This window comes from Homo sapiens, chromosome 11 (assembly GCF_000001405.40).
Source record: "Homo sapiens chromosome 11, GRCh38.p14 Primary Assembly".
In the NCBI taxonomy this organism is placed as follows: domain Eukaryota; kingdom Metazoa; phylum Chordata; class Mammalia; order Primates; family Hominidae; genus Homo; species Homo sapiens.
The window spans coordinates 96,835,043-96,907,131 of NC_000011.10; positions in this window are offsets into that span (position 1 = coordinate 96,835,043).

Below are 72,089 nucleotides of genomic sequence, written 5' to 3' on the forward strand. Positions count from 1 at the left end.
TTGTATTAGTGGGATGATAAGTAAAGTTCATATTCAGTTCTTAATATACAGAGTAGTATTTTGAGTCCTCAAGTTCATAGTCATGAAAATCAGCTGTGTTGAGAGAGAAGATAATTTTCTATATTCATTTGGCTTTCATGAGTATATGAAGAACTGCCCCTGAGAGACATCATCATAAAATTCTACAATGAGCCAGGGATGGAGAAAACTGAGAACATGTCTTAGTAATTTTTGCTTCATGGAATGCCCATGTAGCTTGGTCCTAGGATACTGTGGGAAGAAGGACAGTTAGGTATGGTGAAGGAGTCAGGGGTTGATGTCTCTGCTTTCTCCTTAACAGGATGAAAGCTGAGAACAGTTTCCTAAGCATATTCTGGGAGAAAATGATCAACACTTGTCTTGATTATTAGAAGTAGAGAGACAGATATTAATATTTTTAGGAATCCCTCACAATCTGGAGACAGGGATTACAATTTTGTATTGTAAACACATCCGCCAACACCACTGCCAGCAGGAGCAACTAAAGATGTGGTTAGAAATGTGAAGGTCCTTGATATACACCTAAGCACCATAGTGGATCCATGGCTGCTAGTATGTAAATCAAGGTCCATGAAGAGCAGAGGATAGTGATTTGAAATAAATCATCAGGAGACCTGAGTTCTGAATTCCAGTGCAGCCATGGACTTGTCTAGGATATTGAACATGAAGATTAACTTATTGAAGAATATTTGCTCTTTTATATAATGGCTCCAAAATGAATGTTCTTGGGACAAGACTGGATGATATCTGAGGTTCTTTGTAACATTCTATAATTTTCTGACTAGACTCTGTTCTTTGAAAACCACTTGAAATCTTTTAGAGCTATCCCTCGTATTTTCCCTTAGGGGCATTATGTCAGTTTGCCCCCTAAGAATTCAGAGAGCAAGAGAAGAATAAACAAAAAGATGATGTGATGCAGTGGTTAAGAGTGTGGACTCCGGTGTGTGGCACTGGTGTGGATTCAGATTCCTACTCCATGCCTTAAAGCTATGTGACCTTAACTTCCTCAAGCCTCAGCATCTTTATACATAAATTGAAGATAACAACACCCATATCTTCTTTTTCCTCTTTCTATCCCTTAAGATGTCCATGAAATCTTTCTCTGAAGAATTTAATCCATATTTAATGAACACTTACTATGTGGCAAACATTCTTCTAGATGCTCTAGTGTTTTATGGGAAATGTAGGAGAAGAAATTTTGAAATGCTGCCAGGGTCATGCCCAAGATTTTAGAGACAGAAGGTAACCTAAAATGAGGCGAGACCTCCTATTTCTGTTTTACAAGGCTTATTACTATTATGATTATTTTAATCAGTTATTCCTTGTATCAAAAGTTAGAGCTTTGAGCTATTTTTGTGGTAATTTTATAAGTGCTGAAGTCTAAACATTAATTGGACATCTGAGGCAGGCTATATTTGGGCAACTGTTCTCTACCTTATAGTGACACATTAGGATGTTTGATCTGGGATGTCTGCAATTCCCTGCACTCTACCTGCATGTCCGCATTTCTTCTACCAATAATGAAAACATACCATGTATGCAATTAAATCTACCTTTATAAATGAGAAAACATTTAATCTTACATAATTAACTTAAAAAGTAAATTATTGAGGCCAGGTGTGTAATACTGAGGCTCATGCCTGTAATCTCAGCACTTTGGGAAGCCAAGGTGAGGCCAGAAGTTGGAGACCGGCCTCGTCAGCATAGCAAGACTCCATCTCTACAAAAAACATAAAAAAAATTATCTAAGCACAGTGGCATGTGCCTTGTAGTCCTTGGCTACTTGGGAAGCTGAGGGGCCTGTCTCAAATAAATAAATAAATAAATAAATCATTCTTGAAATACATCCATACTGTACTTAAGAAAAATTACTTTAGAAATTTTGGAAATTTCAAGACCTGGAATTGGGTTTTTGCTGTAAAATTTGAAGCTAGGAAATGTAGATTCAGTTCTCTGTTCTTCTATTTACTAATTATGTGCTAATGAGCAAAGCCCCCAATCTCTGTGAACTTCAGTTTTTGTAATAGGATAAAATACAAATATTTCTATCCTCACAGAATTATTGTGAGAATCAAATGAGGTCATGCATAATAAGATACACTGTACAAGTTTTATTTATAGCTCTTATTCTTTGGAGGTCCATCTAGATTGTTATTGCCTTCATTTTGAGTCTTTCAAGGCTATTATTGCCTACTGTTTTATGCTAACTTAAATGAAACAATTCTTTTTCTTTTAATGCTTGTTATACTCTATCAAAAAGAATGTGGGTGGTATATGTCATGGGGAAATTCTAATCCTAGATTAAAAAAAAAAACCTAGGGCTCCACTTTTTTTTTCCCCCTTCAAATCATATCTTCTCTCTTATTGGGAATAGGTGCAGAATGATGAAAAGGTTTCTTAAAGCAACATGATGTCTATGTGTGTATGGCTACAACTTCTTTTTAGGTGTTTGTTTTCATAAAATATATCAATCATATTTGTCACATTTTGGGTACTACATCTATTAGGGAAAATTCAAAATGGAACTTTTTCATGAAGGTAAAGAAATAGAATTGTATGTTGATTTTTCCATAGATTGGAATTTATTGTTTATTCTCTCCTTATTGAGGAGTTTATGAAGGTTGGGAGACAGTCTAAGCCTAGGAAATCTTTAAAAGTGACTATTGCATTTACTTGCATTAAGTCCTATACAGTTGTATTTGTCAATTAAAAATATATAATAAAAAGTTCTGTATTTACACATAGCCAATATATGAGTTGTTTCCTGTGACATGTTTCTCAGTGTGTTTGATACAAACACCAATTTAGAGGGAATTGCTTTAAAACTTTTCTAGACCTGCACCTTTAGACAACCAAATTAGAATCTGTGAAGGTGGAGCTCAGCAAACTACATTCTTAACAGGAAACTTGTTGATTTTTATAGATACTAGGGTTTGTAAAGGATTTGTCTTTCATTGAAATACTTGCCAATTAGCTTTAGTCAATACTCCACCAGGAAATGAGTATGAAAACACAAGTCAAAGAAGTATAAAAATTCTTATTAGGTTTTAATAATTCTTAATCCCCTAATTCCAATGGGAAAAATGATAGATAGTAAATTTGGGTCAAGGTGAAAACCTAACATTTTGTTCTGTTAATGATCAGTAGATTACTCATTATACCTTTTCTTTCTTGTTTCAGACTGTTCTATGACTCTAATTTATCTACATCCAAATAAATCTTGACTCGTGGCAGATGTTTCATCATTATTATTAGAAATGATCACTTTAATAACTCCCTGATTATATTTATTTTACAATGGATAGCAGGCTTCATTTCTTCCTTGGGCTGCAGTGACACTACTTTCATTGGAAATGTGGTCTAAAAACTGATTAGTCTCATTAGTCTCCCTTGAGAAGAAAACCCAAACAAATATTTAATGGACAAAACACAGGAATGGGTTTTTAGGAGATGAATAAGATATGGTCTCTACCTTCTGGGAATTTAATAAAATTAAAGAATCTAGTCTTTTTCAAATATCATTCAATTTCCTGACATTTGATGATCACCAATTCTGCCCTCCTTGCATGGTACTATCTGCCAATCAAAAGATCAGTGAGACCATTTATGAGGCAATTTATATTCTGATGAATGAATTTGATATGTCAAATTTCTGTATGTTTTACTTCTGTTGAATAAAGACAAGACAGGGCAAATTCCTAAAAAGAGAATGAACTGTATGTTGCTTCTTAATCAGTAATAGAGATATTACTTCATTTTTATAATATAAATCTGAAGTACCATGAAACATTTTATGACTATTAGTAAAAAGAAAAATCAATCACCTTTGGAAAATCATTATGGGTGTTTCATAATAATATTTGGGAGATTGCCTAACTGTAATTTACTCATCTGCTCCATGTAATGACATTATTAATACATACCTTTGGTGTTGATATCATTTGGGCTGTTATTAAGATTCTTTTTAGAGCCAAGAATTAAGTTTCCTGTGTAGCAAAGAACCTATTACACATAGGGTTTAGTAATGAAAAATGACTTCCTTACTGTAAGTACTTCTATTGAGAACATCTAGCTATCTAGATTTTAAACTCTTTGCTTAGAAGTACCTTTATTTACATAGTGGTTATTACTCACTGAGGATGCAGCCCTGACTGTCATAAGAATGAAGAAAGTATCCCAGCTACTTCACAGGAAGCTCACTTCTATCACACAGAATGTCTTCCCTGGGACCACAGATCATGATTTTGGACAGGCTTCCCTTGGTCTTTTGGTGGACTTCAGGGGCAAATACAGTGAACCACATTCAGAGCAGGAGGTAGCACGGGGGCGAAAGTATGCTCTTTCAGTTTAGCCATTGGTAGACAGCTTGTGTTAGCTCAATTAGACTCCCTGCCTTATGGCTAAAACAGAGGGCTTTCTGTATCCCGGGGTTTCTTGCCTTGTTGTACCAGAAGAATCGGATCACACGTGGGCTTGGAGAATGAGTGCAAGGTTTAATTCAGTGAAAGCAGCTCTTCAACAGAATGGGGAGCCAGAAGGGAGATGGAATGGGAAGGTGGTTTTTCCATGGAGTCGGTCAGTTGAGCAGCCTGGGCTCTCCTCTGACTGCCACGGTCAAACTCTGTGTCATTCCACCAATCGACGGCCTGCGAGCTTGCTGGTGTCTTCCATTGAGTTCTTAGGCTAGTGTGTTCCTCTCAACGTCCAGCTGCTTTTGTCTTCTTCTGTTGATGTGTTCTCCTTGATGTCCAGCTGCTTGTGTGCCTGCCTGCTAGGGGCTCGAAGTGGGGTTTTATAGGCACAGGACGGGTGCGTGGCAGGCCAGGTTGGTCTTGGGAAATGCAACATTTGGGCAGGACAACAGAAATGCTTGTCCTCACCTAGGTCTGTGGGCATAGGCCCAGGCATGGAGCCCTAGCCAGGGATCACGGCCTTCCCTTCCTAGCACTTACATATATTAAAATAAACTGATGAATATAATCAACAATGTGGACTAAGTTCTGATTTACTAATTATTTAGTTGATTATAGAAAGTCTCAAGTAAAAATGCTTTCTGACTTCCGTAGAGGTGTTTGACCTAATAGACCTAGTCAATATTTTCTCTCAGTATGTGAGTGCTCAGTGTGGACGGAAGAGCATCCCAAAAATCGTACCTGGATAGGACAGTTCCTGTTTAGATATACCACCCTTTATGGTTGATAGATTCTAAATGTCCTAATTTCTAGTGGCATTCTCAATGATGTTTTCATTTTTATTCAAATATACATTGCTTAGCCACTTAAAAACTTCTCTAACTTTGAGGAATTTCAGATAAAAGTTTAAATGAAATGCTTTCAAAATTGCTCCTCTCGAAATCCTGTCTCTTACTCTCTTCAAAGCTCTTGATACTTGTTCAGCATGGTATCATTTTTCCTGTCATGATTCCCAATTCAATTTCTTAACCTTTGTGTAACAATACTCTGTACAGTGGTAGTAGATTGTGAAATGACTGCACTTATACGTTTGTAGATGTGTATTTATATTTCTACTGGCCCTGTCCGTCTCTCTTTTATCTGCTAACCAGATTGTAAAGACCCTTGAGGAAGAAATCGAGTTTTCTACTTCCATTTCTATCTCCATGGAGTACCCTGAATAATGTAGGAATTCAGTCAAAGGCAAATGTTAATGAGGTATTAAAAGCTTGCCTTTGACATACCATAGTATACAAGCTGAGAATTGTGTAAGTTACTGCTATTGTCGTTTCAGGGACTGGTTTGTTACCAGAAAGGTTGAAGGGAAGTACCGCTTCCTTACTATTTCCTAAGAGATTAAAATCTTGGGAATGATTTTGGCAGTGAGCTCCTCAAAAATATGAATTAGCTTCACCAAATATAAGGTATGCAGAACAGATAGCCTTTGTGAGTTAACTGAATGAAACAAATAGTTGCTAACTGGTTGCTGGTTGTTGTTACTGAATTCACTGTCAGTGTACTCATTAGAATGGCCATGTTTCACGTATGTATCATATACCACAACATAGGCAACATGGTAATACTGAGAGGTTCTCTTCATTAAATGAATAAAGCAATAGCAATGAAAAGCACAGTAGCTTTATTTGGAACCATTCCTTCAAATACCTGAAATTTCCTTTTAATGCTCCTATACAGCAAACACAGAGAGTGGTTTATGATATTTAGGTGCATCTGCTAGATTAGGGATTCTTGAACTGGGGGTCATATCCATGAGTGGGCATCAGGCACTCTGCAAACCCTGTGTAATTTTGTTAACAAATTTGAATATATGTACCTCTTTCTGGGAAAAGAGTTTACTGCTCTTGGTAGACATATAAGAAGCAAAGAACCCTAAAAGGATTAATGAAAAAGCACTGAAATAAATAATATAGATTAATATAAACATATTTGTTGGGTACAGTTTGATGTTTGGATGCATATATGAATTACATGATGATTAAATCATGATAGTTATTATGACTATCACCTTATGTATAGTTTGGTCTTGGCAAAATTTGCAGACAACTGACTTCTCAAAGTTTTCAAATGAGCACTAGTTGAGTGTACTGATGCCTGATGCTACAAGCCAAATGATTTCTTTTATTCTTTTTCCTCTTATCAGCAACAAAATAAACTCTGTGGTAGCAAGAGAAGAAAGCGGTAGGGTCCCTATCGAAAGTGGCAGATTAGGATTTAACTCTGCAGCCACCATTGACATCAGTGGCAGTCAGGTGGCTAAACTGTTTGCACATTACGTTGAAAATATACCCCGAGAGTCAATATGAGTACTGGTAGAGTTTTGTGTTTTGTTTTTTAAGCTCCTCTGTCTATGGAGAGCTATCATTTAATCCCACATTTCTTCAAGGAAGATCTGCACTCCTGAGGCCTGGCCCCATAGGCCAACAGTTTCTTTAATGACTGAGATTACCAAGTTCTTGGAAACTTTCCAGGGGTTGCAAAATAAATATGAGCTTCATTGTTTATTTTCTACTGAATTCTGGGAAGGCTTTTCTTTTGATGCTTACAGAAGATCCTTTGCAGTCAGGAATATTGAAAGGTGAGCAGGCTGTTTCTCTGTTGCCTTTCAACCCCAATGGAAGATAACTTTTATTTACTGCAAATGAAATATTGGGAAAAAATATAAGTGCTCCCTACAGAAGTCTGTGCCTGTTGTAAACAAGGTGTCCAGAATACAAGGATGTGTGTACAACACAGGGGACTTGTAAAAGAGGGATTCAAGTCAGGCTAGATGGAGACAATGTCATTCGCCTGTTTACCTGTTTGTCTATTGTTGATTTGGAATTTCCTGAGTTCCATCCAAATGTTTCTTTTTTTCCTTTTCTTTTTTTTAAACCACTTATTTAGTTGATGTATTTGGCTTTAAATGAGTTTTCAGGTTTGTATGTGTGGTGTGTTTGTTTGAAACACTCTTCCCTTTGAATCTAGCAAATTTTTTCTGAGACTGTTGGCACAATTTTCTTTTTGCAACTAACCTTTGGTTTCTACAAAGGTATGATTTTGGGCACTTGGATATAATTTCATTTTGAATAATTTAAAATGATTAAATTATATTGGTAATTAAGTAATTCTTTTAGAAAATGGACATTTATCAGTATTGCCTTAGGTTTTGGTTGTGATCATCAGCAGTCCAGGTTTCGAATGCTGGCTAGCCATATTTTAATAAAGAGCTTGGTGGGTAGGTATGTTGAAGCACAGACTGTGAGAGCTGGAAAGAGGCTGGAGTCTGATCTGTCACTTCATAGGTGGATACACTCTGCCTGGAGAGAAAAGTGATTTGCTAAGGTTTCATAGATGAGCAAGTAGGAAAGGAGCGAAAAGAGTTCTGAACATGCCCATTAACACAACAGGATGAAATGGAGCAACAGACCAGAGTAATAATTTTCTGTTATCATACCAGGACATCATTTGTGGCCATGCTCCCTCATTGACTTCAGATTCAGATAGAGGGGCATCAAGCTGATCTTGTCAGTGGAAACATGAACAATGCATAACAGCCTATTGCTCTCCACTATCATAGGGCCAGGCTCTATGATTTCTTAAGCCAAAATTAAAAATGCAGACATTTCACAATCTCAATAAGGTGACAGCTTTTTATCATATTATGATGCTTTCTTCAATTCATTCCCATTCCATCCACGCTATTACTGTAATCACCACAACCCATAGTAAGTATAGCTATTTTTAAGAGAGACAAAGCATAGACCATTTATGTTGATTTTCTTTTGGGTTCTTGTGTTCTTCTTATGCACTTTTGGCATCTCATAATCTAATTGTGCTATTTGTTATTGAGAATAAATTCTAGATATCATGTTATGTTGTGCAAAAACGTGACATTTATTAATTATTCTTTGCCAAGTCAATGTCCAAATCCCCATCCTGCTTGGCTGATGGAAAAATTAACTGTAGTCATTTGGATTTTCCTTTCCTCCTGCTCCTAGGAGTGTGTCAATGATTCCAGGTATCCATCTAGATATTTTTAATTAGATACTTTCTGTGGACCTGCCCATTGCATATCATCCTGTAGCTGGTCCCTTAGTATGAATGGGTCTACAACTTCTACATGTGGAAAAAAGTAATAAAAATTTGTAAGTAAGGAAAAGAAAAAGAGTACTTGACCTTCATTGTGGACAATGGTTTTGTAATTTAGCAATTTTATTCTAGAATTTTCTATCTGTTTTTCATTGCCTATATGTGTATGAGTTTCTTTGTCATTCTTTAAACCTGCTTTGTCATATGTTTTGAGACACTCTACATTGATGGCATAACATTTTTGATGATATTGAGACCCTTTCCTTTAAATCTGGTTCCAGCGTGCGTCCTACAGCCATTCTTTCTGATTTCTGGGCTGTTATCATATATCGTCAAAAATTTTACTCTCACAACACCACCCACTGATCTCTCTTCTCTTTCCCATCAGGAGTAATCTATCATTTTTCTTTGTCTCCAAAGGCCTTTCTTTGCCCAACCACAGACACACAGACACACACAGACACAATACACACACACACAGACACGATACATACACACACACACAGACTCTCTCTCTCTCTCTCTCTTAATTTTATCTTGTCAAAAGACTATGGATTTTTTAGAAAACACAGCAAGTACCTTTGACTTCAGATTCTTTATACTTTTCTATCACTCCATGTGTCTAAGACAAAGACTTACAAGGTATAAATAGGGTGAGGCATGAAAGGGCAAAACGTTTAATTATTTCAATACTTTTTTTTTAGTCACAGCATTGTATCTTAACAATAATCTCTAAAGAAAGTGCTAACTTTAAAAATTATATTGCTCAAGTTTTTCTGTGTTTTTATTTTTATTTTGCTTATTTTTCAGAATGATTTTATTACAGAAGTTCAAGGCAGATTTCAGATCTTTCCTACAGGGTGTTATTTATGTTGATGGCATTATATGATGCATTCTTGCAATGTTAAGTAATTGGGTTGATAGGAACAGGTAGTCAGCTTATTAAAAGACATTTTTTCATTTCCAGAGGATTGGTAATCATGCATATTTTTGTTCATGCATATTTTATGGTTTTTCTCTCTTCCTTGAAGAGAGTTATTTAAAAATAATAATTATATCTTAGTAAGAATGAGGGAGGAATTTAATCCTTGTAAGAAGATTCTTGTCTCTGGAATGTGTAGGCTCTAATATTGATATAGTGAGAGAGCATTCTAAAATATTAATTTGTGTGCCTTTCTTTTCCACACTTCTGCAAAACAGCTTTGCCTTTAGCAGGCAGAGATAATACATTGCCTTGAGGAACATTAGGGGAGTTGCAGGAATGAAAAAGAAAGAAGTTTAGTTTTGTACTTTTGAAATATCCTTGTCCTAAAGCATATATATATAAAAAAAAGTGATGGTGAAAGCAGAACTTTTGGTATGCAACCTGCCTTCCCCTTTCCTGCTCTGATCAGACTTTCTCTGCTCTATTTTATATTTTATCCACAGCACTTCTCATTATATAATTCATTTGTTATGTTCATTATAGAGTTACAAGAGCAGAGACATTTATTTGTTTTGCTCATTTGATATATCCTAAATATGTAAAATAGTGTGTGGTATATAAAAGGCGATTAATATATATTTGTTTATTGAATGAAAAACCCCTTGGCTATCAAAAGTAAAGTCTACTGAAATAAGAAGGTCATAGAGCTTATGCTACAAAAACAGACAGAAAAGAGAATGTTGGATTATTCCAATGTTGGAGTCATATTATTTCACTCTGTGGGAAGTTAATTTCTAGGCGTATTCAGGAGCTCATGTGCATGAGAGGGAAAGTCCATTGGGCCTAAGCAGAGACGACACAGGGAAGGACCACATAAAAAACAGGAAGTAAGTTTTGAGAGACAACCCAACATAGTATATGTTGCCAAATTTGAGGAATCATGCATAGGGGAGCCAATGACTGATAGTTACTCTTAACCATTGGGATAAGCTCCCAAGCTTGCTGGAATATCCTCTCTACTCTCTGGTGAAGGCTTCTTCTTTTTTTTTTTTTTTAACATACATGTGCATTACTCTCATGAACCATCCAGCAGAAGTGTCTGTGCTTTACAACTTTGATGAGCCCCATATAAACTGCCCCTTGTGGAAACTCCACTTTTCGATGGCCCTGGGTATTATAACACCCTCAAAACAGAAGTTAGAGCTTTGACATTTAGAGGGATATTGGTGGTCTAAAGGGAAAGTTAGAACCTGATGCAAGTGAAATCCACTGTTACATTCATGATAACCATTTTCTGAGCTTATAAATATACTAGAAAGCTATTGTTAAGAAAACATAGACCCTTTCTTTCTTCTTTTTTTGAGACGGAGCCTCCCCCTATCACCCAGGTTCAAGCGATTCTTCTGCCTCAACCTCCCAAGTAGCTGGGACTACAGGTGCATGCCACCACTCCTGGCTAATTTTTTTTTTTTTTTGTATTTTTAGTAGAGTATCAAAACTGCTGAGTGGTGTGACTTAAGAAAGCATCAAACATTTGTGTGAATTTGTATGAGGAATGTGGAAGCTTTAAAGCCTGCCTGCAAGTTCTTTGATACTCCTCCCATACAAGGAAGAGCTTAATTCTCCTTGCCTTGGATGCAAATTGGCCGTAGTCACTCACTAGTGAATAGAAAGGGGTGAAAATGGCACCATACCACATGACTTCTAAGCTGGATCATTAAAGGCAATACAGCATCCGCTTGCCTCTCTTTTAGAGACATTGGGAGTCTTGAGCCAGCCTCAAGAAGTCTGGCTACAACTGAAGCCACCATGTTATGGAGATCATATGGAGACACTATAAAGACACAGAGAGAAGATGTGCAAGGAGCCCCAAGTGTTCCAGTCCCAGCTGTTTGAGTATTCCTAACACTGCACCAGACAAAGGAATGAAGAAACTTGAGATGACCTCAACCTCTGCTACCATCTGTTTATAACACCATGAGAAACGCTAAGCCAGAGCCAACCAGCTAGCTCAGCTGCTCATTAATTTCTGAACCACAGAAGCAATGAGATATACTAAATGACTTTTTGTTTTTAACCAATACGTTTTAGAATAATTTGTTATGCAACTATAGTAAGTAGGAAAGGGTACCTGACAGAAGGCAGGGGTGGCCAAATATTTCATACATTCATTTATTCAAAAATGTTATGACAACTTGTGTCAGATACTATGCTAGTCACTGGGTATTCCAATGTCGATAGGATGCAATTCTTGTTCTCAAGAAAATTTGCTCTCAAACTCACAGCCTAGTCAATAATATGTATCTACATAAAATGATTAAGTGAAATCACAAGAATAGGAACAAAGGTATGGGGAGTTAGCTTTTGAGCCTCTTTTAGGTCAAATAATCTCTGATTCCTTAAACACTTCTTTATGTTTTTGGACATAATTTTATGTAGTGAGACATTAAAAGGAGGAAGAGATAAAACATGCACTTTTCTCCTGATATCAGTTATATTAATATATATTAAACAATGACAAATATTTAAAAAATGAAAATAAAAAGTTTCAAATAATATGCTGATATTGTTATATAAATAAATAGAATTACCTTGGTGTCGATTTACTTATGATATTACTAATATAAAATATTATGAAGGTTCTCTAGAAGTTACATAGTATCCAGATATAAATGCAGTTGTTCTCTTTGTAAAAGAATAGCACATTTTATTCCACAAATCTTTTAAAATTACAATTACTCTTATCAATAGGTATCGATATCTAATTTCATGAAACTGGAGAAGAGAGATATCCTAACAATAATGTTTGACATCAAAAATCTATTGTATCAGTCGAGGCCAATTAGGGAAGCAGAAGCACTACAGGTGATGTGTGATGAAGGATTCATTATTCAATTGTTGGGGGAGCTAAAAAAGCAAGTTCTAGATGAGGGAGCTGGAAGACCACTGGCACAGGTGGACAAGTAGGACCTTTCAAGATATCTGACAAACAAGTTGTGGTATGGCTGCAGCCAAGGGGACACTGGGCTATGGATAGCTCTGGTGTCTGTGCAGTTAATACCTCTGGGGTGAACAGGTAAGCATCTTGGGGAGGGCTGAGGCTGCTGTTCTTCAGCCTGGCCATCAGTTGGGAAGAAAAAGCTGGATACAAAGTGGAGGAAAGAGATGGCATACTGGATCCAGGTGTGTGCCTCTGTGTCTATCCATTATAGTATTAAGACCTTGGGGTCTTTCAGAGCATAATGGCTATTTGCAATAGACAATACATGCATCCCCCTCAAATTAATATGGTGAAATTCCAAAACCCAAGATGATGGTACTAGGAGGTGGGGTCTTTGGGATGTGATAAGGTGATGAGGGTAGAGCCTTCATGAATGGGAGCAGTGCCATAAAAGAAGCCCCAGAGAGACCTCTCACCCCTTCTGTCATGTGAATAAACAAGAAGAAGATGACCATCTATGAAAAGGCAGGTCTTCACCAGATATCAGATCTGCTGGTAACTTGATCATGGACTTCCAAGCTTCCAGAAATGTGAGAAACAAATTTCTATTGTTTATGAGCCATCTAGTCCATTATATTTTGTTATAGCAGACTTAGACATCATTACTCCATTTTTTTGCATCTCAAATCTGATACAGCTTCCTCTTGTGTCCAATTCTAACCTGGAACCATATAGGGAAGGGAATTCTGAATCACATAGTTCCCAGCTCTATGAAATTGACAATGGAATGATCCAGCACACCCACTCCTACATATGATTTTATTTTGTGAACCATATCTATAGCTACAAATTATTTAAATAATGTGTTGTACTTTTAAATTTAAAGGATATCTATGTGTGCATAACTGTCAGGTGTACGGCTACTTCTAATAATGTATCCTCTCTTTCTCATTCATCATTTACTTGTGAGAAATAATTTGGTATTTTAAAAAGGGGTATTTTTAAGAAATGGTGTTTCTTTTTGGTCACGGCAGTCAAAGGTATGGATAGCAGAGAATCAGTTCAGTAGCCACTGAGCAAGCCACACTTGCCGGCCTGGTTACCATTTCATTCCTGGTCTCCTGATCTCAACGGGAAAGCTGGAGAGTCTCGAGAGTCACACTCTCTCTTTTTTTCCAGGACAAGGAAGGAGAGAATATTGTTTATATTAAGAGCTTTCATTATGTTCTAGAAAGATTTTAGTACAAAATATAAATTAAAAATTCTCTCAATTCAATTCGGCTCAGTTTAATTAATTTCTATACTACCAATATTTTCTCATCAATTGCTCTGTGCCAAGGACTGTCCTAAATACGGTGACTAGAGATAAAATAGCAATAGTTTATGCCTTCGTGGAGTTTTCATTCTAACAGGGAAAGTAACAGTTACTTACGAGTGTAGTGCCGTGTAATAAACATTCTTTTGAGAAGATGCTCTAGTAGAGTCTTAATGTACCTAGTTATTGTTGCTAATTGGGTGAAAAGTTCTATGTTAAGTTTCTAGCTGTTAATGAGTATATATGCAGTCAATCTTTTAGTGTAATTAGCTAACAATATCACCCAATCTTCTCTAACAACCAGTGACGGCAACCACGAGAATATTTGGAGAAAAGATAACCTAGAATTACCGCACAAATAAGTCCTTATCTATATTCTGTTTCTTCTCTCATGAAAGGTTTTATTCAATATCTGCATTCAATCTAAATAAAAATATTTTATCAGTACAGTTTTAATAATAGTGTGCTGCTTTTCATATTCTGGGAGTAACTTAGGACCTAACCAAATTTATAGCAACTATATCGACTATGCCCAAATCAAATAATCCTGGAACAGTCTTCCAGTGATCAGTGATCTGTGATCTGTGAGTGTGTTTTGAAGATCCTAACTTTTCTATTCCAGAGGAACCAAACAAAACTTCTTTTATGATAAAATAATTGATAACTTCTGCTATCAGAAGTTTTAGGCCAAACTAACTTTTCTATATATTATCATGTAGAAAATGGATTTTAACCAAACATGTTAAAACATTTGAGCCAATACAAAGCTGTTTTCTGAGTATAGTCTACCATATCTCTAGGCAATAACGAAACTCATCTCCACTCTAATACAGTATTATGGTAGCCTTCTAAATGGTGAAAATTACAAGTCATCTTTATATACATTTATAGGCGCCTTTGCTACCTATTCAACTGTCATCTGAAATGTCAATTTTATTACATACGTGGCTGTTACCTGAAATATACTGGTCTCCTTTCAATTAATCACACAGCATCAGGCATGATATGGTTGAACTTCGCTGTAGGTTTTCAAATTGAAATAATTTAATACAGAGAATCAGTCACATGGATTATGGAAGACTGGGAAGCCAAACAGGGAACTGTGAGACAACCAAGAGCTCAACAGCAGCTGGAAATGACTTCTATTCCCAGGGCTCTCCAAAGTCCAGGAAAAGAAATGAGATATGGTTACCAAACCATAGAAGTCAGGGCACTCTACTAAGGGCTGCCCATCATAGAGGTGGAGCCATGAAAGAGACAAGACCAACATTTCAAATGCAACCCCAGGCAGGGGTGATGGGTGGGAGTACAGGAGCATGGTAGAAGTGTAGGGATGGTGGTGGTGGTGATGGTAGGAATACCCTGGCCTTTCTTTTTTCCCTCCTATCAAAAATCCTACCAGTACTTCCCCTTCACTAAACCTGTCTGGAAGCCAGATAACAGCAGCCTAGGAAAAAGAGCCTACAGAGTCAACTCTTCCCCCAGCCTCCTACACACACCAATGAGAGACAGAGGAGAGCAGGGCAAAGGCAGATGGATATGTGGGAAAAACATCCAATGACCTATTATACAAATGGTTCAGACAGTCAATATTTGAGAGAATAGTATATATAAAGTCAAATAGTTCCCAAGCATGGTTACCTAAATCAGAATTGCTAGAGGCATTATTAAATACAACTTCTCAGGCTTCAATTTAAACCAATGAAGTCCTCATTTTTTATAAGTACTCCTGGTGATTCTAGGATGCAGCTGAGTTTGGAGAATCACTAAAACAAAGATCACATTATACCCATCAATCTGTCTGAGTACGGATTAGGTGATATGGTTTGGCTGTGTCCCCACCCAAATCTCATCTCAAATTCTAATCTGAATTGTAATCCGCAAGTGTTGAGGGAGGGACCTGGTGGGAGGTGACTAGGTCATGGGGGCAGTTTCCTCCATGCTGTTCTCATGATAGGGAGTGAGTTCTTATGAAATCTGGTTGTTTGATAAGTCTCTGGTGCTTTCCCCTTCTCTCTCTACCTCCTGCTGCCTGGGAAGAAGGTGCTTGCTTCTCCTTTTCCTTCTGCCATGATTGTAAGTTTCCTGAGGCCTCCCTGTCAATGTGGAAATGTGAGTCAAATAAACTTCTTTTGTATATAAATTATCCAGTCTCAGGTAGTATCTTTATAGCAATGTGAAAATGGACTAATACAGGAATTGGTACCACGTGTTTGGAGCACTGCTGTTAATATAAAGATAACCTGAAAATGTGGAAGTGACTTTGTAACTGGGTAACTAGCATAGGTCATAAAAATTTGCAGGGCTCAGAAGAAGACAGAGGTATGTGGGAAAGTTTGTAACTTCTAGAGACTTGTTGAATGGTTTTGACCAAAATGCTGATAGAGATATGGACAATGAAGTCCATGCTGAGATGGTCTCAGATGGACATGAGGAATTTATTGCAAACTGGAGCAAAAATCACTGCTACTATGCTTTACCAAAAAGACTGGTGGCATCTTGTCCCTGCCCTAGAGATCTGTGGAACTTCCAACTTGAGAGAGATCATTTAGGGCATATGGCAGAAGAAATTTCTAAACAACAAAGCATTCAAGATGTGACCTGGCATTTCCTGAAAGCATATAGTTATATATGCTCATAGAGAGATGGTTTGAAATTGGAACTTATGTTTAAAATGGAAGCAGGGCCTAAAGGTTTGGAAAATGTGCAGCCTGACCATGTGGTAAAAAAGAAAAACCCATTTTCTGGGGATAAATCAAAGGCTGCTACAGAAATTTGCATAAATCATGAGCTGAATGTTAATCACCAAGACAGTGGGGAAAATGTCACCAGTGCATTCCAAAGATCTACAGAGCAGCCTCTCCCATCACAGGCCTGGAGGCCTAGAAGGGAAAAATGGTTTTGTGGGTCAGGCCAAGGGCCTTGCTGCTCTGTGCAGCCTTGGGACTTGGCACCCTGCATCCCAGCTGCTCCAGCTACAGCCATGCCTAAAAGGGGCCAAGATACAGCTTGGGCCATTGCTTTAGAGGGTACAAACCCCAAGCTTTGGCAGCGTCCATGTGATGCTGGGCCTGCAGGTGCACAGAAGACAAGAGTTAAGCTTTGGGAACCTCTGCCTAGATTTTAGAGGATGTATAAAAATGCCTGGATGTCCAGGCAGGGGCAGAGCCCTCATGGAGAACCTCTGCTAGGGCAGTGTGGAAGGGAAACATGGGGCGGAATCCCCTACACAGAGCCCCCACTGGGGCACTGCCTAGTGCAGCTGTGAGAAGAAGACCACCATCCTCCAGACCCCAGAAAGGTAGATTGTCTGACAGCTTACACCATGCACATGGAAAAGTTTCAGGCACTCAACACCAGCCCATGAAAGCAGCCACAGGGGCTGTACCTTGCAGAGCCACAGGGGCAAAGCTGCCCAAGGCTGTGGGAGCCCACTCCTTGCATCAGCATGTCCTAGATATGAGACAAGGAGACAAAAAAGATTTTGGAGCTTTAAGATGTAATGACTGCCTGGCCTGGTTTCAGACTTGCTTGAGGCCTGCGGCTCCTCTGATTTGGCTTTCTCCCATTTGGAGTGGGTGTGTTTACCCCATGCCTGTACCCCCATTGTATCTGGGAAGTAACTAACTTGCTTTTGATTTTATAGGCTATAGGCAGAACAACTTGCCTTGCTTCAGATGGGACTTTGGACTTGGACTTTTGAGTTAACGCTGGAATGAGTTAAGACTTTGAAGGACTATTGGAAAGACATGATGGCATGACTGGTTTTGAAATGTGAAAAGGACATGAGATTCGGGAGGCCAGGGTAGAATGATATGGTTTGGCTGTGTTCCCACCCTAATCTCATTTCAAATTGTAATCCATATGTTGAGGGTGGTACCTGGTGGGAGGTGACTGGATAATAGGGGTGGTTTCCCCCATGCTGGTCTCTTGATAGTGAGTGAGTTCTCATGAGATCTGGTTGTTTGATAAGTGTCTGGTGTTTTCTCCTTCTGTCTCTCTCCCCTGCTGACTTGTGAAGAAGGTGCTTGCTTCTCCTTTGCCTTCTGCCATGATTGTAACTTTCCTGAGGCCTCCGCAGCCATGTGGAACTGTGAGTCAATTAAACTTCTTTTGTTTATAAATTATCCAGTCTCAGGTAGTATCTTTACAGCAGTGTGAAAATAGACTAATACATCAGATTATCAGAAAGTTAAATGGTTGGTAGTTTTCCTTTAATTCTCCAAAATAAGGCATCATATAATTATAATTTAATATATGATGCCCAATCTTTCTTCCTGTCCTGTCTAATACTTATTTTTTTCTTTTTTAATTGAGGATTGTTATATAAACCTTCTAAGGAAAGCACTATGTACTATGCAGCTAAGTTTTATTTCTCCCAATTAACTGCTCTGCATTATCTTACTAGTTTTCAGGAACAATTTCATTATTCTTTCTCTTTTTGATTTAACTGTGAAGTTCAGTAGGAATTCTTAGTCTGGAATTTTTCACATAACTATTCTCTTTCATGTCTTCCTCTGTTCTTCTTGTTCTTTTACTCAGGTAGTAAGCTTACAGTTTTTTTTTTCTTTCAGTACCTTTTCTTTGTGGGAGTGTCCTCTTTCCTATCACAACTGGTTCTGCATTAACCATTCAACTATAGTATCATGTTTACTATTTTCTAGGGGTTGGGCATGTGACTCAGGCTGAGCTGATTATTTCTCTACCCCTTAGGACAAAGCTTGATAGAGCAGATAGCTAAACTCAACCAATGAACCCAATTAAATGCCAAAATACAAAACAACAGCAAAAGCAGTAACAATAGAAGTTTCAAAAGCAAAAGACAAAGCAGACTGAAATAGAATGCTCTTGGCATTCTAAGTCTTCATTTTCTGGATAGGGACTTTCATGGTCCCAGCTTAGGTGAGCTGCATAACTCTACAGGTATGTACTTTCCTATTATGTGCACCTGGTTTATCTGATAACTCTCAAATGTCTTCAAATATAGATGTCTTCAAATATAAAGCTTGCTTTAGTTTGAAAACTACACGTATAATTCTTGGCTCTGGATCCATAAATTTGCTGAGAGCAGGAATCTTAACTTTCCCCCCATTCTTGATTAAATCTTCATCCATTCCAATATCATTAATAATTAATCTAGTTATCAAAACTTGTTTCTCTTGGGTGAATAGTCAGTAAGAAATTTGATATAAGCATTATTTCAATCATTTTTTAGAGTTCAAGATCCCTCCTTTCTGAAATTCCTTCCTCTGCACTCTTCTATCTTGAGTGTGTATACTCATGGGTCTCACTTCCCTCCTTCCTTATAGGTAGAGGGCCAGGGAGGAAGGAATGTCTGATAATGTGATGGGTAGTATGTATGGGAAAAGATCCTTCTACTCAATCTGGTTTGGTCTGATGGGTGTGATTTTAGCATAGTCATTTTTTTGCATGTTTCTTTTTGCAGCTTCAACTTGGCCTTTTCCATGACAGAAAAACAGAAGGTTAGCTGTGTCTCTATTTGGGCTCTGCCAGCAACGTATACTCTCAGTCTCTTCTCTGGGTTGTTTTCCTCTGGTTGGCTGAGTAGCCACTCGGGTAGTAGCATGGTTCTATGCCAATTCCCATGTAATAATAGATTGTCAGCCTTCAGAAATTACCAGAGGGGAAGCAAGCCCCAGTTTTTATATTAAAGTCCATCCATCCATTGGGAAACATCTTTCTGATACAATTCTCTCATTCTCCAAAGAGATAGAGGGCAAGGGAGGACCAGGACTGATATTTCTGGCACCCTATGTGCTTTCTTCTCTAAACGTTCTGTTAGTCTCTTCTGTTTTTTATCTCACAGTATTAGCAAAAGCAATCTGTTTAGCCTCTAGAGAACACTGAGACCTAGTGAATATCTCCGATAACTAAGTGAGCCTCCTTAAACATTGTCATTTTGTTGGAATGTAATCACTTTTTTCTAAACAGTTTGCTGTCTCTGTACCACACGGTACATAAACAACAACATTTCTGCACTACAGGGTGTATATCTCTGGGAAGGGTGAAGGAGAGAGAATATGGAGCAAAAAATGATTCCACCCATGTTTTACACTTTTTTGTTGCATAACTTATAAATGGGCTCAATTTGTTTGCAAGTAGGCTGAGTATTAATTGATAACAAGTAGAAACAATAACAAGCATCAGTTAATGCTCTGACAAACTTTGTATTTGTTTATTTTTTCTTATATAGATTATAAACTTAAATAGTATTTTAATGTTTAAAAGAAAAATAACTTATCAGTATATGTTTTTTACTTTAAATATACATGTCAAGTAACTTTGGCTTTATTATGAGTTATATGTCTTTGTGAACTAACATGGGGACATAGGATCACGTATAATAGTACTTTATGGAAAAGTGTGTTATTCTCTCTCTCTCTATATATATGTATATATATATATGAAATCAGTGGTATATGGGAAGGGGACTGACTCATAATATTATATCCTATATTTGGAATTCTTAATTATTTATCTTCTAAAAGGATCTCTTGGCACTTTTTTCCTTCTAAAATGCACTCTTTTGCAGGACATTTTCCAATCTTACAAGGTCATTTTAATTTTACGCCCATTTTAGATCCTCCATTGGAGAATTACTCTGCTTATTTATTTATTCACTCTGTACTCTGTTTCTAATTTGAAGCTGGGCCTATTTTTATAATGTGAATTTATTCTTTGGGACATAAAAAATTTAGAGTTAAAATCTGGCATGTTAATCTCAGTGTAATTTTTTTTATTTGTCCATTAACAATAACAATGCTAGTAAAAATGATTAGTAGAAAAAGGCAGCCTTTGTGAGTTTTGATGTGGAGAATATTTGTGAAATCTATTCAATTGTATGAAACTCATTGGCTTATAACTGCTATTATAAATCACAGGGTCATGTGGTTAATCTTCTGAGAGCTTCAATAAAAACGATCCAACTTTGCAGCCTCCTACAGCTTTCAATTTCTGTCATATCTGAGTCCTGCCTATAAACACAGGGTCAATAAACAGGTTAGAGATAAACAGGAGAGAAATTTTTGATTAAAAATGATATGAAATGCTGGGGAAAGGTAAGCTAAATCAGTAAGAAATAAAGATCTGAGCACTGTGGGTGGTTTAGAGATAGAACACCTATAGATTGGTATGTGGGGGCAGGGCCAATGATGTCCCCTTGAAATCCTGCATTGGATAGCTGTTGATTGATCTTTGTAACTCAGTCTCCACTTCTAATGAGCACATCAATAGGGTATACATTGACTTTCTAATGCATTGGTTTTATTAAAAAGGGAGCTATTTCCAGTTTAATAAGTGGAGAGCTTCTGTAACAATTGCTACATTTCAATTCTAAGCAATACTTATAAAGGTCTTTTAGAAGTGCTTTCTCAAAACCATTATGTTTTTAGTTAATTTTTTATGTGCTATAAATTTTAAAAATGTGTATATTGAAGATACACTTTAGTGAAAAGGGCTCTTGAATAGAAATTAAGAGCTCAGTGCTTTAGTTTTCTTTCTGCTTATTAATGCATTCTTTCAGTTTGGGCAAATCACTTACTCTGTGTGAACCTAAGTTCATCATATTTAAAGAGGGCATGCTAAACATATGCATATTCTTTCTTTTCCATCCAAATCATTTTGAAAGGATGGAAACTATATCTGTGTCTTTTCATATCCATATAATATGGACATATATTCATATCTGCTTGTCTTTCTATTCTTCTAGAATAAACCTATAAGGGGACCAGAAACAAGGCAGGGTACCATTAAAAGACAGTAACATTTCAAGAAATTTTAGGAGGTATTATCCAGAGTTATTTGATTGATTAAGCAATCAGAGCACAGAAAACAGATATAGGCAGGAGTCAGGGTAAACTCTTAAAAATTATATCTTGAAGACATATGCTATTTAATAGAACAATGCCTGAGAGTACAAAAATTGTACTGGAAAATATTTAATAGATTAATGCTAACAAATAATAAGACACAGGAAGTAAAAGTAAGTCAATAAAGTAATTTTAAGACTAAAATATTAAATGGGGAAAAGTGATATTATATAGTAATAAAAGTTTCAATCTCCCAAGAAGTAAGGGTCATAAATATTTATGCAATGGAAATATCATCATAGGAACATATAATGTCAATAAAACACAAAAAAGAACTGTCAAAACAGAAATCATAATGTTATATTTTAACAAACATTTTTCAGGAATTCATAAGTTGGTTAGACAATAAAAGGTAGGAAATAAATATTGTGAAGATGACAGTTTATAAGCTTGAGCAGATAGATAATTTAATAAAATATATATGTTTATTTTGCATTGTCCTCTCCCCTGTTCCTTGCAATTGCCCAAGTTCTTTTTTGACCCTTTTCTCAGAAAAAGTTTGTGCCAAAAAACTAAAAGTATAAGTTGCCAGAAAGGTATTTCCCTTTTTTGGATTTTTCTTTATTTGACTAAAGCCGGAATCATTAAAGAGAATATGATGAGTGCATAGACTACAAATAGAGAGAAAATTAGTGCCTTTAAGAAACAGTGATGTAGACAGAAGACACTATCTTAGATTGGGCAGATGATGGAGGTTTGGATATAGAAAGGAGAATAAGTATAACAAGCTCTTCTTATATTAAACTTCTTATTTATCATCTCTGGTTCTTGTCAATTTTTCCCATAGATTCACGTTATCATCTGGAGTCATTTTCTTAGACCAATACAACTTTGCTCCCACTGTGACCTCCTGTTACTGGCAAATATATTTAATTTTTATTTGTTATAGGCCCAACAAAATATTATATGCATATCGCTTTATACATCTGCTTTTTAAATGAGTTAAGAAAGGAAAAGAAAGGTTTATACTGTCTTTTATAACTGCACAATTACCTTTTTTGGTATTATTTTGAGTGTGTTTGTGAGTAGAAATCAGTCTGAGGTCACTAGCTTTCAGCCTGAAGATCATGCTTTAGCATTTACTGTAAGGTGGGTATGCTAGCAAAAGGTTTTCATTGCTTTTGTCTCCTTAAGAATGTAATTATTTTTCTTTCATTTTTAAAATACATGTATACTGGATATAGGAGATTGACAGTTTTTTCCTTAAGCACTTTAAATATCTTATCCTACTACCCTTTGATGCCATTTTTTTTTTTATCAGAATTCCACTGTTAATCTTTTTGGGATTCCTTTGTAAAAGATACATAATGCTTTGCTTGCTTAATTCAAGATTTCTTCTTGCCTTTGGCTTTTAGTTTGTTTTCTTTTTAAATTTTATTTTATGTTCAGGGGTACAGGTTTGTTACATAGGTAAACTTGTGTCATGGGCGTTTGTTGTTCAGATTGTTTCAACACCCAGGTATTAAGCCTAGTACGCGTTAGTTATTTTTTTTTCCTCCCGTCCTCCACACTCTGATAGGCTGCAGTGTGTGTTGTTCCCCTCTATTTGTCCATGTGATTGCACCATTTAGCTACCACTTACAAGTGAGAACATATGATATTTGGCTTTCTGTTCCTGCAGTAGTTTGCTAAGGATGATGGCCTTCAGCTCCAACCACGTTCCTGCAAAGGACATGATCTCATTCTTTGTTATGGCTGCATGGTATTTCATGGTGTATATGTACCACATTTTTTTAATCCAGTCTATCATTGATGGGCATTTAGGTTGATTTCCATATTCTCAATACCAGTGTATAAGTGTTCCATTTTCTTGACAACCACAATGGCATCTGTTATTTTTTGACTTTTTAATAAAAGGCATTCTGATTGGTGGGAGATGGTATCCCATTGGGATTTTGATTTGCATTTTTCTAATGATCAGTAGGTTGAGATGTTTTTTAATATGATTATTGGCCATATGAATGTCTTCTTTTGAAACGTGTTTGTTCATGTCCTTTGCCCACATTTTAATGAAGTTGTTTTTGTCTTGTAAATTTCTTTAAGTTCCTGATCAATGCTGGATATTAAACTTTTGTCAGATGCATAGATTGCAAAAATTTTCTCACATTCTGTAAGTTGTCTGTTGACTCTCTTGATAGTTTCCTTTGCTGTTCAGAAGCTCTTTAGATTAATTGGATCCCATTTGTCAATTTTTGCATTTGTTACAATTGCTTTTGGTATCTTCATCATGAAATCTTTGCTCATTCCTATGTCCTGAATGGTATTGCCTAGGTTGTCTTCCAGGGTTTTTATACTTTTGGGTTTCATATTTAAGTTTTTGATCCATCTTGAGTTGATTTTTGTATATGGTGTAAGGAAGGAGTCCAGTTTCAATCTTCTGCATATGGGTATCCAGTTATCCTAACTGTGTAGTTTGAAGTCAGGTAGTGTAGTGTGATGCCCCCAGCTTTGTTCTTTTTGCATAGGATTACCTTGGCTATTCACGCTCTTTTTTGGTTCTTTATGAATTGTAAAGTTTTTTTTCTAGTTTTGTGAAGAATATCAATGATAGTTGAATAGAAATAGCACTATAAATAACTTTGGGCAGTATGGCACATTTTAACAATATTAGTTCTTCGTATCCATGAGCATGAAATGATTTTCCATTTGTTTGTGTTATCTCTGATTTCTTTGAGCAGTGTTTTGTAGTTCTCCTTGTAGAGATCTTTCACATCCCTGGTTAACTGTATTCTTAGTTGTTTTAATCTTTATGTAGTCATTGTAAATGGAATTGCATTTCTGCTTTGGCTCTCAGCTTGATGATCATTGGCATATAAGAATGCTAGTGACTTTTTTAAATGTTGATTTTGTATCTTGAAACTTTGCCAAAGTTGTTTATCAGCTTAAGGAGCTTTTGGGCTGAGACTATGGAGTTTTCTAGATATAGGATTATGTCATATGCAAACAGGGATAGTTTGATTTCTTTCTTCCTAATTGTATACACTTTCTTTCTTTCTCTTGCCTGCTTGCCCTGGCCAGGACTTTCCATACTGTATTGAATAGGAGCAGTGAGAGAGGGCATCTTTGTCTTGTGCCAGTTTTCAGGGTCAATGCTTTCAGCTTTAGCCCATTCAGTATGATATTGGCTGAGGGCTTATCATAGATGACTCTTATTATTTTGAGGTGTTTTCTTTCAATACCCATTTTATTGAGAGTTCTTAACATGAAGCAGTGTTTTCATTGAAAGGCTTTTCTGCATCTATTGAAATAATCAGGTGGTTTTGTCTTTAGTTCTGTTTCAGTAATGACTCAATTTATTGATTTGAGTATGTTGAACTAACCCTGCAGCCCACGGATGATAAGCCCATTTGTTCATTGTAGATAAGCTTTTTGATGTGCTGTCGGATTTGATTTGCCAGTATCTTGTTGAGGATTTTTGCACTGATGTTCATCAAGAATATTGGCCTGAAGTATTTTTTTGTTGTTGTTGTGTCTCTGCCAGGTTTTGATATCAGGATGATGCTGGCCTCATAGAATGAGTTAGGGATGACTCCCTCTTCCTCATTTTTTTTGGAATTGTTTCAGCAGCAAGGGTACCAGCTTTTCTTTGTATATCTGGTAGAATTCAGCTATTAATCTGTCTGATCCTAGCCTTTTTTTGGTTGATAGGCTATTTATTACCACCTCAATTTCAGAACTCATTATTGGTCTGTTCAGGGATTTAGTTTCTTCCTGGTTTAGTCTTGGGAGGGTGTATGTGTCCAGGAATTTATCCTTTTTTCCCCCAGATTTTCTATTTTATGTGCATAGAAATGATTATAATATTTCCTGATGGTTATTTGTATTTATATGAGGTCAGTGGTAATATCCCTCTTGTCATTTCTGATTGCTTTTATTTGAATCTTCTCTCTTTTCTTCTTTATTAGTCTAGATAGCTATTTTATCAATTGTTTCTTAAAAGAACAACTTCTGGATTTACTGATTTTTTTAATGGTTTTCCATATCTCAATCTGTTTCAGTTCAGCTTTGATTTTGGTTATTTTTTGTCTTCTGCTAGCTTTGGGGTTGGTTTGCTCTTGGTTCTCTAGTTCTTTCGGTTGTGATGTTGGCTTGTTAACTTGAGATATTTCTAGCTTTTTGATGTGGGCATTTTAGTACTACAAAACTGCCTCTTAACACTGCCTTAGCTGTGTCGCAGAGATTCTGGTATGTTCTATCTTTGTTCTCATTAGTTTCAAGGAACTTCTTGGTTTTTACCTTAATTTATTTATTTACCAAAAAGTCATTCAGGAGCAGGTTATTGAATTTTCAATTAATTGTATGATTTTAAGTATATTTTTAAGTCTTAATTTCTAATTTGATGGTACTATGGTCTGAGAGATTGTTATGATTTCAGTTCTTTTGCGTTTGCTAAGAAGTGTTTTACTTCCAATCATATGATAAATTTTAGAGTGTGTGCCACGTGCAGATGAAGAAAATATATATATTCTGTTGTTTTTGGTTGGAGAGTTCTGTAGATGTCTATCAGGTCCATTTGATCCAGTGCTGAGTTCAGGTCCTGAATATCTTTGTTAATTTTCTGTTTCAGTGATCTGTCTAATACTATCAGGGGGGTGTTAAAGTCTTCCACTATTATTGTATGGGAGTTAAAGTCTTTTTGAAGGTTTCTAAGAACTTGCTTTATGAATCTGGGTATTCCTGTGTTGGGTGCATATATATTTAGGACAGTTAGACCTTCTTGTTGAATTGAGCTCTTTACCCTTCTGTATTGCCCTTCTTTGTCTTTTTTGATCTTTGTTGTTTTAAAGTCTGTTTTGTCTGAAACTAGGATTACAACCCTTACTTTTTTTTCTGTTTCCCATTTGCTTGGTGGGCTTTTCACCATCTTTTATTTGAAGCTATATGTGTGTCACTGCATGTTAGATGGGTCTCTTGAAGACAGCATTCCAATGGGTCTTAGTTTGTTATCCAGCTTGCCACTCTGTGTCTTTGAATTGGGACATTTAGCCCATTTATATTCAAGGTTAGTATTGGTATGTGATATGGTTTAGCTGTGTCTCCACTCAAATCTCATTCTTGAATTCCAACATGTTGTGGGACAGACCTGGTGGGAGGTAATTGAATCATGGGGGCAGGTCTTTCCCATGCTCTTCTTGTAATAGTGAATAAGTCTCACAAGATCTAATGGTTCTATAAGGGAAAGTTTCCTTGCACAAGCTCTTTCTTTGCCTGCTGCCATCCATGTAAGACGTGACTTGCTCCTCCTTGCCTTCCACCATGATTGTGAGCCTTCCCCAGCCACCTGAAACTGTAAGTCCAATAAAACCTTTCTTTTGTAAATTGCCCGGTCTTGGGTATATCTTTATCAGCAGCATGAAAACGGACTAATAAAATATGTGTAAATTTGATCCTGTCATCATGATGTTGGCTGGTTATTTTGCAGACTTATTTATGTGGTTGCTTTATTGTGTCACTGATCTGTGTGCTTCAGTGTGTTTTTGTAGTGGCTGGGAATGGTCTTCCCTTGTTATATTTAGTGCTTCACTCAGGATTTTTTGTAAGGCAAGCCTAGTGGTAATGAATTCCCTCAGCATTTGCTTGTCTGAAAGGATCTTATTTCTCCTTTGCTCATGAAGCTTAGTTTGGCCAGATATGAAATTATGGGGCAGAATATCTTTTCTTTAAGAACATTGACTATAAGACTCCAATCTTTTCTGGCTTGTAGGGTTTATGCTGAGAGGTCTGCTGTTAGTTTGATGGTCTTCCCTTTGTAGGTGACCTGTCCTTTCTCTAGCTGAGTTTAACATTTTTAAATTTTATTTTGACCTTCAAGAATCTAGTGATTATGTGTCTTGGGAATGTGCTTCTTGAGGAATATCTTACTGGGGTTCTCTGCTGTTCCTGAATTTGAATGTTAGCCTGTCTCGCTAGGTTGGGGAAGTTCTCACGGATGATATCCTGAAATGTTTTCCATGTTGGTTCCATTCTCCCATCTCTTTCAGGAACATCAGTGAGTCATAGATTTTATTTCTATATAATCCCACATTTCTTGAGGTTTTTCTTCATTCCTTTTTATTCTTTTTTCTCTATTCATGTTTGAATTTCCTATTTCAGAAAGCCAGTCTTGATGCTCTGAGATTCTTTTCTTCACTTGGTCTATTCTGCTATTAATACTTGTAATTGCATTATGAAATTCTTGTAGTGTGTCTTTCAGCTCTATCAGTTTGGTTACATTCTTTCTATACTGGCCATTTTGTTTGTCACCTCCTCCATTGTTTTATCATGATTTTTAACTTGTTTGGATTGGGTTTCAATGTAGTTCTGTAGCTCAATGATCTTTGTTTCTGTTCATATTCTGAATTATATTTGTTTAATTTTAGCCATCTCAGCCCAGTTCAGAAGTCTTGCTGGAGAGGTGATGTAGTCATTTGGAGAAAAAAAAAAGGCATTCTGGCTTTTTGAGTTGTTAGGGTTCTTGTGCTCATTCTTTCTCATCTTTGTGGGCTTATCTTTCTTCAATTTTTGAGGTTGCTGACCTTTGTATGTTTCTTCCTTCATCCTATTTGATGACCTTGGGGGTTTGAGTGTAGTATAAGGTAGATTCAGACAACTGACTTCATTTCTGGAAGATTTTGGGGTGCCCACACTCAGCTGCCAACTCTTCCTGGACTGTATGCCCTAACTCTAGGGGACTTGTATTGGGCCTTGACATTGTTCTCTGGCTCTTTGAGGTTAGAAATCCACTGCACTGTGGGGGCTGACATGCTCCCAGATTATGGGTTACTACTCTCTGATAGGTGGTGTCAGCAAACACGTTTTGTAATGCAGTGACAGTGGGATCTGTCTTTGTTCACATGTGCCGGCAGCAGCAATAGTGGCAGCTGTGGCAGGTGGTAGCAGGTGCCAGGGTGCCTGTAGTGTTCGGGACTGACAGTTCCCCTTTGGCTAGTCTCTTATGGGAGCAAGTCAGGTCTAGGGGCATGGCCATTCCTGGCTGTGCTCTCCTACAGATGCTTCTGCACCAAACCCTCTGGGCTCCATATCAGCTGTCTTCCTGCTGCTACCACTTCTCTATGCAGCTCTCCCTGCCAACTGGAGGTCTGCCAGGGTTCCAGAGGCCTGTGGCAAGAGCAGGTTGCTCATTGCCAGTTCAACTCATTTGTTCTCCCAGAGGCATTTGGGGCCAGGAATCAGTCCAGGTGCACTGTAGCCTTGTGTAGGGTTCCCAGTGTTCTCCGCCTTTAGCTCAGCTTCTGCGTCATCTCTCCATCCACTTTCAATGCCTTCTTTCTGAAAATCTGTTAGGAGCATGCCAGTCATCTTGGTCCCTTGATGGGAGCTGTTCCACCTGGCTGCATATAGTTAGCCATCTTGCCCTCACTTCCAGTATTTTCCCTATGATGTAAAAATGAGTTTGTTGAGCTTCCTAGAGGAAGCTCAGTATATAATGTATAGTATATAATGTTTTATATACTAATTTGTTGGGCTTCCTAAATATATAGATTAATGTTTTTCAATAGATTGGGAATGTTTTCATTGTTTAAAAAATTTTTTTTTACATTTTCTTTTCTCTGTTTCTTCTCTTTTTGGTATTCCTATTACATGTATGTTGGTATGCTTCCTGGTGTCCTGTATTTTTCTGAGGTTACATTCATTTTTCTTTATTTTTTGCCCTCTGTTCTTCAGATTGCATAATCTCTATTGATTTATCCTCAAGTTTGCTAATTCTTTCTGCCAGTTCTAATCTCTAGTAGAATTTTCATTTAAATTATTCTACTTTTTAATTCCAGAATTTCCATTCGGTTCTTTTTTATAATTTACATCTCTTTATGGATATTTACTATTTGGTGCAATATTATTATTATAATTTTCTTAATTTATTTAATTATGGTTTGTTCTTTCAACATATTTATAATGGCTTCTTTGAATTTTTATGTCTCTTAAATCTAACATCTCTGCACTCTAATAGGCAATATATATAGCAAGCTTTTATTCCCCCTTTGCGTTTGGGTCATACGTTCCTGTTTTGCTGCAGGTCTTGTAATTTTTGCTGGAAACTGGTTATTTTATTTTTTATGGGTACATAGTAGATTTATATATTTATAGGGTACATGACATATTTAGATACAGATGTACAATGAGTAATCACATCTGGATAAATGGAGTATCCATTGCCTCAAGCATTTATCATTTCTTTGTGTTATAAACATTCAAATTTTAAGTTTTTAGTTATTTAAAAGGTATATTAAATTATTGTTCACTGTAGTCACCATGTTATGCTATTAAATACTACATCTTATTCACTCTATGTAACTATATTTTTGTACCCATTGACCATTCTCATGGAAACTGGATTTTTTTAAAGCAGCTCTCGGTACTGGTACTATACTTCTCCTTGCCCCTCATCTTATACTTGCTGTTTTCTTGTTTACCTGTTTAGTAACTGGCTTGATTATTTTTGTAAAGTCTATTTCTGTCCTGCAGTATGAAGCCTCTGATGTGCTTCTCAGGGTGTACAGCCTTGGGTATGTCCACAGTCACTCAAAGGTGACAGTGTTTTTTTGGCAAGTGTCTTTTTGACTGTTTTCCAGACAATGCCCAGCTGTTAAACTCCACTTATTGTTGGCTGATGCTCTACTGTTTTTAACAATGTCTAGTTCCATAAATTACGTTACAGATAAATCCAATCAAATTTGGTCTCTTTTGAAGGGATAATTACCTTTGCAGTCAGTTTTTGAGATTTGTTTTGACCCCAAGGTGGATATTCTCAGCTGTGTCTTTTCCCGATTCTCTCCAGTAAACCAGCTGACTTGCAGTTTAACCTATATCTCAGATGAACCTAACAATTTCCTCCCAATTGCCTTTTATCACAATTTGCTCCTTTTATTCACACTCATCCAGAACTTAACCTCCACAACGGGGAGCTTGTGGTAAAACCAGAAATGCTGACATCCTGCTCTTCCTGGCAATCTAACCCTCTGGGAGATGGTGAAAGAGAAAGCAACAAATTTGGCAAAGCAAGAATCACAGGCTCTTCTGCAGGAGAGAGAGAAGAGGTTAGATGCCTCTACCCTTCCTGTCCTGCACAGGCTATTAGGTTAGAAGGTGTTCACCTGGTGTCAGTTAAGGAGACCTTTCCCTATTGAATGCAACGTGGGCAGTCTTTCCTGTACCGTGAGCAAGGATAGAACTCTTAATCCATCTCCTAGGATGATACATGAAAGTCTTCTGTCCTATCTTTTTGTGGTTCAGTAACATTTTGTATTCTGATACTGATCCCATGGGGCTACATGGGAAAAAGCACGTGGGCCCCCTTAAGGAAAATATTGAACTAGAGAACTCAAATTGATGTTCATTATTTTTGAAGTCCTTGTAGGCAAAAAATCCAACTTGTGCACCCAGGTGGTAAATAGAGGAGGTTACCGTCTCCCACTCCTCATTGTTTAATAGCCATTCTAATCTTTCAAGTATTTGAGTTTTAAGAAAGAGAGTGAAGGGGAAAGAAGGCCCTTGCAGGGTCCCCTCCAGAGACCCAGCTGTCAATAATTATTGAAAAGGGGTGTACAATTGAAGGAAGAGGTCAGACAGTAACACATAGAGCATGAATTAAAAGTACCCTTTCAGAGAAATGCAGCATTGAGACCCCAGACTGCTTTCCTCCGACGTCCAGGCGGGGATTATCTTTACTTGTGCTATCAGCCACTTAAGTCTGTATTTTAATTATCCATGAAAATGCTCAATCATTATTGCAGCTTGGAAGTGATATGGAATATAAAGAATTCATTGTATGTCCTGTGACTGGGCCTGTTGATATGGAACTTGGGCCACAATTTAAAGCCATTATCAAATAAAATCTACTCGGAAAACCTGAACAAGACACATATGGTCTTCAGTGATCTGGATAGTGTGGCCTGAGTCAGTGGGATGCACAAGGATGCCTGAGTAAATTCAGAGAAAGTATCAGCTACAGTCAGGATCTAGTGGAATCTTCTTGATTGGATGAGGGGCCCAATGTGATCTATTCATTGGAAACTCCTTGGTCATTGGCTGGAGAGATTTTTTCCCAGGCAGCATTTTTAGCTTTGGCCATGGTCTGGCTGGAGGAAAACCTTTTCCATGCTATGTTGGCATGTTCAGACCACAGAGGCAGTCTATGCATGTAGGCCAGTCTAGGATGGTATCCAAATTTCTCATGGATCCAGAAGGCAATAGGTTGAACATCTGCTTGTTCTGGATTAGGGCACAATTCAGTCTCTGAGTTTAGCTGACAAACATGGTCTGCTCATTGATTATATTCCCCTTTGTCAGTCTGAGAGCCTTTCTGGTGATCATCAACCTTGATAAGAAAACCTTATTAGGAATGGAGCATTTTTTTTTCTAAATGTCTCACCCCTACAGGGAAGCTTGTTTATATGGCACTCAGACCTGCCAGTGGCCTAACCAAATGGCCAAGACATTGGTCACAGCCTGTGAGTCAGTGAAAATGTAGCATATCTCATCAGCTGGGGTGGCCTGGATAGCCATCCACACTACATGAAGTGCTATTCATTGTGCTGAGCATCCTTTACTGCGCTCAGTGAGGGACAGGCCTCTCTCAGATCAGATGGCAGCTATACCCTTTTCCATCCTGGTATAAGTTAACTGGGAAGAGCTCTCAGTGAACAAGGCCTATCAGTGGTCCAGGAGGTTTCTATATCTGTGTTTCCTCTGGGACAGTGGAGGCAGTGGCTCTTTGAGCATATGCCTAGGGGTAGAGGAGCACTCCTGAAGCTTTTTTTTATGGTGTTGCAAGCTTTTTTTATGGTGTTAAAGCACATCCTGGCCAGATTTTACCCACTTCTCTATGTACCAATTCTATTTCACTAGAGATAATTTCTTAGCTTTCTCCACTTGACAATTTGAGGGCTATGTTCAGGCCCAAGGTGTGACTGGGATCTCTAGTTACAAGATTACTTCATGACCATGGGCCATACACTCAGTAACCACCAAGGCACAATGGCAAGCCAATAATAATCTCTTAAAGCGTGCATGCCCTTAAGCTGACTTGGGGAGCCTAGGAGTCCAAAGGCCCAACAAATACCTCTAACCTGTGGTAGTATTCTTCTGCCATAGGTTTCAATTGTCAAACTGGAAGGTTGATAAAACCTGTAACTCAAACAGCAAATATGAATTGGTGGGGCCTGGATGGGTTAGGGGAGTAACTTGAGTGGCCCGTTGGAAGATCCTTCTAAGGGAATCTTGTGGGTTAGGGGTCCTCTTTCTTTCTATTTTTTCATGTAGAGAGAGTCAAATGCTTCATAATTGTCTGCTCTAGAATTGTGCACCTTCCTGGATTATGCCCAGGAATTTTACTTAGTTGCTAGATCCTTATACTTTTTAGTAATGGACTGGCCATGTTGTCACTTGTGGGTCAAGAAGGCATCCAGTTTTTGTTGGGTGATGGCCTTGTCTATGCCCACCAGGGGATGTCATTAATATAGTGGAAGGCTAGTATTTTGTCTAGGAGTGACATTTTTCAGGGTTATGACCTATCTGTTGATGACAGATAGCCAGATAATTTAGGTAGCATTAAGGAAACATTACAGTATATTGGAATCCATTCCACATAAAGGCAAATTGATCCTGATAATCTGATTTGAAGGAGATGCTGAAAAAACCATTTGTAATATTAATTGCTACACACCAAGTTCACTTAGCTTGAGCAATAGCTTCTGTGACTGTCACAACATCTGGTTCCACCAATTCCAAGAGTGGTAGGACAACATTGAGCCTCCAGTACTCAAAGGTGAGTTTCTAGGCACCCAAAGCCTTGTGCACATGCCAGATAGGGCTACAGAATAGAGAAATAGTCTTATAGAGAACTTCATTTTCCTTAAGTTTGGCCAAAGGGTGGTTAGTTTTGGGGGGAATAACAGCACCAATTGTCAGTAGTGGAGCAAATTAACAGTCTTCCATATGCCCCACTAAGATGGCCCTACCTGCATCAATTCTTGCCAGGGCTGTGGGTGAAGGTGAGTAGGGTGCAATGCATAATATATCTGTACCAACTATGCATTCAGTGATGGGGGCCATACAATGGAGACTTGTAGAAACCTGAAGTGGCTCATCCATAGTCATGTCTGGTTAAGACTGCTAGTGGTGGTAGCCTAGAACCCAATTCCAGACAATATTATCTGTTTCCCCTTATCTTGGTGCCAAGGGTTGTGGGAATCATAAGTCATTTGTGTACTGATCTCCAAAAGGCCCAAGAAGTACTAGATTCCCCCCATCTCTCCATTGAGCTATGACCGTGAAGTAGGGTTTCTTGTTCTCTTTGGAGAGAGAAGGACCTCAGTCTAACTCTTTGTCTTGTTTATTTGTGAATACTAAAAAACCTGGCAGAGGCTGGATGGACCATTCAGCTCATCTTCAGGCCCACGAGGAGGGTCAGAGGGATCAGCACCAATGTCACTCATAGGGACTGCCACCACTTGAATCCTCATGGGGTTGTCTGTTGAGCCTCTCATGGCCTGGACCTGGCCACAAGTTCCTTGGCAGGGACCCCATCAGTCTCCTCCTTGAGACCCCATTATTGAGAGACAAGATTCAGTGATCTTTTCTGGAAGGCCTTTGCCAGGATGGTCCAGCAAAGGAGGCCTGTTTACCACTCTCCAGCTGCTCTTTTGCCTAGTCAGACTTTGATATCTTGGCAGTAGCCACTTTTTGCATGCCAGGAAATTTGTCAGTAAAGAGTCAGATTGTGTTGTGAAACAATGGGCCTGACTTCAAGCAGTGGCCTCAATAGCCATCAGGAGAGGCATGAATAAACCTAGAAATCTGAGTCTATTAATGATCTTATCATGTACTGTTCCCACTACTTCACTGTAGATCCAAGGGTGTTTTTAGGGCTGGCTTTGTGAGGGTGGTTCAAATATGTTTGTGAGTGGCAAGGAATTTATCACCAGTGAGTCAGGTGTGCCAGAGCATAGCTGGTACCCAACTGAGGAAGAAGAGGGTCTTAGATATGTGTACTGTCTCATTCACTCAATACCTTGCACCTCCTCTGTAGGCAGTCATGATTTATCAGGGTAGTCTGAAGAAGGGGTTTGTAGTGATGTTCCTGTAAGGAACCAGTCTCCTTCACTAAGTTTAACAAGATGCTTGTTTCATTATTGAGGCAAACTAACACATTCTCTCAGGCCTTTTTTGTTTGCTGGGTGAAGTTATCCCTAAGTGCTCTATGTTCTTTTTCCTTGAAGGCACAAGTCTCAAAGAATTGAGTTGAAGTGGAGAAAAGTGTCTTCAAGTACCCCTCATAAAGAAGAGGTGCCTGAAAAATATTTTGGGTGAGGCCTCTGAATAGAGATGCCTAAGCTAAGAATGAAGCCATGCATATATGAGCATGGCTGGCTGGAATAGGCCTGAATCCCTGCCTGCAACTTCTTCCTGAGACTCCAATGCATTGGTTGTGCACCAAATCTTTTGTGGGAAGGGCAGCTTTCCCTCCATGAGGCCTGCCAGGTAAAGTCTTTGGTAGAGCCTGAAAGATCACACATGAAATTTAGACCTGGGGCTGGACCAGTTGCACCTGGTCGATCGATTGATGTGGAAAGAGAAACAGCCTCAGTTAGGAATATGAAATAGCATATAGAAAATAATAAATAACTTATTTGGCTGGTCAGTGGCACAGAAGTATTATAAAAAGATTAGAGGACTTGGGTCAAGGAGGTCTGGCGAAGAAGCATGAAGACTGACCTACTGAAGAGGGCATAAAGTGTGAAGGTATTTGTATTGTATGTTAATATTCTTCAGATAAAGTTCACCATGAAAGGAGCTCTAAAAATACATAATTCAGTCAACTGATGTCAGCCAACATGCCATTGGCCATTCCAGTGTTGGCACAATGGGTAAATGAATTCAATAGACACTGGATCAGGGATGAAGCCTTTGTATATGCCCAACGATTAGGCTCCCACTCACCATGGTTGTTCCATCCTTGGTTTAAATTTTAACAAAGACCAACCCTGAAGACCCAATATGGCACCATTCATCTAAAATACCAAACAGCCACTTGGTTTCATGTTGTTATTGAATGCTTTCCATCCTTGAAGAGGCAGATATTCATCTTTTCTAAAATTGACTTAGACTTTGAGTGTGAGCTTACCTTACCTGCCTGTAGGACTGTAGCCAGAACTACTATTTGGAATCTTGTGGAATGATAAATATTTATAACCTGTGATCTTCAGAGAAAAGGAGATGAGGGGATAAATACATAAAAATGGAGTCCATTGGTTTAATCACATGCTATACAACTCAGAAACCACTAGTCTTAATTGAGTTCTGGTGAAAGTATAGCCAAATATTAGTTTGGATATAATACCCTAAGATTATGGGTGCCATTTTTCAGGATGCAGTGTATACTCCAAATCAATGACCAGTATATAGTACTGTGCCTCCAAAAGGTAGAATTTAAAAAATGAGTCCAGAAACAAAGGGGTACATAAAATAACACTCCACTCACCATTATTTCCTGTGACCGACTCATGAAATATGTGCTTGCCATCCCTACAGTTCTTGGATCTAGAGGTTTAGAGGTTTTATTAGAAGTGTAGAAGAGAAATGCTTTTATTTTATTGTATTATTATTGTTATTATTATTTTTAGAGGACTAGGGCCTCACTGGAGGAAGGTCTGCGTCATTCTACCAGGCAGGTCACCTTGGCCAGCAAAGGTTATCATCAGAGATGAGGAATATGTAGAATAAAGTAAAAGAGTGAGATACTGCAGATCATTTGTGGAATTGAGGGGTGACAGTTCATTCCACTAATTTTTATCTGTCTCATAAATTTTCTTGAATAAAAGAGAAGCACCAGATTAGGAGTTGCTATCAGAATTTATATAAGACATGTAGATATAATGAATACAAAGTGGTAGATGGTAGTACATGTTTTGGTTCACCGGCCAAACCCCTACTACCTCAAGTAGGAGGCACTCATTATCTCAGCTGCTCAGAGTTGTCAGCTGACATCTTTTGGCTGAATGCCTCTGGGGATTGGCGGGGAGTTAAAATGACCAAGACTATGCTCTTTTCTTGGGGCAGCCAATGACTAGTTGATGTAAAACTACAAAAAGCTAAGCCCACTTGCCCTACTGGAGAATACCTTTAAAGGATACCTCAGTTCCTGATCCCATTGTTGGGTTTGGCTGGAGCCTTTACTGCGAATTCATCTTTTCCTTTCACTCACTCATAGATATTAATAACTAGAGTATCTCCCAACAAGTTTCTTACACACAAATCTTACCTCAGTATCTTATCTCAGTATTTTCAATAGCAGCCTAACAATATTTCAAAAATTCTTTAACGGCAAATTTTATGCTTAGGAATCCATGTTATAGAAATACTTGAACATGTTTCCAATAGTTGGTTGGTCCAAGACATTGGTCATCCTTAGTCATAGGGTTGAGACTCTCCAAAGTAGTGTCTATTCTTCAAACATCAATAAAACACAGTGGAAATGCTCATCTCTAATCTGCCAAACCAATGCATTATGACGAGAATTCTCTGCTTTTCATCTTAAACTTATTAATAACTAGTCCAATGTTTATGGCTAAACATGTTTATTTTAGCACTGATTTTAATTGGGTAAAATTTGGAATATTTAAATGTCCATCATTTGGGGAGGACTTAAATTATGGTATATTCATAAAACTGAATGCTACTTAGCCATTTAAAAATGAGATCTTAAAACACTAATTTGAAAAAAATATCTAAGGTCCATTATTAAACGAATAAAGGAAAATATAGAAAATATGTTTAATAGAATCCATTTGTTTAACCTCTCTGATTTTGTAGGTTTATTTTTATTTATACTACACAGGCAGATGCAATTTGAGAGTATCAAGCATATAAATAACATCTGTTAAGTTTTCAGAGATTGTTTAAAAAGTCATGTATAAAGCAACCAGAAATCAATCATTAGACTTTTTATTAGCCACACTGTGCATTAGACTACTATGGAACCATGTACTCAAAATCTTGAGAAAAAATTGTATTAACACATAATTTTATACCTGGACAGTTTTTAATGACTGAAGTTTTTGCTATATTACAATAAATTATGCCTGCAATATTACAGAATATATATGTAAGAGAATATATATATTATGTATATAGAATATATATATATTATGAGTGTATATATATATAATGTGTGTGTGTATATATATATATATATATATATATAAAGAAAGAAAAAAACCTGTGATATATATAGAATGAAAAAAACCTGTAGATTATTATATATATACCTAGACGTTATTGTGCTGATTAAATAGCAGCTATATTGGAGTCGTAGGACTATGGGTGATTATGTTTTCTTCTCAGTATTTTTTTCGTCTGATATTTTCCAATCCTCTACAAAGCATATTCAGAAAAAAAAAACACACATAGAAAACACTTAAGGTATGTTTCTTCATGGTCACCAGACTACTTGTTTCTGAATCAGTTAAGAGAAATAGACTTGTTGAAACTCTATACCAGGCCCATTGAGTTAGAAACTTTAGATGTTGGGCTTGGGATCCTGCACTTTAAATTAGCGCCCTTTGGTGGTACTTATATACTTTAAAGTTTAAGATGAAATGCAGAGAATTCTCATTACAATGCATTGGTTTGGCAGACTAGAGGTGAGTATTTCCATTGATGTTTGAAGAATAGACACTACTTTGCAGAGTCTCAAACCTACGACCAAGGAAGACCAATGTCATCTTTCAAATTGTTCCTGGGACCCCAACATTAAATACGCTTTTCTTTTTAATTGCATTTCTATACAGTGTATGTTCTGAACCCAGCTACAGAAAAAGAAACTTGACTTAGTCCACATTTCATAGAAGATTTCTTTTTGTAGCTGTTATCTACTAATTATTTGTCTCTTTTTTTTTGTTTTGGTCTACTCAATAAGCCATTTCCACTTGAAGATTTAGTGCAGTGAACAATTTTTTCATAAAATGGTTTGTACTTAGGAAAATAAAGAACAAAGGAGTAAACCCTACTAAAGAGTCTTCTTGCTAGTTCAGCTCGTGACACAAAGAATAGTTGAAAAATTAAACACACCATAGAGTTAGTATTCAGAAATATCACATCTTAACATTTCTGAGTATTAAATGAAAGTAATGTTGGTTAAAGCAAAGGCACGTAATAAATGTTTGTTGATTATCAAACTGAATGACTTTGCCAAATAAAATGACAAGTGTATTTGCATATAACTATTTTATAACAAGGGTAAATGATTTCACAGATCCTTTTAATGAATAGTATTTCATTCTTAACAGTTCTTCAACTGTCAGCAAAAGATTGCTCTCAACATTTTTTTCAGTCTGTTTTTTTTTAAAGAAACTTTTCTCACTCAATTTTGTCAACTCCTATGTCATATTTGCTTAGCCTGTATTTTTGGATATGAATTAAAACCACCAATAATTTAAAAGTCCTTCTGCCCTTGGCTAGCAAGAAACAAAAAATGGCAAATGAGAAGGTGAAGCTACAAGTATGTGCACTTTGGTTCCCAAGTTACTCTGGTCCATTGCAGCTGCTGTGTTCCATTGTTAGGCTGTGCCCACCTGGGACAGAAGACAGAAATTAAAATAAGTTCAATTTTAAAAAAATGCATATCTTAGGAAAATGTTTAATATTATTTGCTCTTAAGAGAAGTTTTATTTATGAGCTATTAATTTCCCATTGTGAATAAGTTGTAATATAAATTCAGGAACCCAACTTTTCAGTCAGTTAAAACTTTAAAACCTAATGAGTTGAAACAATTGATTCTGCTCTTTCTCCTAGAGGGGGTGGAAAAAAAAATCAGGATCTTACGAAGAAAATTTATTTTGTTTAATTAAAGGCACATTAATTAAGATGCTGTTTAATTCAATAATGGTGCCTTTAAAATGCATTTTTCATCTTTATTCTTTAAGGACAAATAAAGCAGTTATAAATCAGACATTCCTTTAATGTAAGGTGTGACTAGGAAAATATATGATTCATAATCTGAGAGAATGCTGATAAAAATAAATTTGCATTCACAATCCTTAGCCTAAATGATATTGAATGTATTACAGCCAGGACTGGGCATAGGTTGAATTGTGAAATAGGCAAATTACATTTGTGGCCCCATTTTGGTCTCCTCTCTGTGGCTGTCCTCTGCCTTTCCGAAGTCTCATTCGATGCTATCTGCTACAATTTCCTTTGTACCTCCCAAGAGCAATTTTCAGAAAAATGGCACACATTATCTTGGTGGGGTAAATAGTTTTTCTGAGTTATGGAGAGAGACAAAGCTTTAGAAAAAAATATCAGAGGGGCCACAAAGGGATATTGTGGGGCTATCAGTGAAGGTCCCCTCTTTATGACTTCCTTCTCAACCAGATTAACTACATTCATGTCTATTTTACATTTGAGTTTCTCTGTGAGATTTTGTTTGATAAAAGTGTTTCCCTGTTGGTAATGCAATCACAACCAAACAAAAACAAAAATGAACACAAAACCCTTACAAAGTCTGAGAAGTGCTGTCCTAATGATAGGAATATAGGCTATGGATTTGGATTCAGTCCCTGACTCCAGCAATCATTGCTTAAGCAAATTAGGCTTTCTGATTTTAATTCTCTTGATCCAAAAGCTTTAAAATAATTATATATAAAGGACTGTTGTAATAATTAAAAGAAAGACCTTAGTCAAACAACAATTATAGTGCTTAGCATATGGTAGGGATATAAAAAGCATAGTAGATTAGCATGGCTCTTTCTAAATTCCGCTCCTACTTTACTACATTTCTTTAGTAAGTAACTTGTTGCTTGTCCTTTGTTATGTTGAGGTCACTTGTAATCATTTATTTGGGTGTGGAGAGAGAAGCAAACGCAATGATGCTAATCAGTTTGAGACTTAAGTTAGAGATTGATTGGAGATGGTGGAAGACATCCTAAGCTCCTTGAAATGTGCCATCCACAGCCAAGGGCAAAATGCCACTCTTGCGCTTCATAATCAATGTCATTGTTCTTGTAATGGTTCAGCAAGGAGAGAGACTTGCCTGTTAAGTTAGTGCCTTGAAACAAGTAGACACGAAGTAATGCTAAACAAAGGCCACTGAGTGTAATTCTGTCCACAGCCGACTGTGTTTATTTTGGGGTGTGGAAAATTAAGAAACCCTGGCTTCCATTTCTTAGAAAGAAGCAGAGCCTGGATAGTCTTAAAACCAGACATGACAGCGTCAAAACAGCTTTTCCATCTGCCTCTCTTTTCATTTTCCAGAGTGGCCCAGCCCATTTAATGATGAGTGAGAGAAAATAGGACAGGGACTCACAAATCGTCTGTGTCATGCTGCCAAGAGTGAGCATGAGTCAATCTGATCAGTGAGATAGGCTGAAATTCCCTTAAAAATGTAGATTGTCCTAAATGGATTATCCAACCCTCTAGCCTGTCTTCTTTTCACACTGCTATATACTTTTTATTCGCTCTGAATAATTTTTACTCTACAAAGAAATAAAATATTCTATATTTTTATATCATTGTATAGTTTGCAAAGCATTTCATGTTCATTATTTCATGTGATCATTGCATTAACTTTGTAATATTATATTGTATTCTGATTTTTTTGTTTTTCCAAAGAGGAAAGGGAGGTGCAGAAAGGAGAAATGACTTAGAGCAAGTCTCCGCATGACCCAAATGCTAGCAAATATACAATTGCCCCTGATTTCGTTCCAGGTATCTTGGTAGTTAAACTGTGCTTCTTGCTATATTTTAAACCTCTTCATGCCTCATAACACTAGCATATGTTCATTTGGCTGCATCCTCTTGTCAGTTCTACTGGATGCTGGTCGTATCTTTATTGCCTGTTTTATTTTGATAAGAATGAAGAAGCATGCACTGTTTTCTTTTTTTCTTTGATACTTGACTAAAAAACACTTTAAATTCACCTGAATAATATTTTTTTTTTAAAAGCCCTACAACCATTTTTAATAACACCAATGCCTTTTGTGGATACCTAATTAACATAAATGAGTAAGTGTTAAAGATTTACTGCTCCCCATGGATCTGAGCAGAGTAAACTTTCCTCTATTTAATTACATAGCATCATTTATCTTGAGGTGATTTGGGTAACTATAAAAAGAGATTGATTATTCATGTCTTTCTATACTTAGTTTCAAAATATCACACTCTGACTAATGTTTTTGAGATAATTAATTTTTATTTCACTCATGCTATCTGGTTTACTAATTTGTGAGAACTGTGATATTTAAGTATTGAATACTACACTCTTTCAAGATTTATGGACATTATATGTTATGGAAAGAGTTATGCAGAAAACCCATACCTTAACTTTAAATAGTAGCTTAATTTAAAAACTTTAAATAGTAGCTTAATTTAAATATCTGAGATTATTTACAATTACTTGACAGAAAGTACTTTTATTTTCCTTTGAGAATGTCTTATCATTATAATTATCCAAAAGTATTGTAGCCCTTTTCCAAAAGTATTTTTATGTTGGGTGGAATTTAGAATGTATTCAACAGATGTATTCGGTAAGCATATGTGTTACGTGTGTATGTGTGTGTATATATAAGTGTATATGCGTATACATTTATATATATATATATATGCTTATGTGATGTGAGCTTTGAGGGTGTTGGTTTCTGGCCAGAAACCTCTGTGGTCAACAGTGCCTTTGCCTGACTTTTGCTGGGACCCACTGGGCTCTTTCTGCCTGCTTTGCCAGGCAGACTGCACTTAGCTCATGCTATTGGCCTGGGTCCGTGCTTGCCAAGGGCAAATAGAGTGGTAAGGGGTGTGTGAGTGAGCAAGCATGGGGTCTGGCCACTGTGCACAGCCAGGCACACTGGCTGCAGTGGGGCAGGCAGCTCCAGGCACTGGTACAGGTGCCGGCTCCCTGTGAGGCTATAGCTGCACAAGGTGTTACAACGAGCAGCTTCCATGGCTGGCACTGGGAAATGCAGTGACACCTGGAAGCTTGGAGACACTAGGAACCACAGAGCCCCAAAGAGTGTGTCACAGCTCTGGCTTGGGGAGCTCCTAGGTCTGGGTTCCCCAAAAGGCCACAGCTCTTCTTTCCTTCTCTCTTTTCTTGTCATCCGCAACATGGTGAGCAAGGGTCATGTTTGAGCCCTGTTTGTGTTACAGCTCTTTCAGCGCCACCATTCAGCAGGTCCTGAGTTCTTTACCAGTGTCCAGGAAAAATGAGGTATGTGGACAAGTGGAGAGTGAGCAAGGTGAAGAGAAGCTTTAGTGAGTGACATAACAGCTCAGAGGAGACCCACAGTGGGTCACTACTCTCTGCAGGCAGGTTGTCCCAATGAGTGTTCAGCTCTCAGCAGAGAGGAGACCCACAGTGGGTAGCTCCTTTCTTTGGGTAGCTCTTCTCCACTACTGGTAGTCCTGATATCTGCTCAGCTCTCAGCAGAGGGGAAACCTTGGCATAAGTAGCTCCTGTTCACAGGCAGGTCATCCTGTCATCTCTCTGAGTCTGGCTGAGTCTGGGGGTTTTATGGGCTTCAGAGGGGAGGAAGTGCATGCTGATTGGTTCCTGGGTGGCCATGGGCAGCCCTGGAAAAGGCATCATAAGTTCTCATTCTGGTCCATGGAACTGACAGCCCAGCCCCCAGGCTTCAGGCCACCCCTGGCTTGAAGGTGGGGCTTCACCAGGGACCCACCCCTTTCTATCCTGGAGCCTGTCTGCCTCCTGCCCTCATCCATGGCACTGAGGCTGTTCTTGCCAAGGGGTGCCTGCAGGTCATCTGTGAGCTTCTCCGAGCATGCCCCGGGCCTCCCTCCCATCCTCGTCAGCACTCAAAGTCCAGAGTCAGCACTGTGTTGAGCGTGCACACACCTGGCTGGGTTGTGGCAGCACCCAGGCTTGGCCTCAATTTTACTCTGAGATTGGAGCAAGCACCAGGATCGGGGAGAGGCCAGGCAGCAGGAGCAGGCATATGCATACCTGTGGGGGAAGGAGGGCCTTCTCTGGCCCCTGAGAGTGCAGAGATGTTTGGGTCTGCAGCTGCAGCTTGGGCAGCTGCAGCTGTAGGTGGGAGGGTGGAGGTCCTGCTTACTCCCAGTCTCCAAGAGCAAAGGGGTGCCCAGGTCCAGAGCAGTGGCTGGGAAGCTGCAGCTGCACATGGGGAGTATGAGGTTCCCACCCTGCCAGTTCAGAAGGGTGCAGGGCTTCTGCCTATTCCTGGCTCCCACTGGCTCCATGGAGTGCACAACCCTGGCTGCACCTCCCCCATGGTAGCCAGCATCATGGCAGCGGCCACTCCAGATGGGCCACCACTGCCATCACTTACACACACACATACATATATGTGTATATATATGATTATGTAGAAAGAGTGCTACTCTACCAATAACCTAACATTATCTGTCTTTCTCTTTTCCTAGCATAATAAATGTGTTTGTGTGAATTTTTCATATTCCTCAGTTGTTTCCCTGTGTGACTAATAGCAAGGTTTGAGGAGACATATTGCTCATCTGAGGGTTGATTTGGGCCTAAGTTTAAATCTCAGTTCTAACACTCTCAATAGCTATAGAATTCAGCTAACTTCTCAGATTTTAGGCTTCTCTATCTGTGAAATAATCCTTTATAAGTTTTTTTAAGGATTAAATGAGATAATATATGTAATGTATGTAGTACAACGTCTGCCACAAATAGAAATTCAATAGATTTCTTTTTCTCTTTAATGAATCCTTTCTATTTTAAGGAGTTAACAACTATCACTGAAGAGGAAAAAGCTAAATAATGGCTAATCTAGTAGTTCAAATATGCTCTTGAATTCCTAGTACCTCTGCATTTATTAAATAAGCTAGTCAACCAGAGTTCCTCAAATAATCAACTTTCATTAGAGATCAAGATTTTTGTTTTTCACTGAATCCACTAATTTTTCATCATTGAATAAAGCAACTGGTATTTTCTGTAGTGGAAACACATATGACTTCCATTTGAAACCATTTAAACTGAATACAGAGATCCAGGAAACAGACTGCAGTAGATCAGAGAGAATCCAGAACATTATTTTTTTAAACATATGAAAGATACAGGTTTGAATATCAGAAGCACCTGGCTTCCCTTTATAGATAGATGCCAACCAAATTAGGAATTCTTAGAAGAGAAGAGTTACATCATTAAATAAAGGGTTTGGAGAAGAAACTGCCTGGATTTTCAATGTTCATCAACTATGGTTGTGCATATTTTACCAGGTTGCATTTTATTTTCCTTATTCTTAAAAATATCTATGTAGTTTCTAAAAACATTAGGCTCCATTTGTGCCAAGGTTAAAGTTTCTTCTCTTCGCAAGAATTCTAATGGAAAAAGCTCCATGTAGTACATTCATTAGAGCAAATAAAAATAGCAAAGTGCTGCATTCCATTATGATTTCTGCATTTTCATTCTGTGAAATATTTAAACTAAGTACTAACATAATTTTTGTATTTGATAATGAGCTGATGTTTGTTAAATTCTATTTGTTTTTTCTTTGGGGAAGCAATGCTGAAGAACTCCTAGGCAGTGGGCTTTGGCAAGGACCTTTATTACATTTTGTTACTGCTGTATACAGCCTTTTGACATAAATTATCTTTTCAAGAAAAGTAATTGATTTTTTGAGTAAGGAATGATAAAGCAACTACTAAATCTGATTTTTGTGCCATGCAAAAAGTAAAGCGCTTCTCCACTGGTCACACCTTCGCATTTACCCACCCCAAGTCTAAATTTAATCCTGCTTGTGTGTACACCTATTACCTCTAGGTATTTTTACTCATAGCATTTGATGCATCGTGTTATCATGATTTACCTACCCTCTGTTATGATTATAATATTAATAGTATCCCCCTCATAGAAGTAACTTGTGTTATTTATATTTTTGACGAAGAACTAAACACAGTAGCTAGTGCCTAGAAGATGCTGCTGTACACAGGTTTATTGATTCAATGAATGTTTTGCAACTCAACAAAAACTCTTCCCTAAGAGGGAAAATACAATGGTACTGGCTGCTTTACTCTTATGCCATCCCCTAGCTTTAGTGTTTCAATTTTCACCAATCAATCCCTCCTAGTTAATTATCTTGAGTTGAAAACATAACTAGAATAAAAATCTCCTGTCACTTACAATCAATATTTACATGTATTCTCTGACTTCATAATTAATATTTAGATTTCTGTTTATGGACTTAGGCCAAAACTGTCTTCATAACTTTATTATAGATATATATGTAGATAGATAGATACAGACAGATAAACAGATAGTAGATAGGTAGATGTTATCATTAAAGAAAGTATGATGTTAGTAATTTGTTTATAATTTTGCTTCAATAATTACTTTGTCTTAACATTCTAGAATGAGGTTTTCTTAAATCTGGTATTTTATGAAGGTAAATGGTTGAATTTGTGGTTCATTCACTATGAGCTATGACAAAGGGTCCAATTTTCAAATAATGCTCGTACTCTCAGCTCTTACCTGATGTTAAGGATACAAGCAACCAAATGGTGTAGGCACAGCAGAGAGAGGTCTTGGATATCCCATATGGCTTCCTAGGTCCTTCTTTCCTCATGAGACACATTTTGTGGCCTACAGTAACAGAAAAGGTTTGTAATCTAGGTATGCATGTCATCTTACAGTGTGAAGGCATTTAGATGATGAAAGGTCTGTAGTTTATGCCTAGAATATTCAACAGTTTTCATGACATTTTCCAGGGGTATGTGCTTCATAATTTCATAAATTCTAGTTTTATTTCCCATAAGAAATCCTAAACCAAGGGCATCCTTTTAAGAACATTACACAGATAAGCATTCTTCTGCTAGCAAACATTATTAGTCTGTTACCAAAAGGTCCGTTATTAGCAAGTTTATAAAGAAATTCATCTGGAACCCTTTCCTTCTTCCCTCTGGGATTGTGTTTCCATTTTTGGTACACTAGCAGATCTGGGGCAGTTCCAGTAACCCTTTTCTCCTATGTCCACCTTCTGACATCAGTTAATAAATATCCATCACATATTTTTCAGGTTTTAACATTTTTTTATCCTACAAAAATTTTTTTGTGTTACTTAATGAAAAATGTAAGTACACTAACAGTCTAGTGGCCACCAGAATTTGAAGCATACAGTAGGGATAGAAAGCACCTTGTAAAGCATATTAATGACGTACATATCTCTTCAGGGATCTTATATTCTTTAATCAGCTCAGTTACTCTTTTTGCTCCATCCTCAGTTATTTGAAAACGTTAATGTGTGTTGGTGGAGAGGCTTAATTTAGTTTTAATTTTTTTTACTTATTTTTAAGTTTCATTTTGTAAACATTATAATAGACTTATGACCTTTATTTTAATTCCAACTTTTATCTTGGATTTGGGGTATACATATGCAGGTTTGTAACATGAGTATATTGCATGATGCTGAGGTGTGGAATATGGATGATCCCATCAGCCAGGTAGTAAGCATTGTACCCAAGGGGTAGTTTTTCAACCCGTTTCCTTTCCTTCCTTTCTAGCCTTCTAGTAGTCCTCAGTGCTTATTGTTCCCATCATTATGTCCGTGAGAACCCCAGATTTAGCTCCTACTTATAAGTGAGAATGTGTGGTGTCTGGTTTTCTGTTCCTTCATTAATTTGCTTGGGATAATGGCCTCCAGCTACATCCATGTTGCTGCAAAGGACATGATTTATTTCTTTATATGGCCATGTGGTATTCCGTGGTGTTTATGTACCACATTTTCTTTTTCCAGTCCATAATTTATGAACACCTGGGTTGATTCCATGTATTTGCTATTGTGAATAATGCTAAGATAAACATATGTGTGCATGTGTCTTTTTGGTAGAACAATTTATTTTCCTTTGGGTATATATCCAGTAATGAGATTGCTGGGTCAAATGGTAATTGTGTTTTAAGTTCTTTGAGAAATCTCTGAACTACTTTCCACAGTGGCTGAACTAATTTGCATTCCCACAAACTGTGTAAGTGTTCCCTTTCCCCTGCAGCCTTGCCAGCATCTGATATTTTTTGACTTTTTAATAATAGCCATTCTGTCTGGTGTGAGACAGTATCTCACTGTGGTTTTGATTTGCATTTCCCTAATGGCTAGTGATATGGAGCATTTCTTCATATGTTTATCAGCTAGTTGAATGTCTTCTTTTGAGAAGTGTCTGTTCATGTCCTTTGCCCATTTTTTAAAATGGGGTTGTTTTTTGCTTGTTGATTTGTTTAAGTTCTTTGTAGATTCTGGATATTAGACCTTTGTCAGATGCATAGTTCGTGAATGTTTTCTCCTGTTCCGTGGGTTATCTGTTTACTCTGTTGATAATTTCATTTGCTGTGCAGAAGTCCCACTTGTCAATTTTTGTTTTTGTTGCAATTGCTTATGGGGATTTAGCCATAAAATCTTTGCTGAAGCTGATGTTCAAAGGGTATTTCCTAGGTTTTCTTCTAGGATTTCTATAATTTGAGGTCTTACATTTAAATTTTTAGTCTATCTTGGTTAATATTTTGGGAGGTATATTGTGAGAGGTAGGGCTCCAGTTTCTTTTTTTTTTTTTTTTTGCATATGGATATCTAGTTTTCCCAACATAATTTATTGAAGAAACTGGAGCACATTATTCAGCAATCCCACTACTGGGTATATATGCAAAGGAAAGGAAATAAGTATGTTGAAGAGATATCTGCACTATTATGTTTATTGCAGCATTATTCACAATAACCAAAGTATGAAATTAACCTATGTCTATCAACTGATGAATGCATAAGAATTTGTGGTGTATTTACACAATGAAATATGATTTAGCCATTACAGTGAATGAAATTCTGTCATTTGTGACAACATGAATGTGCTTGGAGAATATTTTGCTAAGTAAAATAAGCCAGGCACAGAAAGACAAATACTGCATGTTCTCACTCATATGTGGAAGCTAAATGCATTGATTTCATCGAAGTAGAGAGTAGAATTGTGGTAACTACAGGTTAGGAAGGGTAGGGGGTAATGAGGATAGAGAGATGTTGGCTAATGGATACAAAATTACAGCTAGATAGGAGGAATAAGTTCTGGTGTTTTATACCATGTAGCATGCCTATAGTTAACAATACTTTATATTTTCAAATAGCTAGAAAAGAGGATTTTGAATGTTTCTAATACAAAGAAATGATAAATATTTGAGGTGATAGGCACACTAAGTACTTTATTGGATCATTACACATTTTATACAGTATCAAAATATCACACCGTACTTCATAAACATGTACAATTATTATATGTAAATTAAAAATAATAAAAATTAAGTATGTAACCAGCAATATCACTCTTAGATATACACTACAGAGAAACGGTTGCATTCGTAAATCAAAAGACATGTACAAGATAGTTTCATAGCAGTTTAATATGTAATATTGAAAAACTGGAGGAGACCCAAATGTACATCAGAGAGTAGATGAATAAATTATAGTATATTAATACAATGGAATGCCACGCAAAAAACCAAAAACTTCTACTATACATAACTGATCTTACAAATCATATATAATGTAGAATAAAAAGAATCATACAACAATTATATTTTACTCAACTTATACAAAATTCAGAAACAGACAAAACTAATCTATGGTGATAGAAGTGAGAAGAGTGGTTACTTGGGGGTGAGATGATGGGGCTGGGGGTGTTGGTGCTATTGACATTAAAGATAAGAGAGCCCTGTTCTGGTGCTGGGAATCTATGTCTTGATCTGAGTGGTGATCATATGTGTATATAGTTAAGAATTCACTGAACTATATGCTTACCTATTTTTGCAGTGTACCTGTTATACCTCATTTACAAATTAAATTGATATAATCCTGCAATATGTACTTTCATCCACAATGTTTTTTTTTCTCTCTCCTTTCTGGGTAATTTCTTAATTCACATCAAAAGGAATGCATGTTTTTATGGTTTCTTTTTTAATATTTGGGATTATTAATGAAACGAGTTTTTCCGAGGCCACGGTCTTTTGAGTTGTTTTGGTCAGATTCTCTCACTCCTTTTCCATTTTTTAGGGTAAAAAGCTATATTGTTAGTGGAGGCATTGGTTGATTTTGGGGGTCTAGTTTTCATTTGGTTTTAAAATTTTTTGGCTGAGAATAGCTATCAAAGATATGGGTTTCTGGTTCCCTATTTTTCACCTATCTATCCTGTCATGTCGTCAAAGTGTTTCTTATTATCTCTTCCTCACTCTCCCTTCCAAAGGTAAGCAGACAGAGTCAAGTACTTCTAATTACCTACAAAGCTGATTGAAGTCTGAAGTCACTCTCAACAGCAAGCATGAGTGATGTTTTGGATATCCCACTGATTCTTGACAGAAGGGTTTTAAGTCTATACAATTCCATGTTTTTTAGTAACATTCTTGTCAGCCTTTTAAAATTCACATTGTTGTTTCAAATATGTGACTATGAACTTCTTGAAGTATTTCCATGGCGTTACTTGTTTATACCAATTCCATTAATTTAACTAGCATGTTGAAAGGCAACATTGATATGTGTCATAATTATCTTTTATTATAATTTGAACTATTCTCTTTTTATTACCAAGTTGAAAGTTGAAAGTTTAATAAATTAAGGAGGCAATGTAATTTTGGAAATAGCAGTGGCTAGGAGTTGAGACATCTGAGCTTTATCACTGGCTCTACAATATGATTCAGAATGGTTGATAGATACATTTTCTTTACTACAATAAGAAATTTAAAAAGAGCTGGATCAGGTGGGTTTAATTTTCCTTCTAGTTTGGATCATCAAGTAAATATTCTTCACATTGAGATCAGTAGTAAAGATTACTGTAAATAGAATGTTGGAACATACTGACTATAGCTGCACAGTTGGTTTCAGCAAAGATCATATGAAATGTTACAGATAACAAAGGTTCGTATGAGACCCTTCATCTCATGGCCTTAATCTTGACACCCAGATAGGAGTTACAGGGCTATCAATCTCTTTCTGCAGCTGCTGGAGCTATTTCCAATGCTAATGTTGGTTCCATTTATAGGAAATCTTCCTCCTGTTTTATCTCTGACAACTTCAACATATTCATTGAAAAAAAAGGGTGAGTGAAGACGAGAAAAAAAGAAGCTATAGTTTACGGGAAAGAGAAAGATTTTTTCTTTGTGTTAGAAATAGGTAATTTGAACATAGTAATTAATTTTTTGAAGATTAAATAAACTGAGTTCCAACGTCCTGAGCACTTAGACTCTTCAAAACATAAATTTTTGACTCCAATGTATTTTTGGTTTTCATTCTCTATCTTGAAGACTAATGGGATTATTGTCCACATGCGTTGTTTCTGAATAAAGTGTCTGCTGCTACCTGGAATTCATGCACAGGAAGCATAGCTGATGTGGAAAAAGTATTGCAAGATGACAGAATTCACTATTCTAAATGTGTCCCCAAGGGATTTTAGAGGTGCTAATATTACACACTGCATAACCCTCTCTGCTAGGTGCCTGCATAATCACAGCATTGGAATTGACGTATTTGTCATAGACAATCACATTGGAAACTTTCTGAAGCTATAAATAATGGCTAGGGCACCTATAATATTTTCTAGATGCAGAGACATGGCACTTAATCTTGATGTAATCTGCACAGGGTAAAGCCCAGGGGCATTCATATTGAGTGCTCATGCTTGGGTTATTGCATGACACCCAAAGTTCCCAATTCAACAAGCTTCTTTGCGCTAGATGAAAACTTACGAGTGTATCTGGTCCAGATCCACAGCCTTAGGCAAGTAGTCCTGGTGAGATGATAATGTTTATTTCTTTAAAAGATTTCCTGAGATAAACTCTTCATCTATTAAACAAATATTTATTATTAATAATGAACACTTATTGGCCACATACTCTACATGCCAGATACTGTTCCAAAGACATTATATGCATAATTTTAATTAATCCTTACAACATCTCTATTAGAAAGGTATTATTTTTGATCATTATTTTATAGATGGGGAAAACTGTGCCACGAGACATTAAGGGCCAGCGTTAACTAATATGCCACAAAAGGCAATACATTTTGATAGTTGAAAGTGTGGTTTTTGAGACCAATTTAAAAAATAATGAAGTCCCAGATCTTCTCTTTATTAGATCTGTGACATTAGATAAACTATGCAAACTCTCTCTGCCTCGGTGTTCTCATTGGTAAAATGGGGCTAATAATTATAGCTACTCAAGGGTCATGAGCATTACATGAATCAGGGTAAAGCTATTAGAATAGTGTCTGTCTCAATTGCTTCTTTGCCTTTTGGCTAAGACCAAATATAGAATAGTGTCTGTCTCATATGCTCAGCAAGTGCTAATGCTACATTATTCTGTCTCCTATGTTGAGAATGTTCTATGTTCAATCAGTGTACTGAAATGAGAAACTTTTATGTCTGTCACCTCTATTAGGCTGTGTGCTCCTAAATTATAGAGACATAGTTTAACTCATACCAAGCACCCAGCCAGATCAATGTTACATATAATTTCACTGAATTAATACATGAATAAAGCATGATGCTTATTTTTGAGGCTGTCATGGTACAGTACAGGAATCATATCCTCACAATCACTAGAATACAAAGCAGTGTATGTAACATGCCTCATGCCCTTTCCTGGTACCTATAGCATTTCTTGAAATAATTTTATAGCATTTGTATTAGATCATAATGTTTCTCCTTACAGCTCCTTTTTTCTTATTAACCTGAGACTTTCTAAGCTGTTCTGGGGCAGTACTCTAGTTATTCCATCATCTTTGAAACAGCAGTGGCTGGCTTAATACCAGTGTATATGTTGTAAGTTACTGTGCATGCACACACCATGAGTGCATATAAGCAAGGTGAAAGGGTAGCCTCAACATTGTTATGGCAGCTGTTGTGCAAGAGATAAAGGACCCTGATTTGCTCCTTACTTACTGCTTGGCATTGTGCAAAGCACTTGGCATAAGTTGTTGCAATGTCAAATAGAGCCATAACACCCTCCAATCTCCCTCCCTGTATCTCCTTTATAACACTAATCCTTAACAGAAGCTATGTTAACCATTGTATAACTTTTACATGGGCTTTTCCAGGACAAATCATAAACTAAATTCTTAGGTATATAATATTGCAATCTGCATTGAAAGGAGTCTAGTATATATGCCCACTAAGGCAACTGACTTCAGGAATCTTTACTGCTGCAAGAAAGAGAAAGGGATGTAGTTGAGTAAAGGTTAGAGTTCTTCTGCTGGGTCATCTGTTTTGCGGGGTTTTGTACATCCCTGCATTAGTCTGCTTGGGTTGCTGTAACAAAATATCACAGACTGGGTGTCTTAAAGAAGCAGACATTGATTTCTCACGGTTCTGGGGGTTGGGAAGTCCATAATTAAGGTATTGGCAAGTTTGATTCCTGATCCTGCTACCTGGCTTGCAGATAGATGCCTTCTCTTCATGTCCTCACATGACAGAGAGAATCTTGTCTTTTTCTTCTTTTAAAAACATAAATCCCATCATAGGAGCCCAATCCTAATGAACTTCTCTAAACCTAATTACTTCCAAAAGGCCCTACCTTCAAATACTATCACATTAAGGGTTAGGGCTTCAGCATATGAATTTAGAGAAGACACAACATTCATTTCATAGTAATCCTTCTTTAAAAACCAGCAAACCATCACAAACTTGCGTTCTTATAGAAATCACCCCTCTTCTTTGCAAAATTAGAAATATAGTGCCATGATATATTGCTAAAATAAAGGGAGAGGTCACAAAGACATTTACATTTGAAATAGCACAATATAACATAGAGAATACTCCTACACGATAGGTTTTCTATCACTTACTCCTCTGTAGTATGCAATCTGTGTTTTGAATATGTTTCTTTGCAACTGCAGTTGGTGGAAACCTTCAATTTGCGATCAGGGAGGTTAAAAGAGTTGTCATTTTGACAACTGACAATCCAATCAGAGAAACTAAAAATACTATTTTGTTATTTTATCAAAGGCAAAACTCTCCTGCAGAAGGGTATGAGTGTGAATCCATTTTAAAATATAGTGTCCTATAGTTAAGAAATATCTATTGAAAATTAAACATGTAATTGGTTCTTATAAATGGTTCTGTTTTCCAAGACTTCTAATAAAAGAACTGGCTTTTCTTAGGAAGTCAGAATACCTGGCAAAGGACAAAGGCAGAGAGGTCACCAAAGTGGATACCAATGTATACTCTGAGGATCCCAAAAAGTGATTTGAGGAAGGAAGTGTTTCAGATATAAATTTCTCTATTTTTAAATAATTTTTTAAATACAGGCATAGCTCAGAGATATTGCTGGTTTGGTTTCAGACCACTGCAATAAAGTGAGTATTGCAGTAAAGGCAGTCACACATATTTTTTGGTTCCCAGTACATATAAAAGTTATGTTTACCCTATATTGTAGTCTATAACATGTACAACTGGATTATGTCTAAACAATGTGCAGAACTTAATTACAATACTTTGTTGCTAAAAAATGCTAATGATCATCTCAGCCTTCAGTGAGTCATCATCTCTGCTGGTGGAGGATCTTGCTTCCACGTTAATAGCTGCCAACTGATTAGGGTGGTGGTTGCTGAAGTTTGGAATAACTGTGGCAATTTCTTAAAATAAGATAACAATGAAATTTGCTGCATGCTTTGATTCTTTTACAAAATATTTCTCTGTAGCATATGATGCAGTTTGATAGCATTTTATTCACAGTAGATGTTCTTTCAAAATTGAAGCCAATCCCCTCAAATACCTGCTACTGCTTTATCAACTAAATTTATGTAATATTCTAAATCTTTTGTTGTCATTTCAATAATGATGACAGCATCTTCGCCATGAGTAGATTCTATCTCAGTAAACCCCTTTCTTTGCTCATCCATAAGAAGCAACTCCTCATCAATTCAAGTTTGATCATGAGATTGCAGCAATTCAGTAATATCTTAAGGATGTACTTCTAATTCTAGTTCTGTTGCTATTTCCACCACATCTGCAGTTACTTTCTCCATTGAAGTCTTGAACCTCTCAAAGTCATCCATAAGGGTTGAAATAAACTTACAAAACTCATGTTAATGTTGACATTTGGATCTCCTTTCATAAGTTACAAATATTATTAATGGCATCTAGAATGGTAAATTCTTTCCAGAGGTTTTCAACTCACCTTGTCCGGATCCATCAGAGGAATAACTATCTACGGCAGCTGCAACATTACACAATATTCTTATTAAATCATAAAACTTGAAGTCAAAATTACTCCTGATTTATGGGCTGCAAAATGGATATTGTGTTAGCAGACATGAAAAAACATGAAAAAAACATCTGCAGATAACCTGTAGCAGATTCTATATCAGCACTTACTGCTTCACCTTTCATTTTATGGAGATGGCTTATTTCCTGAAGCCTAAGGAACCAACCTCTGCTAGCTTCAAACTTTTCTCCTGCAGCTTCTGTACCTCTCTCAGTCTTTATATTATTTAAGAAAGTACGGGCTTTGCCCATGATTAAGTTTTGGCTTAAGGGAATATTTTGGCTGGTTTGATCTTTTATCCAGACCACTAAAATTTCTTCATATCAATTAAGTTTGCCATCTTACGTGGGAACAGTTTGTGGTGCCCCCAAACAATTGTACTAGGAACATCAAAGATCACTAATTACAGATCACCATGACAGATATGATCATAATGAAAAAGTCTGAAACAGTGCAAGAATTGCCAACAAGTGTGACACAGAGAGAGGAAATGAGCACATGGTGTTGGAAGAAAATGGCCCCAGTAGATTTGCTTAGTGCAGAGTTGACACAAAGTATCAATTTGTAAAAAACATAACATATGCAAAGCACAATAAAGTGAGGCATAATAAAATGAGGTAAGTCCTTACTAAAGAGATTCTCTTCAAAGCTTATTTTTGTCTTAGGAGCCTCAAATTATAGGGTATCAGGTCTTTGTTCCATTCTTTCCTCCACCTTCTTTTCTCTCTTGCATGCTTATAGTTGTTAATTTATACTGCAAAGCTATCACTCTTTTATCTGCTTTGGTTTAGGGTTAGTTTTTATGTCCATTTCACATTATGTATTATTAACTTATTGAAGCTAGACACCTGTCTTTATTGTATGTCTTCCATAGCACTTAGCACAGCGTATCGTAGATATGAGGAAGCTTGTTAAATTGAATTACATTGATAGTGATCACAAGGTTTGGGAAATACGATGCTTTAGAAAAGATTAAAAGAACACAGATTGTTTATCTTAAACAAAGGATCTAATGCTATTCTAAGAGTCTACAAATCAATAATGTTTTTATATCTCTTGAGAGAGAAATGAGAGGTGGTAGTAGAATGGGGTGGTTACCAACTGTTTCCAGAGATTTCTTTCTGGTTTATTGCTGAATGCCCAAGAATGTACCTCTTTTCTGTGCTTTCTGTTTATATGAGCCAGTTTTTTTGGGGACAGTCATACTTTATTGGTTCCACAGGCTTCAAGGAATTCTATCCTAACTTCAATCTGTACATATAATTGAGGAGCTATTATTTTGCATATAGAATCATTTATAACATATGGTTGTTCTGCTTTTCCAGCCACATTATGAGCTTAACTTTTTTACTAATTTTTACTGAAACATATACAATATGTTATCGGTATTTTTCTACAAATATTTATTGAGCACTCACTATGGGTCAGGACATCAGTGATATGTCAGAAATCTAATAATGAATAAAATACAGACCCTTCCCCTGAAAGGATAGTAATCTGGTAGAGGAGCATCAAAGTAAAAGAAAATTATATTAAAATATAATATCTGATGTATAGAACTAGGTCCATTAGGTTCTGTGGGAGCACATAGATGGGAAGAAACTGATTTGTCTAGGCCAGCACTGTTCAATAAAATTACAATGTGAGTTATATATGTAATTCAAAATTTTCTAATAGTGATATCAAAAGGAAAGAAGTCGGTGAGTACATTTCATAATACTTTTATTTAATCCAATATATCCAAAATATCCTTTCAACTTGTAATTAATATAAATATTAATGAGCTAGTTTATATTCTTTTCTTTTATTTTTTTGAGCTAAGGCTTTGAAATCTGGGATGCATTCTGTACTTCCAGTCCACCTTAGTTTGGATTAGCCACACTTCAAGTGCTCAATAATAACGTGTGCATAGCAGTTATTCAGCTAACACAGATCCAGGAATTTAAAGAGGGAATTTAATAATGAGTTGGGTCTTGGTGGTTGAAAAGGAATTCCTAGACGTAAGAGACAAAATATGATATTCATTCCAGGGCAACAGGATATACAAAGGCACAGAGATATCCAAGTGTGTTGACAGAAGTTCCATATGTGTAGGCATGGCAGAAAATTGACCCAGAAAACAAGGTTGATGTTGAATTCTAACAATTATCCTTAAAGACCTAATGAAAGTAGGTTTAATAGCTAAGAGAGTGTTGTAGTATTATTACAATATCTTTGCTTTATGTAATATTTATAGAGTGCTTATTATGTGTCCAGTAGTGTCCTAAGCACTTTTTATATGTTAGCTTGTTTAATCTTTGAAACAACCCTATGAAGTTGGTATTATTATTATCTACCCCATTTTATAGATGAGAAAACTAAAACATAAGGAGGTCAAATAATCTGCCCAGGGGCACACAACTAATAAGTGGAGAAACAGAATTTGACTCCTAAATCTGTGTTATGTTGGCTTTATAAGTCACTGCCACCACTATAGCATATAGACACAGTGATGAATTTAATGTTCTGCGTAGATCAGTAAAGGCAAAATAATTAAGAACTATCAAAGTTGTAAAATGAGCTAATGAGGCAAATTTGTTTTCCTAAAAGTAAAAACTGATTGAAGACTAAATAAAATTCAAAGTTGTAAAAACAAATGTGATAAACAGTTCATTACATTTTAGGAATGTAGTGTGTGCCACATGAATAGTCCCTAATGTTTATTAATAAATAAGATGAATGAATTTGAAAAGTTCATTTTACTCCAGGTAGTTTCTATCAATTCCCTGAAAATATAATTCAAAAACTGCATTTGGCCAGGCACTGTGGTTCACGCCTGTAATCCCAGCACTTTGGGAGACTGAGGCAGGCGGGTCACCTGAGGTCAGGAGTTCGAGACCAGACTGACCCACATGGAGAAACCCTGTCTCTACTAAAAATACAAAATAAGCTGGGCGTGATGGTGCATACCTGTAATCCCAGCTACTCGGAAGGCTGAGGCAGGAGAATCACTTGAACCCGGGAGGCAGAGGTTGCGGTGAACCGAGATCCGCCATTGCCCTCCAGCCTGGGCAATAAGAGCGAAACTCGGTCTCAAAAAAAAAAAAAAAAGCATTTCTGTTGTGTTTATAAGAGACACGTTTACTATATAAACAGCTTGTAAATAAAAGGATGAAAAAGTTATACGGTGAAACACGAACCAAAAGAAACTAGTGTTGCTGTATTAATATTAGAAAAAAATAGACTTTATGGCAAAAACACTACCAGAGATAAAGAGGAACATTTAATAATGATCACTAATTAAGTTCACCATGAAAGTATAATTTTCTAAAGCTTTATTTATCTAATTGCATAGCCTAGAAATTTATGAAATAAAAATTTATAGACTAAAAAGACGATAGAAAAACATAATCGTTGTGGGTGAATTTAACCACCTTTCTCAGGAACTTACTGAACATGTAGACATATCAAAATATTGAAAACTTGACCATTACATTGAAACAATCTCAATGTAATTGACTTGTATGCAACTTTGCACCCTCAATTGTAGACCACTCATTAAATACACATAGAAGTTTTGTGAAATTAATTATATCTTGGGTCAGAAAGCAGACTCAATATAATGCAAATGATTTAAATTATATTTGCTAACCATAGAGCATTTAAGCTAAAAATTAATAGCAAAAGGATATTTTTAAATACCCATATGTTTAGAAACAAGTAAACAAACTTATAAATAACACATACCTCAGGGAGGAAGTGATAAATTTAGCAATATCAAACTATTTTGAATTGAATCTATAAAATATTCAATATATCAAAACTTCTGGAATGTAGCTAAAGTGTGTATATAGTGGAATTTATATTACTATTTGTATATTTTAGAAAAAGAAAAGTTTAAAAATTCATAAGCTAGACATTCATCTCAACTAAAACAGTAACAGCAAATTGAATGTAAAGTAGAAGAAAATAGTAAAGAGTAAAATGAATAAAAATGAAAAAAGTATAATAAAAATGATACAAATACTGATGATAAGATCAATAAAATCGACAAACATCTGTTGAGACAGACACTCCACATTAAAACTTCATGAATAGTAGAACAGTGCTTTGATCTCTGTGTGTGTGTGTTTCTGAAATAGATAACATTAATTTTCAAAGCTGAACTTTCTTTGCATCATAAACGCGAAAAAAATGCTCAAATTAAGTCATGAAAAATAATTAACACCTTTTTTTATTTCCTGTCATTAAATAAATTATGCACATATTTAATGTATCACACATTCCTAGAATACTGCTATTGTTTCTTCTGTTTCCGCACTCCTGCCTCTTTTGTAGCTTCCCTTAGGTCTGAGAGTAACATAGTAAAAGCAGAGAAAAGTTTAGCTCAAAGAATCTTAGGAAACTTAACAAGCTTTATGATATTTTCTAGTCTTAAGAGAGCTTGAGATCTAATACCTCAAATACAGCCAAAAAGTGAAACCCTTTATCAAGTAGCAATATTTTCATGGTCTTTTTTCTGTTCAGCCCTCTCCTGTTACAAAACCAATCTATAAACCATAATCAGCAATGGGTGTGTTTCCATCCTAATTTGAAGGTATTTTTCTTTAGCAATCCCGGGTAATATCTTATTTTTGAATGTTGACATGTTTTAATACATTTGGCTCAGCTATTAGTAATTGAAAACACTTCTTTGGTTTTATATACCTTAACACTGGACACAAAAGACATACTTAGATTCACACATATCATCTGCTTTGGCTTACATCCACACATCATAGATAACACAGACACAACATTTAGATAAATCCAACGTGAAATTCAAGAAGGTTAAAAGACAGTCTCAGCTATAAGAGGAAGGCTTAAACAATCAACTCCAGATATTCCCTAATCACAAAAAGAGACTAAAAATAGTTTAAGATAAAGAGAATGTCATCAGATAGCACAAATCATAGATAAGAAACTGCAGTCTGTTGGAGTTTAAAAGCACTTTTGAGGGGGAAGATAAGGAAGAGGAACATAGGCCAATTCAAGGAGAAAATGTCTACCAAGGCCAACTTTGACCTTGAGAATGCTTAGTACTTATTATATTTTAATCATTTTTGGAATATTATAATAATGTTAAATCTTGAAATTTTATAGAAGAGCAAAAGAATTGTCAAGATACATCTGAAAAAAATTAACTTTAGGAGCTTAGCTATGTAGATTTATTTTAAAGGTAAACTAAGACAATGAAGTATTATAAGCACGGATGTATGAGATAAAAGATCAGAATAGTGATCCTAGAACAATAAATCTAACCTAGGTATGACAAATGTGGAGAAAGATATTTCCTTAATAAATGGTATCAGGGCAATTGATTATATTAAATTACATCAAAAGATATCAATTCCACACAGATAAAAGACTTAAATAGGAATATCAAGACAATGTAAATTGTAGAAAATAGCAAAGGAAAATTTCTTTATGATACCATGGTAGGAAAGTATTTTTAATAAAACACAAGCAGCACAAACTATAAACGAAAAATTCGATAAATTAACATGAAAAAGAGTATTTTCTTTTAATCAAAAGACAGTATTGAAAGAGTGATAAGACAAGCCAAAATTTGAAGAAGAAATTTTTAATGCATGTAACTAACAGATAGTAGCATCTAATATATATGTATATATAGTATACTTATCCACAGTTAAAATAATATATGCATATATACATATGTATTTTTTCTATTAATGATAAATAAGAACCAAAAAACCCAATAAAAATAGGTCAAAATTAGGAACAGATATTCCATTATCAGATGTCCAATAAACAAATATAAATATTCTTAGCCTCTTAGTAATTTGGGAAATCACAATGAAATGCCATTTTATACATACCTTACTGGCAAAATTAAGAAGGCTGAGTCTAATAATGTTGGCAAAACTTAGTGAATTTCCTATAACTTTCCAAAGCCTTTTGGAACAAAATTTGCTATCATGTAATAAAATTAAAAGTATTCCCAGCATAGGATGTCATAATTCCATTCACAAGCATGTCTTAATAGAAATTTTTGCACATATGCTCCAAGAAATGCAAAATAAATTTCACAATAACTTTGGTAAGGAAAAAAAGTATGATAGAGAAAAATACCCATTGATAGGAGATTGGATTAAAAAATTGGGGTAAAATTATACAATGGAATACGACTAAGTAGTACACAAAAATTGACTGCTATACTTACTAAAAATCAAGTACCTCAGAAACAATATATCAAAATAAAGCCACTTGCAAAATAATATAGTGAGTAGGATAAAATTTACAATGTGCAGATAGAGAAAGCAATACATTAATCATATACACATTTATAGCAATGTATCTCTTAAAACAATCATGTGAATGAGAAACAGAACATTCAGGACAGCAGTTTCTTCTGTTAAGAGAAAAGAAATTCTACTGGCAATGGCACACAGTGGTTTTCAAGACTATTAGTACATTTTGGTTTCTTATACTGGTTAGTGAGTTGTTAAATTTGTTATTATTGTTTATTGTTGAGAAACGTATTTTACATTTTTTTTAACATATGAAATTTCTTAAACGTTTAAAAAGATTAAACGGGAGAGGAAGCAGTGTGGTCGATTTGAGAGCAGATATGCAACATTAAGCAGTGATCATTTGTGTCTAACAAAGCAAAAAAAAACTATAATTTTTCAAACTATGTTCTCTTAGATAGTATGGAGCCACCACTAGCCAACATGGCTGCCAACATGGTGCCTTTGTATCAGTTAGGAATTCGTACCCCATTCTATGAGGGAGATATAGCACCAAGCATGGGTACAAAGCTTGGCTGACTTTTCACCTCCGTTTGCCCTTGTAACCAGGCATCATTGTTCAGGTTCAAAGTGTAGAGTTGGATGTGGTTGCCAGGGTAGAATGCTAAGAATCATAGCTTTATTTTCTGTATGTTTGGATGAAGGCCATAGACAGTGGCACAAGGAAACAATATGATCCTACGTAGACGACTGTGAGGCAAGCGGAGCTCGGGAAACACTAAAGTCTGGCAGATCCTGGGTGACACCAGCCTGAACAAAAGTAGACTGTCTTAATCAACATTTTACTGAGGAAGAACTGAAAGGTGTTTTTTGTTTGTTTGTTTGTTTGTTTTTATTTTTGAGATGGAGTTTAGCTCTTGTTGCCCAGGCTGGAGTGCAATGGTGCAATCTCAGCTCACGGCAACTTCTTCCTCCTGGGTTCAAGCAATTCTCCTGCCTCAGCCTCCCAAGTAGTTGGGATTACAGGCATGTGCCACCATGCCCAGCTAATTTTGTATTTTTAGTAGAGACAGGGTTTCTCCATGTTAGTCAGGCTGCAAGTTTTATTCGAGCTCCACACATGTGACTTATAAGTTGTTCTGTGTAAGTTTTTAGTTAAGTACATTGTTTTTATCCCATAATATTAATCTTTTTTGCTAAAGTAACCTTTTCATTTTAGAACAATTTTAGGTTACAAAAAGTACAGTTTTGGAACACAGAAAAATTGTGAAGATAGTACTGATATAGGAGTTAAAAAGAAATTATTTAGGCAGCTAGTGAGGGTAAGAGAGTCCTCAGTAATGTTTTCCTTTTAATAGAAACAGCCTCCAAATCATTACTTTTCTAACTAAAAGTAGCCTGTAAAATCGAGCTGCAGACATAGATAAGCAAGCTGGAAGCTTGCATGGGTGAATGCCAGTAGCTGTGTCAATAGGAAAATGTTATCTGGGGGTAAAGCATATTAAACATGGCGGCTGCATCTTCCCTTTTCTTTGTCAACCACTTGTACAGTAAGGAACAGACAACATGGCTCCAGTCAGGTAGAGAACCCATTTGCATAATTAAAGATTAGGGTGGGGTGGCCAGCTTCTTTGTGCACTATGCAAATAGCACACCTGGTCCAACCAATCTTTGGGCCCATCGTAAAACAGACACTGCCCCCTCAAGTTAGTCTATAAAACCCCTTGCACTTCATCTCATACTGGAAGACACACTCGGGATCCCCCACTCTCTGTCTGCAGGAGAGAGAGCTATTCTCTCTCTCTCTTTTTTTTTTTTTTTTTTGTTTTTGCTTATTAAACCTCCGCCCTTAAACTCACTTCTTGTGTGTCCGTATCCTCGATTCTTTTGGCGTGAGATGATGAACCTCGGGTATTCACCCCAGACGAGGATGCTGCTTCAGTACAAAATATTCCTATATACCCTACCTTCCAGTTTCCACTATTATTAAAAGCTTACATTAGTATTATACATTTATTACAATTAATGAACCAAGGCTGATGCGTCATTAGTAAGTAAAGTCAGTACTTTAAGATTTCCTTAGTTTATACCTAATATCCTTTTCCTGTTGCTGGATTCCATCCAGGTTACCATATTGCATTTAGTTTTCATTTCTTTTTAGTTGCCCTTGGCTGTTTCAAGTTTTTCAGGTTCCTTATTTTCAATGGTTTGAGGGGTGTGAGAAGTACAGTTGAAGTATTTTGTGGAACATACCTCAGTTGGGTCTTGTCTCTTACACTGGAATTATGTGTTTTGGGGAAGAAGATCACAGAGGTAAAGTGCTATTTTCATCCCATTATTTTGGGGGTACATACTATGAACATTATACCACGATGATGTTAAACTTGATCACATGGTAGATATAGTGTTTATGTATAGTCAGGTTTCTCCACTAAAATAACCCTTGTTCCCCATCCATACTGTACTCTTTGGAAGAAAGAAAGTCAATATTTGTAGCTCCCACAGAGGAATAGAAAATTATGCTTCAGTTCCTTGAGGGTGGAGAATCTACATAAATTATTTGGGATTCTTCTGAATGGAAGACCTTATCTCCCATTTATTAGTTTTTACAACGTTTAGTTATGTCACTACTGACCCTTAGATATTTATTTTATACTTTGTTTTATAATCCAATACAATTTCATTTACTGTCTTGCTCAAATTGTTGCAGTTTTGGCACTTGAGGGTTCTTTCAGTTGTCTCTTGTGTCTCCTTGGCAGACATCCCCATCATTGCATGTTTTGTTTTATTTTGTTTTCTTCCAAAGCCCTTCTTTACTTTCTGACACTACAATAAAATCCAGGCTGCCCTGGTCCTAGAACCAGCCATTTATTTAAAGAGCTTTGTTTATTGGTTAATGCTATTAGAAACCAATATATGGGCACAATTATGTTCCTTTCCAAGGTGCTATTGTTTCTAGGCCCTCTTAGCTGGCAGAGCAAGGGGATACATGGGTGTATACTAACCAATGTATATATACATATTTATAAATATTCTGTATAATTATCTGCACCTATATTTATCTAAACATAAGTTCATTCTGATCTCTCCAACTCTAATCCATTGCCTAATGGGTCATTGGAGACTTTAGTCCTTGCTTGTCTGTAATCTCCTTTTCAAAACAGTGAGAAAACCTGGTTCCCTCCATTTTCTTGACTATTCAATTTCACTATAAATGTATCAGAATTTCTACCCATATCACCAAGAGAAACAACCATCAACTAAAGTATAGTGCCTGTGCACTGCATTTTATGCCTTTAGTCTTACAGATTCTACTGTTTTCCAAAATTACTTAGGTAAACAACTTATACCTTCACCCTTTTCAATGAGATGGTTTCACATATTTTTAATAGAATTAGATTGTTTTGTCAGTCTACTTTCCATCCAGAGATTCTGTATCTTCATTATAATTTTTAAATTTGCATACATTAAGGCTCATGCTTTGCTCTGTAAAATTCTATGGCTTCTGAAAAATGCACAGTTTCATGTATTCATAACTACATTATCATATGAAATATTTTCTCTGCCCTGAAAACTCCTCTTTGCTTCACCTATTAAACATTTTCCCTCCTCAATCTCTATTGTTTTATCTTTTTCAGAATGTATAATTGGAATCTTAATGATATGTAGCTTTTTCAGACTGGCTTCTTTAACTTAGCAATATGCATATAAAATTCATCCATTTTTTGTAGTTTTTTTTGGTGGCTCCTTTCTTTTTACCACTGAATAATTTTTCATTGCATGTATGTACCATAATATGTTTATCCTTCTACTAAAGAAATTTTGGTTGCTAGAGTTTTTACTATTAGGACCAAAAATGCTATAAACATGCAGGTTTTTTTGTTGACTTAAGTTTCTAAATAAATCGGGTAAATACCTAGGCATATGATTGCTAGATATTATGGTAAAACTATGTTTGGCTTATAAGAAATTGCCAAACTGTCTTTCAAAACGGTTCTATCATTTTGAATTTTCACCAGCAACGAATGAGAATTCTTGTTGCTCCACATCATTACCAGCAATTGGTTTTGTTAGTTTTTTAGATTTTAGGCATTTCAGTAGGTGGGTAGTGGTATCTCGTTGTTTTAATTCGCAACTCTAATGTCAAATTATGTTGGGCATCTTTCCATATGCTTATTTACCATTTTATATCTTTTGTGAGATGTCTTTCAGATCTTTTAGATATTTCACCTGCTCTTTAATTACTCTGTGTGTTTATTGTGGAGTTTTAAGAGTTCTTTGTGTATTTTGGATACATTTGTTAGATGTGTTTAGCAAATATTTTCTCCCAGTCACTGGCCTTTCTTTTCCTTCTCATTACATTGCACTTCACAGAGCAGAAATTTTTCATTTTAGTGGAACCCAACTTATCAATTATTTCTTTTATATATTGTGCTTTTTGTATTACATGTAAAAATCGTCAATAGTTCTAGTTACATAGATTTGTTCCTATGTTTTCTTCTAGAATTTTAATAGTTTTCCATTTTATATTTAGTGTTAGGATCCATTTTGAGATCATTTTTGTTAAAGGTGTAAATTATTTGTCTAGGTTTGTTTTATTATATTGTTTGCATATGGATGACAATTGTTTCAGTCCCATTTACAAGAGTCTTCCAACCTAGGATTATGGGATATCTTTCCCTTTCCTTAGGTTTTCTATGATTTTTTTGTATTAGTGTTTTGTAATTTTCAGTACATTGGTCCTGTATTTGGTTATATTTATACCTAAGTATGACATATTTTTAGGTGCTATTGTAAATGATGATTTTAAATAATTTTTTAAATTATAGTTGTTTACTGCTGGCATATAAGAAAGCAGAAGATTATTATGTGTTAATTTTGTATCCTAAAACCTGTTATACTCATGTGTTAGGTTTGTGCCACTCATTTATTTTTTTTTTTCACATGTGGGATAAGGTGGCAAAAGAGGGAAATGAGGAGAGAAACAGGTGGTGACTGTCTGTAGCTCACACCTTCAAAAGGAGGTAATCCCATTATAGAGGTCCGGGCTCTGTGACCTGAATCAGTCCTCAGTTGGCAATTCAACACAAGTGTTCCCCCAAATTAATGTTCTTTATACTGAAATTGGATCTTAAGATCCCTGGAACTCTTGCAGGACAAGTAGTCAATGTGGGCCTATCGAGAAGGTAATTTATTGATATGCAGTCAAATATGGGTTTATTAGAGCCAATAGGCTGTGCTAATAGATTGAGTGTGAATTATATGACACAGGAGAGGAACTGATAATTAATAGCATAATTTACTAAAATTTGGAACACAGGACAAGGAAATTAAGTTTTGGATATATGGAATTTGAGATGCCTTTAGAAACGAAATGTAAATGCTATGTAAATATTTCTTTTATTTTAGTCTAAAATTCAGATGATAGGTCAAGGTAGGAGATTTACATTTGCTATGCAACTATAGGTGGTATTAAAAGCCACGATTGAATGGGATCATCTGGAGATAAAATAGAGATAGAAAACTGACAGGGTTCGACAGGGTTCGAGAACCAAGCTCTGGGCCATCTCAAATTTAGAGATCAGGAAGAGGTGGAGTTTCCTACACAGGACACTGAGAAGGAGTGCCCAGTGAGGAGGGAAACAATAACAACAAGTATGGTGGTCTCTTGATAGCAGATGAAATAAGCATTTTAAGTAAGAAGGAATAACCAGTGGTTAGACATAACGTGTAGGATGAATTTGCAAACAACATCTTCAGTGGAACAATAGAGTAAAACCTGGATTGAGTATAAGGAGAAAATGGTAGGAGACAAAGTAAATCTATGAAGTATAAATGTTAAGAGTAATGATGGTGAGTAAGACAGACACATTCTAAAAATATATAATTAAATAATTATTTAAATATCTGTAATAAAATATACAATTAAATACCTGTAACACATGTATCCAAGTATAGAATGTACTCAATGCAAACACATAAAATAAATATATACATATAAAATATATGTCAACCATTAAAGATAGATGATATAAAATCATATACAAGCAACACATATGAGAATTAGAAGTATCTATGACACATATATTTGAAAATGCATAATTTTAATAACCTAAAAAGTTAAACATTCAAAGAAATTTCAACATTCCAGCTTTACTTTACAGTAAAATAAGAACACAAACTTTTTATTGAAAAAGACCTCATGCTAACCCCAGAAATCTATACCTATCCAACAATCTCAAAATGTTTTAATAACATTTATAATTAAGGGACTGGTCTTTATTGCTTCTTTTCATTTTTAATGTCATACACGTCTTGAATCAGAAAAGCATGAGTGTATAATTTCTCATCTTTTTTTTCCACTCTGAAGTACAGGAGAGGAGAAATTATTAATGAGCTCCTGTCCTGCATTGAATTTTACTTTTGGGTTATTGCTGTGTGATCACAATCAAGTTATTTGAACCAAAGGAAGAGCTACACTTTTCTTCTAGAAGTTTAAATTCTCAAAAACCAAATAAAGAAAATTTAAAACTCATTTACCACTTCATAGTGAGATATTTTTCAGGCTTAAAAATAAACCACTGAGAAAACTGCTCTGTAAAATATTTCTATTTCTTTTCATTTTTTATTTGATACATGATTTTTTAATTTGTGAAAGTTAGAAATTTTGGATACATGCACTAATTAATGACATTAGATCATTCCTATTCTGGCTTAGATCCTTAAAAATCTTCACTTTTCTTTGGTCTTTTAAAACATTTTCACTAGCTTCCAATTTAATAGAGCAAGTGGTATATTTCTATTGATTAGAAAGTCATTGATTGATAAAATATTGTGAGTTCTGTTTTTCACTTGTAATTAAACAATACCATAGATCTCTTATTCATTGTATATTGATGATCCCTAACTTAGTACCAAACCTTACCTGACACACCATTAACAATATTTATTCTTCTTTACATCATGTATAGATTACTTTTTCTCACAGCTGGGATCTTGTTGATTTCCCTAGAGACGTTACAATGGTTTCTAGATTGTTAGCCATTTTTTCATGAAAAGCAAGGGCTCACAACTGCAGTAACTCAGACCAATATGCTGTATTTTCAGTGGAAGATCTATAGCAATACATGTGAGATGAATTGAAGTGATAGATCAACTCTTATAGCTGATTACTTCCCGGGATGTGGTATCTGAAACTTTGTTACTCATGTCCAGTTTCAGGGACTTAAAACTTAGCTCTTTTGTCCTATTTTGAGGGCCCAGCAGTGGGGTATTTTGCAATTTGCAAATCATTTCCATTTACCTTGAATCATTTGCAGTGTACATGTTAGACAGAAAAAAATGTATAAATATTAGTTTAGGCTCTTACAGCCCTGGTCATAATCCTTATGGTTATAAATCAAAACTCAGAAATCTCTATTGAGAATTATCCTTACATATCAAATAGAAATAAATATTTGATATATTTCTAACATTGACATAAGAGAACAATAGTTCACATATTGAATATTTGTAGTTTCAGCAAAGTAAAATCTTTTTTTTTTTAAATACATTCCTTTCTATTATTCTCTTCTTGCCTAATTTTACTAAATGATCAGTGCCTTAAGTAGCAAGATGATACAGGTAATCATAAAAACAGAATGGGTTCATATCATTGCTTTTTCTCTGGTCTGAATTTTTTTTTCTTTTTTTATTTTATTTTATTATTATTATACTTTAAGTTTTAGGGTACATGTGCACAATGTGCAGGTTAGTTACATATGTATACATGTGCCATGCTGGTGTGCTGCACCCATTAACTCGTCAATTAGCATTAGGTATATCTCCTAATGCTATCCCTCCCTCCTCCCCCAACCCCACAACAGTCCCCAGAGTGTGATGTTCCCCTTCCTGTGTCCGTGTGTTCTCATTCTTCAATTCCCACCTATGGGTGAGAATATGTGGTGTTTGGTTTTTTGTTCTTGCGATAGTTTACTGAGAATGATGATTTCCAATTTCATCCATGTCCCTACAAAGGACATGAACTCATCATTTTTCATGGCTGCATAGTATTCCATGGTGTATATGTGCCACATTTTCTTCATCCAGTCTATCATTGTTGGACATTTGGGTTGGTTCCAAGTCTTTGCTATTGTGAATAGTGCCGCAATAAACATACGTGTGCATGTGTCTTTATAGCAGCATGATTTATAGTCCTTTGGGTATATACCCCGTAATGGGATGTCTGCCTCAAATGGTATTTCTAGTTCTAGATCCCTGAGGAATCGCCACACTGACTTCCACAATGGTTGAACTAGTTTACAGTCCCACCAACAGTGTAAAAGTGTTCCTATTTCTCCACATCCTCTCCAGCACCTGTTGTTTGCTAACTTTTTAATGATTGCCATTCTAACTGGTGTGAGATGGTATCTCATTGTGGTTTTGATTCAGCAAAGTAAAATCTTTAAACGTGAGATAAAAATTTAGCCTTATCATGAGCCATTCCCTTGAATTTTATGTTGGTCCAGCTGAATTACTATACTACCACTTGAAGTTAATTCATTGGTAAACATAACTATCTTAGAGAATAATTTTTAGAAATCCATGTCTTAGAATCATATGTAAGACAATATTTTTGACATAGAATAAAAAAAGGCGTTCTTTGGGAATTTCTACTACATTATGTGTCATGATATGTGATATGTTACTCATGTTATTGAATTTAATAATTGCTACATATGGAATCAGGCTCTGGAAATACAAAATTGATTAATACCTGCTTCTTGCACCTAAAGAGCTGAGCATCTATTGAATGGAGAAGGCAAACTAGCAAATTACTAATTATACAGCATTAGGAACATGTTCAAAGAAATTTGAGAAATATGCTAAGGAAGTCTAAAGAAGTGGGAAAGTAACCCTGAGTAGAGGAATTTGGAAAATTCTCCAGATAGGGTGAAGTTTGAATCAAATTCCACTCCCCTACCCCATCACAAACATTAAATTTCTTCAGAGAATCAACTACTTCATATCTAAAGAATGTAAAATGCCAAAATTCACATTACAAAGTTCCTTAATTTGGTGACTGTAAAAGGATGTTCACTGTGTGGGAGCATTGCCAGAAAACAAATGACTATAGAGTAGCTCCCTTGGAAAATTTATGGCTTCTTTGAAGCCACATTTTTAAGGCATTTTATCTTGCCAACTTCTTTTTTCCCATGTTAACAATTTCTATTGTTTAGAAGAACTATTTCGGGTGCAAAATTGCACTTAGTCATGGCTGCATAGTCAGTAAACTCTTGAGGCTTACTTCTTTAATTTACTTTCTATTATTAGCTGGGCCAGTTATAGTGCAGGCATTTTTAGAACCACCTGGAATAGAATATGTCCAATGTGACATTACTCTTTCGAATGAGCAGTAGTTTTGATTAGAACATTTTTTTTCCTCTGAAAATATCCCACAATCTTAGTAGTAGTGTAGCACTAATGATAAAATTCTGCTTTTAAGATCTGTTTACATGAGTTTTTCCTCACTCACAGTGAATAGAAACAACAGAATAAACTTTCTTTTTCCAAATAAAGTTAATGAGAATGAAAATGTGCCTTCAGAGGATTTCTGAATCACAAATAAATGAACAAAATCCCAATCAAGCAATGTTAGTGATTAGCTTTGTGCACTCACTGTCTCTTGGAGGAAAATAGAAGGAAGCTGATTATATTTTGAATGACCTATATTGAGCTACCTAGTTGCCCACAGTGTCATAACCCCACTGCAGGAAAGTTCATGGTGTCAAGAGAATTTAATTGCCTCTTTTGAATGGATTGGCTTGCAGTTTCCAAACAGAAATAAAGTGGGAGGAAAAGGTGAATATAGGAGCTAAAACCTGATTATTAATTTCAAACTGCTAAATTCCTGTTAAGTGTCTTTTCTTCTTTCAACTGATTTTATAATGGTTCACAATTTTCCTGTGTATGACTAGTAATTCTGCTTTGCTCTCCTAATTTAAACAGTATCATTTGACATTTTGGGGTTATCTAATAATGGAGTCAGCCAGGCAATCAGCTTTAGTATTATGGATTTCATGAGTGAAAGGAAAAAAAAATCTTAAAAGACAGGCTGGCTTGGTTTAATTTCATTGGATATTAGCATTTCTCAAAAGCAAAGAAGTATTAGTGATGGAAAGTAGGTTAAAACATTGCTGGCTTGCTAATAAGGAAAATATATATATATTTTTCAAAAATGACAAGTTATTGAATGAAACTTCAACATATGCAAAGTACCAAAATTATTTGCTTTTATGAGTCTCTTGATTTCTGAGTAATAGATTCGTTAGGGGATGAGAGAAGCATAAAAATGATTATAGATCTTACAAAGACTGATTAGTAAAAGAGTAAATAGCAGCAGAGTTAAAAGGGGAGAAAAAGGAGGTGGTATTGTTATTCTCTTTGGGGAAGGAAAAGGAAGGAGAGAAAGTGAGCCTAAGCACAGTTTAAGTGGGTAATAGGGCATGTTCAGAAGTGCTGTGCAGTGGCATTTAATGAAATTCTAAACTCTATATTCTCTCATTAAGTTGATTCATGGAGTCAGTAATAGGGGAATAACTGGCAAGTGCGGCCTCCTGTGAAAATGACCACATGTTCCACATCCATCAGTTAACATCTGATAAAAGGGCCTAGGTAATGCAATCTCTTACAGTTAATTCCTCACTCTTTTTGCTCTTATTTACTCTGAGCATCTTTGTGAGCTTGGCACCTGCTTGCTACCCTCATCACCTGGGTATGTGATACATAAATATAGATGTTCCTCCTAAAAGAGCCAAAAGTTTTTCGTTATTTTATCATCTATTTTCATGGACTCAAAACTGAATGTAAGCTCTAATGATACAGGGAAAGATGAGATACCACCTTTCCTCTGGTGTGATTGAACTGCTGGTAAATTAGTGGTAGAAGAAAACTAATAAACTGAGAAAAAATACACTTATTTTATGTAGTATAATTTTTGCTTAATTAATAACTGAAAT